At 38.3% G+C, this 60,948-nt stretch overlaps 1 protein-coding gene across 1 annotated transcript; it reads right to left on the bottom strand.

Moving 5' to 3' along the window:
• Positions 1-225: 225 nt before the first annotated feature.
• Positions 226-29,614, bottom strand: LOC109211749 (protein PHOTOPERIOD-INDEPENDENT EARLY FLOWERING 1). The gene is made up of 21 exons (XM_019375322.1): positions 29,460-29,614; positions 23,289-23,382; positions 21,662-21,742; positions 21,462-21,569; positions 21,249-21,329; positions 21,060-21,148; positions 20,698-20,843; positions 20,547-20,608; positions 18,928-19,063; positions 18,645-18,716; positions 18,496-18,563; positions 18,273-18,407; positions 17,726-17,776; positions 17,409-17,477; positions 17,196-17,258; positions 13,779-17,121; positions 13,403-13,467; positions 13,220-13,284; positions 5,075-5,834; positions 3,318-3,844; positions 226-1,080 (listed from the first exon to the last, which is right to left on the bottom strand). The coding sequence occupies exons 2-21, from the start codon at positions 23,346-23,348 to the stop codon at positions 660-662; spliced, it is 6,402 nt and encodes a 2,133-aa protein (XP_019230867.1). The 5' UTR covers positions 23,349-23,382; positions 29,460-29,614; the 3' UTR covers positions 226-659.
• Positions 29,615-60,948: the final 31,334 nt, after the last annotated feature.

The raw sequence follows: 60,948 nt of genomic DNA, 5'->3' as shown, positions 1-60,948 counted from the left end.
CTGCGTATTTCGAGGTTCTTTGATAGTTGTATGATCCCATGTTAACAATTTCATTTATTTCTCTGGTGTTCAATTACTGTACAGAGACCAGTTCACACATGCACAGGCACGCTAAAAGAAGATCGAACTGTGATTTTATTTTGGCCTCTTGACACAAAACTATTCCCTTGGAGCAGGTGCGGGAATCCAATGAGTGAGTTCAGAGAGAAAAGGAGAGACAGAAAGTGTAGAAATAACCTTTCCTTTCAATGACTAGATTAGTAAACAGCTAACTTTTCCGAAAGCTAAGAGGGAAATTGTGTGCCTACAACTAATGAATTTGAATGCATCCTCCAAAATTTTGCGTGCACAAATTTCCCACTAATGAAAAAATTAAGCAGCCTACATCCTACTTACATCAATTGCTATTTTTACATTTTCCTACGTCTTTCATGTCCACCAAGTACCTCTGACCATCAATGTCCAGGCATGTAAACTGCTGCCACGGCAAACCAATTGTCTCTTCATCGGCATCCAACAAACGAGATCGTTCCTGCCTTATCGAGCCCCCGAGAGCACATTCATGATCCCAAGCCTCGGTGCCCGAGAGGTTTCTTGCCTCCAAGATTAGAGCTAATTGCCACCACTCCCAGGTGATATCATAGTTCACATTTTGGTATCTACCCGATATCCGTGAATTCTGGAAACACTGACCAATCGTCAAGTCCCGATATGAAGTCAGGAACATATTCATGTTGGAATACATCCTCACTCCCCAAGTTAAATTCTGAATTTAGGTCAAACAGGGTCCTGTCTTCAAAATCATGTCCACGTTCTGTGAGGAACGATAATCCCACATCAGCTCTTGCACAGGAATCATTAGATGCAGATGGCATTGGCAGGATAACTAGATCCTTGGTCTGACCAACACCACTAGATTCCGTTGGAATCTTTCTGGACTTTGATTTGGAGACCTTCACAGAATCAGAGAGCTTGTGCTTCCCCAAAAATTGTGATTTCAATGGAGTTCGTGAATTGGCATCCCCAACAGGAAAAGCAAGAGAAGCCCAATCCAAACAACCTTCAGTACTAGATGCAGCCCTGAAAAGCAGAAAATTAACATGTAAATCCTAAAAGCAGAAAATTAATATTTAAATCCTAACCCCTGCATAAATATGAAATTAGCTGAGAAGACTGATTAATTTGGTCATTTGTACCCATTAAATTTGAATGCCTACCACCTTCGATAGTGCTTCCAAAATTATATTCGAGGATAACGGTCAAGAGGCTTGGGAGAGGAGGTCAGGAGGCAATTCTAGGAGGACTTAGATGAGGTGGTGCGTGGTATTCCGCACTCCGACAAGATTTTCATAGGAGGTGATTGCATGGCGGGTTCGGTTTTGGGGTTAGGAATGAAGGTGGTACTTCGTTGCTGGATTTTGCTAGAGCCTTTGACTTAGATGAGGTGGTGCGTGGTATTCCGCACTCCGACAAGATTTTCATATGAGGTGATTTTAATGGTCATATTGGGGAGACAGATAGGGATTATGATGATGTGCATGGCGGGTTCGGTTTTGCAGTTAGGAATGAAGGTGGTACTTCGTTGCTGGATTTTGTTAGAGCCTTTGATTTGGTGCTAGCTAACTCGTGTTTTCAGAGGAGGGAGGACCATTTGGTCACCTTTCGGAGCGCGGTGGCCAAGACTCAAATTGATTACATACTCTGCAGGAAGAGGGATAGAGGCTTACGCACTAATTGCAAGGTTATTCCGAGTGAGTGGCTTTCGACCCAACATAGAGGATGTTTGGATTGACTTTTAAGCTGGTCAAATCAGCTTTTAAGCTCTTTTTAGCTTTTTTCAATGTCTGGAAAGTCAAAAAGTACTTAAAATAAGTTAAAAACTGCTTAAAAACAAGCCAAAAGCAATAAGCTGGATAACCCCAACTTATTGCTTTTTGACTTAAAAGCTATCTTTGCTGAAAAGCCACTTTTTTAAAGACAATCCAAACGGGCTCATATGCTCTTGGATATTAAGAGGGAGAAGAAGAGAGCGGTGTTTGGTCAACCTAAGATCAAGTGGGGAGCATTGACTGAGGACAAAGCTCAGGAATTGGGGAGAAGTTGTTAGATATGGGGGCTTGGAAGAGTTGTGGGGACGCGAGTAGTATGTGGACCTCGACAGCGAACTGCATTAGGGAAGCTACTAGCACGGTGTTAGGGGTCACTAAGGGTTTCTCCTGGGGCCACAAAGGTGATTGGTGGTGGATGGAGAGGTCCAGGGTAAAGTGGAAGCCAAGAAAGCGGCGTATATGAAGCTAGTGGAGAACGCCGACGAGGACGAGAGGACGACGTTTAGGGAGTGTTACAAGAAGGCTAAGAAAGAGGCGAAGTTAGCGGTCAAGGCGGCTAAGACCGCAGCATTTGAACGCCTGTATGCGCGGAACTTGGGGGCAGAGGCGGTGACAAAAGATTGTTCGGGTTAGCCAAGGTTCGGGAAAGAAAGGCTTGGGACCTGTACCAAGTGAGGTGCATCAAAGACGAGGATCGCAAGGTATTAGTAGAAGAGGCGTGCATTAGGCGCAGGTGGCAGTCATACTTCCACAAACTCTTGAACGAGGATGGGGACAGGAACATTGTGCTTGGCGAGTTGGAGAACTCAGAGAACCGACGTGATTTTAGGTTTTGTAAGCGTATTAAGGTTGAGGAAGTAATGCGGAAGATGAGTAGAGGCAGGGCGACTGGGCCAGACGAGATTCCGGTAGAATTATGAAACGCTGCGGGATGGGTAGGCTTGGAGTGGCTTACTGGACTGTTTAGTGTCATTTTTAGGACTAAGAAGATGCCCAAAGAATGGAGGTGGAGTTTGATGGTCCCGTTGTACAAGAACAAGGATGATATCCAAAATTGTAACAACTACAGGGGTATTTGCTTTCAGGACAGCTTCCTGCCTCACTTGGTTCTTAGAAGAAAATGTGAATGACATAGTGGTTCTAAATGATGGAGAATAAGGAGACACCAGAATCTTTTCGAGCTCTTACATTTCCAATTAATATGATATTTTTATTCTTAATTTTATGATCATGTAAACTTAGATGCGATCATTAAGTCTAAGACCGTGCTGTAGAAGAAAATTAATACCACAATGTCATTATAATGCTTCAAAAACTTAAGGATTGCTTATACTTTTAGAAACTAAAATGGATGTCTTAGATAATTTAACCTAGGAAAGAGATTAGTGTAATTTACTGGATAGATTGAAACCACTTAACTAGGTTATCATTTGACTCCGTTCACTTAAATGAAAGCATGAAATAAAGTAGAGTTGCAAGATCACATACCAGAACCGGTTTTCAGCCACATTCAGGGAAGACTTGAAATGATGATGCTCAGCTATCATAATTCTTGGAGGCAATGGGGTATCAGGACCACGTATTTTAACAGTTATAGGAGATGGCAAGGGAATTGTCTTATCATCTTTCTCTGCTCCAAATTCCAGTGTAACATCCAACTGCTCAGCAGGAAAAGAAGCTTCTTCTCTCTGGTCACAAATGGAGACTCTCTCATGACTTTGTGCACTCTGCTGGTCAGAGAGAGCAGCTGCTACTAACTTGGCACATATACTTAAATTAGAAAATCTCTTTTCCAGTGGTCCCGTTGAGTAATTCGTAGAAACAAGGTTCAAAGTTGGTGTAAACAAACTTCCAGAATGATAGAAGCCATTCTGGGAAGGTGAGAACGCATTTGTCTGGCTTTTCCGGCATGACATTTTCCACACACAGGAAAGAAGGGCAAAGAAATGCTTTTGAACAAGGGGCTCATGATCTGGAACCTCTGATGCAATATCTAACACCAGCCGGACATTTTCCTGAAAAGAGGAACAGAAAAGTTAGCCAAAACCCTTTTTTTGGGGGGGGGGGGGGGGGGGGGTGGGGTGGATGGGTTTTGCCTACGGTATAACTTAATTTTTACAACTTCAGGAAAATACAGGAAATTCTTTTAAAGCAGCTGATTGACTTCGCCAGCTATAGAAACCTTGATGTAGAAATTTCAGTTGATTATAACCCTTTCCCTCAACCAATTCACCATTCAACAACCAACTAGAAGCATGACTTAAACTTTTCCCCCTTCCCTCTATTCCAAAAACCACTCCATCCCCCAAACACCACAATTTGCCAATTTGATGTAAGTAAGTTTTACAACTAAGAGCACATCTGCAGACGTCAAAAGACATTTGGAATAAAGACTAAAATCATCACACTAAGCATACAAGACTTCCACAAATATATCTGGTCTATAGCCAATGTGTACAGAGGAGACACGATGGCAAATGACTTACTATCTCATATATATTACAAACGGCTAAAAAAACTCAGAGAAAAGAAGGAACATGCACATCAAAAGCAACCACGCAGAGGAAAAAAGAAAATGACTAAATGGAGAGCCAACTAGCAAAGTGATAATAAACGGAGAGCAAGCAAACTGACTTAAAAGCCCATCAAGAGCACTTCTTTCCACCAAAAGTTAGCCTCTTTCTTTTTAATGGCGGTGGTGTCAGGGCCAGCTTGGAAAAATTAAGTAGGAAAAGGCCATCTATGATAAAGAAGAGCATCTAATCATCTTCCAAATGGGAATAAGCAAAGACTAATTGGGGTGGAGTGGAAGAAACAGTCTTATAATGCAGTTCTCTATCACAAGGTAAAACAATCTGTCATGTTCTTTACAACTCTACCTGCAACATTGACCATTTTTCAATAATGCATCCCCAAACACATACATCAATTTCCCCAAATGAGCAAGAAGAAACAACTGTCTTTAACTTAAAGATAACTTACACAACTTTGAGCAGGACCTAAAATTACGATCCAACATAGTTTCTCAACCGTAAAATCCATTTAATCTCCTTTTGTTTCATTCTCGCCAAGGTCACTACCCTTAATACAAGAATAAAGGGAAGCACTGAAGAATTTTCTTCTTAAGTTCCTTAAACCTTTTGTTCTACTCTTTGACTAATGATGATTCTTTCTCTTTTTTGTTCTTTTTTTAATTTAACAGTTTCCTCCAAAAGCATGGGAGATGAAATAGAAATCCAGCTTACCTCAGTCACTTTGAGAAGACCTTTTATAGAGCCAGCATTGTTGGATCTATCGTTTACACTGTCTGTCGCAGATAACACATATCTCTGTATAAGTTCCCTATACCTTTCACAACAAAGAACAGGGTGACGATATCTTCCTCTATAAACTCCACCAGCAGTCATTCCATACAAGATATCACTCACCAAGCTCCAGTGAGGACCATACTCATGAACAGAAGCACAAAGTACAGCGTCCTCTTGTGGCAACCATGAATCAGCGGATGGAAAATAATCTTTATACCATATTTTACCCTTCCTAATCGGCTTTTCTGATTTAATAGTAAGAACTCGCTTTACAGGCATTGAACTGATTGAGATTTTCCCTCCCATCCTGCTTCTGCTTATTGGTCTGAGTTCGATATCCACGGTGCCACCATCATACCGCTTCAATTCTTTAGATTCAACCGGCCGCTTGCAATGATAAGATGAATGCATTACCAGAGAAGATACCTCAGAGGACTTCTTCAATTTTTTAGACTTCTTTGCTCTTTTCACATCCTCGTCACCCGTTGCTAGTTTACGCTTTCTCTCTTGAGCAGAATCTGGCGTTGTTACTGGCTCACTAGATAGAACATCATCATCCATGGTCATCAACTCTATCGAAGACCCGTCCTTTAAAGCTTGAGGTTCAGAAGCTAGACCTCCTTTCTTCAAAGATTTGAACTTTGTTTTCTTTGCCTTCTTCTTTGACTTGGATTTTGGAACAGAAGCTGTAGCATGCCTGCAAAGCATATAGCCATTGAAAATCAGCAAAAAAGAAGCCAAAATTAGATAGCTTACTTCCAAAGGAGTAAAATAACTGAAATGGAACAAAAGGTTTTAACCACCATTCCAACACAACAAAGGATTAAAAGAAGAATGGGAAAACAGTTGAGGTGGAGGAGTGATAGACAGCACCTTCAAATATTAATACCATTTACTCATATTTTAATTAAGTGACAGCAACCAACTAGAAAACTTGCTTTAGCTCAAAGTGTAACAATCCCAGCACATGGAAACAGAATCACATATAACCCAGACAGGGCTAACTGGCATCAATGGTGTCACCAACAGCATAATAACCTAAAGCAGCCATTTTCAATTTGAAGGTAGCTGTACAACAGAGAATAAGGACCATCAGTAATCTACTTAATCACATCTACACCATTTTAGGAGTATTTAATGTTGTTCCAACTTTAAGAAACTTCGACATATCTCATGCAACTTTTTCACGAGTTTGCAGTAAAAGAATCCAATCCTCAGATGAAAAATTCCCTTAAGAGTTTTTCCAGGTAGACGAGCGAGCCCATTATCCACCGAGTTTCAACTTGGGGATTTATCAGTTATTAAAAAAAAGACTTCCCCCAGCTGTTCTGCTTCATTTAGGACCGGGAATACACGTGATCGCACTACTTTTTCCATCTCTATTGGCACCCTGTACACATCTTAGAGTGAATTGAGAAATAGGTCCGTTGTCCATCTTGATATACTAGTTCTAGTACGTGCAATGCACAAGCATTATGCGCCTATCAATAAAAGAGTGGATAGAATATAGAATAAGAATGAATTATGGGTAATAACAATTGACGTCGAGATAGATGCAAAAGTAATTTAAATGGGAGAATAAATATTATTACATTGACACAATTGTTGAATTTAAAGTAATTGTATATCTTTGAAACCTGCAAAGCCGAAGATATTAGGAGAGTTAGATAGTATTTGTAATAATAGATAGTTTATTGTATGAGATAACGATATGGTAAGTTGACTTCTCTTTGTAAACGATTTTCTTGGTGCATATTCCTTTTTATTGCTTCAACCTACGTTACTCGGACTCGGGTGTGGGTGTCCGATACGGGTGCAGATCTAGAGGTCAAATCCTTCATGATCTAAATTTTAAGATTCGGGAGTATGAATCCAGGCATGGTAACGATGCAAAGATTCGCCTAAACATAATTCAAATATCTAAAAGTACAGTTATAAAAATATGTCTAAATTATGAGACATTATGTGAAAAACTTACAACCCGAGGAGAGAATATTGATCAAGAGGAGAATCCGAGAATGAGATAAAAGGAAAACATCTGACATAGAAATTTCTATATCCAAGATATTAATTTTCTTTAATTTCACCTTAACTTTTGTTTTGATTTCTAAAATCATTGTGTATGTCGTGAATACCTCCGTCGATTTTGGTCGAAGTACCCAAAATCATTTGACCTGATACGGTATGAAAACAACACCCACATCGTATCGACACTGGTGCGGCACCCAAAGTGAAGAGTTCGAGCGACTTAGCCTTCAACTGCTCTGTAAGACGATTTTCTACAAGGAGATATTGATGTATGTTCCTTTTTGTTTTTCTTGACCTTATTATAGGTTGTTAATATTTTATAAATTCCTACATATTTCTTTTTATACGTAATAATAAGCTTTTATTCTACCATTTATTTGTTATTTTTAGCACAAAGTGTTATTTAGGTTCGTAATTTAGGTATTAGGAAATCAATGTTTTGCTATGTTAGACATATATTTCCTTACTATTTTTGGGTACCTATGTTTCCTTGTTATTACATATCTATATTTATTTTATCTATATACCTATATACTCCCTCTGTTTCAATTTATGTTAACCTATTGGACTAGGCACGGAGTTTAAGAAAAAAGAGAAGACTTTTGAACTTGTGGAAAATGAGGCTCATATATTTTGTGTGGCTACAAATCAATGAATAAAGGTAAATTGTTTCCAAATATGGAAAGGGGTCATTTTTTTTGGCACGGACTAGAAAGAAAATAGGGTTCACACAAAATGGAAACAAAGGGAGTACTATTATAAAAGAATGAAATTCCAACATGAAATGTTCATTCTGCAAATAATTTGTCAATTTAAATGAGTTTAGGAATGACTTGGCTTTATTTTTAAATCGGAAAAGGGTCAGATATACCCCTGTACTATCGAAAATGGTTTAAATATACCCTTATTTATACAATTTGGCAATCTTAGACCTTACCGTTATACTCTTGAACAAATATACCCTTATTTTGAATGGAGTACCACGTGGCTGCACCAGATTAAATCGACCCATCCCCTTTTTAAACCCGATTCACTTAAATGAAACCCGATCCGACCAAAAATCCACCCATATGAAGACCCTACAAGGTTATACAAAAGACTCGCAGATATTACATATCCATTGACAATGGCCGGTGAAAGATGAAGAACATCAATGGCTTCTACTAAAGCTTTGAACAAAACCATAAAACCCTAATCCCCTTGTATAAAGAAGGAGTAGAAAAATAGCTGAGAGCTCAAAATGATGCAACAATATCAATCATACTCTGTTTAATATCTCAGTGCCTCCCTGATTCTTCGACGGACTTTGTTTCTCCAAGATAGCTTGGAGAAAGGAATAACCAACTTAGTGGTTATGTTGCATCAAAGTTGAAGAAGTTTTAGTTAAACAATAACCAGAGAGAGTGTAAAAATAATTGAGTTAAGGATGACTCATCAATAAACTTTTGGTTGTTTGAGGATTAAATTCAGGGGAAGGATAGTACTAGTACTAGAAAATGGACAAAATTCCAAACGGTCAAAGCTTTAGTTGCAATGTTTAAGGGTGGATTTGTCTTCTATCGTTGGTTGCTAATTGATAGCATGATTGTGGAATCTGTTATCATGAACATATCTTGAATACATGAGCTACTACATTGAAATGAGGGCATGAAACGTTATAGGGTCTTCTTTTAAGTGGGGTGGATTTTGGGTCGGATCGGGTTTCTTTTAAGTGAAAAAGGTTTTAAAAAGGGATAGGTCGATTTAATCTGGTGCAACCACGTGACACTCCATCCAAAATAAGGGTATATTTGTACCAAAGTATAACGGTAGGGTCTGAGATGGCCAAATAGTATAACGAAGGGTATATTTAAACTATTTTCGATAGTACAGGGGTATACTTGACCCTTTTCCGTTTTTAAATTCAATTTTCTGGTAAGTCATTTGTGACATTGAACTTGGAGATAAAAAATATTAACATTTTATGTTGCTCTATAAGATAGTGTTTCAACAAATTTAGAGATTATGGTTTTCTCCAACATAAGAAATTGTTTACGACTATCATTTAGCAATGCTTAATTTTAACTTGAGTAGCTGAACGATATGGCTCCACAAGATGACTATGTTTCAAGGCTATAGAAAGTATTATCTAATTAATAGATTTTTATAAGTTGTATGTGAAAGAGAGAAGAGTTACTTTTGTACTTACTTTGAATTGATATACAGTTCAAGTATTATGATTTTGCAACTACCTTGTTTGGGATTATTCACTAAGAAAAGCTTGTTCCCCTAAAAGGGGAAATAGCTTTCCTTACATATTATGGGTGAAAGATATTTTTCTTTACAAATATTACATCGGTTAATCAATATCACTTGCTTCAAATAATAGTTAGAAATTGTTGACTCTTAGTGCGTGTCATTATATTTACACTATCATAGCATCATACAAAGCAGGGAAACATGATACAGAAAATGATTTTTCGAAGTAAAATATTCATCACGTAAAACATTTTACGTTATAGAAGGTTAAAAAAGCTTCTGAAAAGAAAGAAGAACAAATATAATCTCTTGCTTAAATAAGGAAGAAAGAATAAGTTTTTGATACACAAAAATTAGTTGATTTCGGATTCCTAAATATTAGAAAATATTTATATGACAATTCCTAAATATAAGAAAAACAATTGAATGATTATTTTATCTAGTGCGAAATCTACTTTTAAAGGATAAAAAAAGCAAACGACATTTTGCTAAGTGACTTCGCGCTTTTAATATAATATATCTATCTAGATAGATATATCAAGCATTGCATTTTCCGGAAAATTCAAATTAGCTTCTCTTGATATTAAAGTCTTAAGTGTTCTCTCGCACCCCAAAGGTAGCATTGACGAGCCCCGGCGATCCCCAACTTGTTTATCTAGCTAGCTTTTTCCAACAACAACAAACCAGTGTAATCCCACAAGTGAGGTCTAGGGAGGATAATGCGTACGCAGAGTCGCAGACCTTATCCCTACCTTGTGAGGGTAGAGAGGTTTATTTCCAGTAGACCCTCAGCTCAAGAAAAGATGACAAAAGAAGAGTGACAATAAGCAGTAGCAACAGCAAAATAAGATGATAAGATACCGAAACGAAAGAAACAACGGGCAGTGATAGACAATTAAGAATAAGAGAATACGAAAATAACACTACTACAACACGTAAGGAAAAGAAATGCGCTCGACTACCAACATATCTACCCTAATTCTCGACCTCCACCCTCCTGTCAAGGGTCATGTCCATGATAAGCTGAAGCTGCGTCATGGCTTGCCTGATCACATCTCCCCAATACTTCTTAGGCCTACCTCTACCTCTCGTCGATCCCACCAAAGGCCAACCTCTCTCACCACCTCATTGGGGCATATGTGCCTCTGCTTTTCACATGCTCGTACCATCTCAGCCTTCTTTCCGCATTTTGTCCACCACGGAGACCACTCCCACCTTGTCCCGAATATCTTCATCCTTAATCTTATCTCGCATGGTGTGCCCACACATCCATCTCAGCATTCTACTACTATCATCTTCTAGACATAGGAGTTCTTGACTAGCCAACATTCCACCTCACATATCATGGTCGGTCTAACCACCACTCTATAGAACTTATCCTTAAGTTTAGGTGGCACATTCTTATCACACAAAATACCAAATGTGCACTCATGGACGAGTGTAGTACCGCTGTGAGAGAATGATAAAGATCAAGAGGAAGAATGACAATTAAGCACTACACCATAATTAGTGAAGTAAAGAACAAGAGAGTTTTTGAAGGCAAACATTTTATTGCACACTGATAATTTACAAGGAGAGAATTCAATGATCCTCTTGGATCCCCCTTTTATAAGTGAAGGAGGTAGCTTCAAGACTCAATAATACATCCAGTGACCTCATTGCTTACCTCAAAGGGTGATAATGGTCGACAAAGACTTAAAGTAAAGTAAAGAGTAAAGACAAAGGGGTGGGGTCCTAATATCCCTCAATTATTTAATAAGACTCCAAATACCTAAAAGTCCGTAGATGACTTAAAGTAAAGCCACCAAGACTTTTGAAAAAGGCATAAAGTAGAAGATGACCGAAAATGACCCAATATTATAATAATCCATACGAATTCAAAACTTTGGGGTCCGCATGGAGAGATAAGATTCCTTAGGGATAAGGATTCTTCATCTCTTCTGTCTTTTTGTTCATATGTACACCTTTGTAGACCTGCTAGATGTGCATGATGGCGTAGACGGCTTTGTGGTGTACCCTATTCAATCCACCAGTCATCTCCATGAAGACACTTGTATCTATTCTTATTTTTCTGTCTTCGTCTTTCTGACCTTTCCCCCTGTTTTCCTTTTCTTTTGGGGAGTCCCTTTTAGCATTTTCAAGCAGCGTTGTAGTTTTCATGAGTGCCACAATTTCTGCTTCTTCAGAACTGGTTCTGTGAATTTGTGCTAAAGGCAAAGTATCAATCTTACTGAATTGATTAAAAATTTTGGTGTTATGGTATCAGCAAGAAAATGATTCTTGCTCAAGAGAAAATTGAATTCTTGGGTATGGAATTCACTCAAGGTTCATTTAGTCCAGGTCCTCATATACCAAAAGAGCTTCTCAATTTTCCGGATAAAAATCTCTCGGTCAAGCATATCCAACAATTCTTGGGAGTTGTTAATTCTCAGAATTATTACTCCTCTAAGTAATATGTTGAAAAAGAAACCACCAGTTTGGAGCAAGGAGCAAGATGAGGCAGTCAAACAACTGAAACCAATTATCTCAGCAACTCAAAACACTCCACATTCCATCCAATGGAAAGAAAGTGTTGCAGACAGATGCAAGTGATCAGTATTGGAGTGCAGTACTTTTTTTTTTGACGAAGTAATAAGTTTTCATTAAAGGCATCAAGAAGATGCAGACAAAAATTTACCAGAAGGAAAAAGGTGACTGCTCAAATACAAAGATTAATCTATAACTAGAGAGCATACACCTTCCAAAAGGTGTTCCCAGCTAGATACAGGAGATTTGTTGAGCCAGCTAAATAAATCCACTAAACATTTAGCTTTAAGAGCATGATTTGAAGTTGAGATCCCATCAAAACACCTACGGATTCGTTCATTCCATATACACCAAAAGATTGAAGCAGGTACCATTAACCATGTCTTTTTGATGGGTTTTCCAACTTTCCAAGAGCACCAACTTTCATAGGCATCTTTGATGGAGTTAGGCATGACCCAGGCTATCCCAAAAATTGACAGGAACATGTTCCAAATGTCTGCTGCTACTGGACAATGCAGAAACAACTCATTCCCTCGGCCAATGTAAGACACTTAATCCCCAAGCCCACCCGTAAGTTCGAGACCGGGCATCATGTGTCTCGATAATACAACATGCGGACCCAACGTTGGATAAACCAAGAATAGGGATGGATTTGACTCTAATACCATCTTGGGCGTCACTCAACCTTAAATACTAGCTTGAAAGGTGAGGATTGTACAAACCCATACAAGAAGAAAATAATACATTCCCAATTATACCACTTTATTACTGAACAGGTATAATCAACCTCCTTTAAGTGGAAAGCCCTCATCCAAAGTTCTTATTTTTTGATAAGGTAAAGTTTATCGATAAAAGTACCAAGATGGTATAGAAAATTACCTAAAGGAACAGACATCTACACAACAAAGCCCTCATCCAAAGCTCATTCCATCAAACCACAATAATCCATTGAATTAAATCACTATATATAACACAAAAGCTCCGGAAGAGATCTCGCAAAGCACGAGGAAAGAAGAAACAGCGAATCTCACTATGTATGCCCTAACTACTAATGACACAAAAATATTGATACATGGAGGCACAAATGACATCCTACAACAAAGGGGTAGAAGCTAGATAAAGTCAAGTAAGATAATTGACAATCAAGACTCCAAAAGAAAAGATAAGGAATAGTAAAGATTCAGAATAGAAGAAGAAAGACATGCAGACTCTTAATTATCTCAGAAAGAAAACACAAAAGAAATGAAGGAATTATAGGAAACACTTCTTATTATTACAGGAATCACTTACCCCATCGAGTTCTCATATTCTGCAAGCTCCTTTTCTTTAGCTTCAGCTTCCAGTTCCTCCATCAACTGTCATATTATTAGGTAAGTTGTTCCAAAAGAACAGATGTGAAACCTTCAGATTTTATAAAGGACAAAAGAGGAAGGGTGACAGGAGAATGACCCAAAGTATCATAAAATTACTGACCTGATGTTGAGCCAAAGCCTCAACCTGCTGTCTGTATACCTCAGTTGCAAAATCAGCATCCCATCCTGACATTAACGGGAATGTTATTCATTTAAAGCACATTCTTAAATGCATATATTCAGCAAATTAAAATGCTTGCAACCTCAAATATCTAAGATAATTTTTGGTATAACTACCAGTAAAACATTTTTGTTTCAAATCATAATATTGATCCAATTAATGACCAGCATCGAAGGCCAAGTTTGATCATATTCCTCACATGTAAGACTACAAACTATTTTGGTCTGAAAATTTTCTTATATAGATTGCTAGGTCAAATATTTACTCGAAACAATTACAAAGACAAACAGTTATGAAGGGGTTAAGATAAGCTTACTTTCGTAAACTAAAGGTTCTTCATCATCATCAATCTCTGCTTCCATATCTTCCTTCAATTTCTCAATTCTATCCAATTCCCATTCAGTTTCTTCAAAATGACCTTGTGACTCAAGCGCTGTCTTGTCTATGATAGGGTCCCATAACTCCAGAAAACGTACAGCATACCGATCAATTGGACGTAACTGACTCTCAAAAGACAAGATAGCTTGTCCTGCAGCAGCAGCTGCTGCTGCCATCTGTTTGACATCGGCCAACATGTCAATGTCATCATCCTTACCAGCAAAAGTAATTGCTTGTTCTTTTAATAAATTACTAGCATTTGACATAACCACAAGTTCTTTGCTTGATGTTGTAACCGGGACTTCATGATCAGCAGGCTCATCAGCCTTCATCTCATCATCATTACCAAGTTCATCATCTTCCAACCTACCAATTGCTTCTTCAGTGAACTCCTGATTGTCTACTGCCTCTTCCTGTTCAACTTTCTTCAGAGCCATGTAATCTGCCTCATCTTCTACATTTTGCAGAGCAGCCTCCACATCAGCATTAGAGAGCTGAACCTCAGTAACATTGCTATCTTTCTCTCCTTCAATGTTCTTTAAGGAAACTGTTCTGTGGCCCGAGAACAATTCCATTGGATCCAGTTTCTTGAAGAATTCAGTGTTGTAACTTCCACCCTGTATAACCAAATCATCCAGAGCTCGCTTCTGGTTTGCTTTTTTCAAAATATTCTCTTCAATGGTGCTCTCACTTATCAATCGATAAATATGTACTTCACGAGTCTGACCTATTCTATGACAGCGATCTTGAGCTTGTTGATCCATAGCTGGATTCCAGTCGCTATCATAAAAGATGACTGTGTCTGCCCCCACCAAGTTGATGCCAACTCCACCACTACGGGTTGATAAAATAAAAAGGAAAATCTTTGGATTTGTGTTGAACCGTTGCATCAAAGTTTGTCTCTGTTCAGGCAGAGTAGAACCATCCAGACGCATGTAAGTGTAACCATACAAATTAATGAAAGCTTCTAAAACATCAAGCATCTTTGTCATTTGGGTGAAAATTAGTGCACGGTGACCTTCTGATTTTAATCGCCTCAACAAACCTGCAAGCTCCTGCAGCTTTCCACAGTCAAATTGTATGAGCCGCCTATCTGGAAAGTAGACTTGCCTTCTAACAATGGCTGGGCGAAAAGGAGTGAGAAGCGGAGAGAGAACCTTAGAAGATCTCTCCTTAAAGGTTGGACTGAAAAATACGGAAGTACCTGGTTTACTGCACCAGCAAGCAGGTGCTGGGGAACGTGCAGCAGGGATTGCAAACATGAAAGTCTCAACCTGATCAGCCATTCTTTGGAATCTCTCAACTGGCGACAGTATCAATTCCGCAAGCCTAGAGGAGTACAGGTATGACATAGGATTACTTTTCTGACAGTAAATACCGTGAACAGGATGTTTCACAGTAACAATCTCCCGAAGGCTTGTTGAATATACAGGTTTCCGCTTACACTTGATGGAATTCCACCATGCAATAGATGCCGCTCTCTCCTTTGCTTCTCTTAGCCTCTCCTCAGCAAGTGCCTTTTGGATCTCTTCAAATATGTTTGTCCCGTGAAACTTCTTATTCCGTTTAAGTACTACTGAAGTTTCTTCACCGTGAATTTGAGACACACGATCCTCAATCAAGCTTGAAGGGGTCGCAATGGATTGAACATCATGACTCTCCCAAGAGGTCATTGAAAAATCAAGATGTGTAAACAACAACCCCAAAGCCCCAAGATTGACAGTTGAAAAGACACCATGCGACAGCATCGAGCAAATGGAAGAACTCAAGTGCATATCAATACCACTCATATCAAAGGAGCTCACTATTGGACGTCCTTCAAATAAATCAGGGTGATTGCACACTTTGCGAAGTTGCATTATAACACTTATCATCCCAAAAAAATTTGTACTAGCGAGAGTAGCTTGTGTCTCCGAACTGGCAATAAAATCTTCATACAAGTTACGCTGCCTCCTTGATAGCTTACAATAAATGACGTGCTCATGTTTTGAAGGAAGCTGCTTCTCCACATCCCTCTTCAACCGGCGGAGAATAAAGGGACGAAGGACATTATGCAAGCGATCAACAACTTCCTTATTAACCTTTTCTTGTCCCTCAACCATTCCAGATATAGGATTACAGAACCAATCTTTGAATTCCTGATGAGATTGAAAAATATGTGGCATCAAGAAATGCATTAGAGACCACAGCTCCATGAGATCATTCTGCAATGGTGTACCAGTCAAAAGAATACGCCGTTTTGAGTTAAAATTGAGAAGCGTTTGCCATCTTTGCGATTTCCAATTCTTTATTAGATGAGCTTCATCTAAAATCAAGTACTTCCACTTCTTACGCTTGAAAACTTTGGAGTCCTGTATAACAAGTCTGTAAGTTGTGATACACATATGAAACGAGTTTGGCTTCAACCAACCTTGCCTTTTAATCTTTCGCTCTTTTGCACTGCCAAAATATGTCAAAATTTTGAAAGCAGGACACCATCTAAGAAACTCAGTCTCCCAGTTTAGCATGACACTAGTTGGGACAACAATAAGATGAGGGCCCCATATTCCTTTTTCACATGCTAGGTGAGCAAGAAGAGCAATTGTCATGATAGTCTTCCCCAAACCCATTTCATCTGCTAGGATCCCATTAAGTTTCTTCTCATACATGGTTACAAGCCAGTCCAAACCAATATGTTGATACTCACGAAGGGGAAATTTTAGAAGGAAGGGGAACTTAGTCCGCACTTTGGTTGTTGAGAAGGTGTTACCCGTTGGTTGTGCTGATCTGGCAGCAGCTGCTGCATCAGCAATTATATCATCACTCTGCCTTTCTTCCCCTGCTTTATCCATGCTTCCAACTTCCTTTTCTTCTATCTCAGCGACTGTAGTGGGCAGTACATTGTTTGGTCCATCATTTACTTGACTGGGTTCAGATTCATTTTTTGCTAGTGATTCTGAAAAATCCTCACTCTTCCTTTCTTCCCCTGTTTTAGCCATGCTTCCAACTTCCCTTTCTTCCGTCTCAGTGACTGTAGTGGGCAGTAAATCACTCGGTCCATCATTTACTTGATTGGGTTCAGATTCATTTTTTGCTGGCGATCCCGAAAAATCCTCACTCTGCCTTGCTTCCCCTGTTTTATCCATGCTTTCAACTTCCCCTTCTTTTGTCTCAGTGACTGTAGTGGGCAGTACATCACTCGGTCCATCATTTACTTGACTCAGTTCAGATTCATTTTGTGCTGTTGAAGCAGACGCATATGATTCAGAATCGTCCCCCACATTTTCATCAGTATCATAATCCTAACAAGCGAAAGGTGATAGTGGTAAGAATAAAATGTAAACCAAGCCCTACAGAAGAGGAGAGCACCACATACCTCTTTATACCTAGCAAGGAGCTCATCTAAAGGAAGTTCGCTCTCCTTCTGCAACAGTGCAATCTGAAAATTGGGAATTTAGCACAAGAAATCAAACGAGATGTTCAACCATTTTGAAGTTCCATTACGCGTCAGGGGAAAACTGGACCAGGTCTATGTTTAATGGAAAGCATCAGAATTTCAGTTATGAAGGTCAAAAGAGTGAGTTTTTACCTCATCTGCAGAATCATTTGACTCTGCCTTTGCCAATTCTTCCTCCTCTGACATAGTTGTTTCATCATCCTATCAATACCACGCAACGTAATTAAATATTTAAGCAATCTCAAAGTCTAGATAAGGCAACAGAAGCTATTAGCCACAAATATTTAAGCAATCTCAAAGTCTAGATAAGGCAACAGAAGCTATTAGCCACAAATTCGTCTCGGAAATTAGAGAACACTATAAAAAATGAACTGTAAAATGATGAAACTTTGTCGCAGACAAGTTGAAGCTCTCCAACCAACTGAACAATATAGCAGTTATTGCCTTACCATATTATATTCTTTATCTTCACCAACAGCAAGGACATAATCATCATCATCCTACATAAAATGGAGAAAAATGGAGAAGGGTATGAAAAACTGAAGATACTCATCATGATGCATACTAAGGAGACCAACCAAACCAACTTCTAATATAAAAACACTGCATTCCATGAAAATGCGAGATGAAAATATATTCACACTCGAAGCTCCCTCCAAAATCTTGATATTCAATACTCAAATGCTATCATCAATTGGGCCCGCATTGAAGGAGGACCACAGAAGTGTAGCTTCTCTATGAAAAAGCAATAAATCGTACTTGATGATCAAGCATCACGTTAAAATTCCAAAAACGAATATACACAAACATCCATATTGCAAAGCATAGTTTTTTAATGATAAGTAATGCAAGCGGTAAATTAAGTTGAACTAAGTTGTCTTGGATGTTAGCTAAAGAAAAATTTCTGCAGAGTACTTCTTGAACCAGCGTTGCAATATTGATAATTTGATAATGAGAGGTTTAATAAGAAGAAAGTTGTTAGATAAGCATCTTCACCTGTTCATCATTAAAGACACCTAACAAATTAACTTTGTCTAACTCTTGATACTTCTTCGGAGGATTTTTTAGCTTGTTTTGCCCTAGGTCAGGATACTGGTTATTTGGTACTGATAAGACGCCATTACTTTCAACCTGCAAGTACCAGAAAGCATATATATCACCTTGACCACTTACCTCGTTATAGAAGTCAAAGCAGTAACCATAAACACATACAACTTACAGAACGACGACCAGAAATTGCAGGTGAGCAACCCCCGTTGGTCTCAATAGCAACATCGTCATCTCTACCTGTACAACATCATTATTTGAATTCATGGAGAGTTCCATGACTTTATAATTAGCAATACACAAAGTGGCAGATCCACTCACATTTATCACTGTCCTCGCCAGAACTGACTGTAACATCTGTACCACTCTTCTCTGGGCTACAATCTCTGCTAGCTGAAAGTTCAGAACAATTAAACTAAATCAAACACATAGTTTAGATGATACTTCACAAAAATCATGGGATTATCCTAAAACAAGGAGACATAAGACAAGATAGTTCATTTTCCTCCCAACAGTCAGATGATACAGAAAGTTGTCAAATTTGAAAGATGGAAGAGGCATGAATGTGAAATACTTTAGCATAACTCAATCAGCCATATTGTACCTTCCCCAACTGCATAATGCTTAAGAAGCTCCTCAAGAGGTAGATCCATTTCATTTTGTAAAGCAGCTAACTCTTCTTCCCTTTCTTCTTTAGTTATAACAGCCTCATCTTCTTCAATGGTATGCTCGTCATCTTCCTAAAGCAGCATCAACATACATGAAAATATTGTTTATAGTACAAAATTAGCAGAACCGCAACAGACTTTGTAATATCCCCCCCCCCCCCCCTAAACAATAATGGTTCACATGGCTATAACTCAAAACCAGAGAAGTTAATAAGGAAAAAGACAATCAATTAAGCCATAGGAACAGATAAAGGACCACATCAATACTTCAGATTAATCAAATGAATAAACGATGTTGATAAGAGCCCCCTTCTCAAACCCAACCCAGAAAAGACGAGGGAGCTCAATTCGCTTAATCACTACAAAGATTGGTAACTCATCAGAGACTTCTATAGTCTACATACGACTTGTAAGTACAGAAGTCAAAGCAACATGGTTTTTGACTTGACCAATGCAATAGATAATATACCATAACACAAATCTCTGGTACATCAGCTCCAGAGCTGAATGATATCCTACCAACAACGACTACCAATGATTTCATAGAAATCAGATGATTGCAGTCAAATCTTTATCCCAAAAAAATGGTTGCAGTCAGATCCCTGTTCGGTTCTCAACCTAAAAAATGCCAGAACAAGAGTGAAGCTACACAGAAATAGAAAACAACAGTCAATTTCAAATCATCTCCCCACTATGTGTGAGTGTGCACAGAGGTTGTATGTTTTCATACTCCTTGAATTCCTTTATACAAGGTACTTGAACTTTCTAAATACCAAATTATTGTTTCTTGCTTTGGATGTTTAAGGCTAAAAGATGGTAAAATTAAAATTTTGCACACTATTTGAAGTAGCTGGAGGTAAATTCCTGACACTTGAGTTCTGGAACAAAAAGACTAATCTAGTATAAGAAGGCTTCATCCTTGACATTCTTCACGAAAAAAGATCGTCCATGATGAAAATAATGAGTGCTCAAAAAATTCAACATTATATGTTATGACCTTGGTTATGAGAATCCACACAACTGCTTCAAGAAATTAAAGGTCTGAAACGACTGGCGCCCCATAAAGTTATTGCCTGCCATTTGGATTAGATGATTGCATTAACATGTATCAATAATGTTATACTCTGCAAGGTCATCTAAGTACATTTTAATTCGCCATAAAGATCAACATATTGATTTGGTCTTATTTGCAAACAAAATCAAGCTCTATTCAGGGCTTTGATATCAATTGTGCAGCACAAACACCACCCTTCGGAACAAAGAGAGGGGGCAGAGAGGAAGAAAATTCTCCAAAGCTTGTATCATCAGAAAATTGGCCTCAAAGCTAGTTTCCTAAAATTAGCTTACTATTCAAGCCACACAAAGTGCTATGATCACTACTTTGGTTTCTAGCTCAAGTATAAATATTTCATTCTGCTCCTCGCATTCAAGTATTTCATGAATACATGTCAAACACCTTTCCAATGATAACAATGAGCGACTTGTAAGGCTTCAAGATCCTACTAACATAAATAAGCACAGTATCAAACTCCACTATTGCTAGTCAAAAGCTTACCATTTCGTCTTCAGACTGCAGATCAAAATCGTCATCAATATCACTACCAGTCGAATGAGATTCTGCAATTTCAGTTTAAGGAAGAAACTGAGGGGAGAATATTGCCAAAACGCTTGTCAATATTGGTCAGAAATCTAGTGAATGTACTTACGAAGATTTTCTCCAACACGATCCTTTACATCTCCTTCACTCCCATCTTTACATTGAATTCTCAAGGCTTCTGGTGCAGACAAAGAATTGGTTCGTTTGCTAGTAGTTGGTGAACTTACAAGGTTCTCTGCAAGCATTGTTGAGTACCTGCGATAAACACAAGAAGAATGCCTAATCGTGTTATTCATTAGGTCAATCGATCACTCAATCAATAAACTAAACCTCAATTCATAGCTATCAGGGCTGATCATGTTGTTCATTGTGTATACAATTAGAACATCTTTTCTTAGCAAATAAGAGGGTCTTCCTAGCAATATAAATGGCGTCAGTAAAGCAGGATAGAAAAAGGGAAAAGGATTGAACCTTTCTGTTTGTCCAAGAAGGAACTCTAGCTGCTTGTCGAGTGCTTTCTTCTTCTTCTCATCCAGCTCCAATTGATGCTTGTAAAGAACCTGAAATAGGAAAAACATGGGAACAATCTCTGTCAAATCTCAAGATTACTTGGAGTGGAGAAAACAACTGCGTCAGAAAATTCTGCAGATAATGAATTACCAGCTTCTCTATTTTTAACCAGAACTTTTTGATGTCCTTTGAGATATTGAGTGCAACTTTTCGCAAACGCTGCTCTTCTTCCTGGTGACATATTATAGAAGAGAAATAGGCAAAATTTAGCAATGTAATTAGTAAAGAATGCAAAAATACTGAAGTTTTGGTTACTAAATATGACAATATTCACGTGCAGGGAGAAGAGAATAAAACACCAACCTTAACTCTCTTTTCTCCCCGTGTCGCCTGATCAAGCATTCCCTTGCTAGCTCGTATAGCAACCTTCTTTGCCTGAGCCAACTTCCACTTTCTCTCTGATTCAAAGTCCTGTAAATAAGATATGTTCCTTAGAATAACTTCATTGATATTAATCTAATAGCTTAAACAATTGCTCCTGAACTGGGGAGGACTTTCTATACCTTTGACAACCAGACCATCTCTTCCAGAACATGATCCCAGTGTGTTTTAGGTCGTCGAGGTTCTTTAGGTGCTTCAAGACCCTAAATACAAATCAAGAAAATAAGCAACGGAAACTGTAAAACACAAGTAACAAGGTACCCAGTGTTATCAAGAGGCGAAAAGCACAAAAAAGCTCTAAGGTCCATTGGGTCTTTAAGCGCAAAGCGCAAATAAAGTGTGGGTCTATGAAAAAAGGCGCAACGGGAGAAAAAGTAAAAATATGCATGTACAAAGAAATTGAACAAAAAAAATTCACGATAAAGTGAAATATCAATTGTTTAAGGTCGCCTTTTTTAGTCATGGGCAAGAAAAAGTAAGCCTTAGAGCTTTGATGTGACAGTAAAGCGCCCACAAAGCGAGGCGGAGCGCTCAACGTGTTTTGAGCCTCGCTTCAGGGCTTAAGCGCGCCTTTGACAACACTTAAGGTACCCCCTGATTATTCATTCATGTAGCTACCAGAGCTTATCCTATAAGACTATGATAGGACAATTATTACCTACCTATGACTGAACATATTCCATCAGTACATCCATACATCTAACCTACTAACTCGGTTGATCCTTTATGGGGATATCTGAAACTAACTTACTGATTAGGTAGATCCGTTTCAATTATATCTCTCAAGAGCAAGCAAGAACATGACCTATATCACACAATTGCTTGGGAAAAAAATTGGGTTCAATAGATTCTAACACCAGTGATTTGTATTATGTTCCACATTTTATCTTTCCATATTTTTTGAAATGTTCCACTAGAACTAGTGGTTTGTATTATGTTTCACATTTTATCTTTCCATATCCCCCATCCTTACTAACTAGGTCAAGAAAGAACCTCCTCTCTTATAGAATATTCTTAAGCTTCTTAAGCTACTTTTCTTTGGGAGTAGGATCTCTTCCTACGAGCTCATAGGAAGGCAAGGTTAGATAGTTCTTTCTTCTTTCTTTCGTTCTCGCTATTTCAAAGTGTGTTTTTTTGTCTATTTCTTTGTCGAGTATCACTAAGACTTGATTCCCTTGTGTGAACTTTAAATTAAGATACCCTTCAGGAATAAAGAACTGAAAACATCTTCTGCACATGACTGATTTACATGGAATTTCATCAATGTACTGTTGCACAATAGTGTATTCCACCCACTAGATGATTTCACTATAGTGCCTAAGTGCCATTTGCAGCTGAACTAGAATGCCTTTAAAATAGGTACATTTTGGCAACCAAGAAAATTCCAAATTACATGGCTGAAAAACCACTGCCAGGGTTTGGACTATCACTTAGATTTTCCTAGGTTCAGCAGTCCAATCCATTCACATTCTATGCATACTGCTATGCTAAGTTGCTAACATCATGGATACTTGCTCAGCCTAAGCACCAAAAAAGGAATAGTGTAAATCAAAAACAGTCCTCTCGCTTGCCCAAAACAGAAAAAAATAAAGAAAAAGACAAAAAGAAAAACAGCCCCATCCACTTTGAGAATGCAGATATAAAAGAAACTGGATCAATAAGAAAAAGGATTAACACAAATGAAAAATTCAGACTTCAGACGATAGCTTCTAAATATAAGAATGATTGCAACTAAGATCCAATTCATACCTTTGGACGCCGGACACGTATTTCATGGTCCGGCTTAGACTTATACCCTTTAGAAGCCATATATCTCAAGATACGTACACCATGATTCCGGCTTCTACACATGTAAAAGGGAAATTAGCTACAAGCACAAACTTATCTCCATAACAAGGAAGAATATAGGAAATTAAAATGAATTCAAGAATATGGAAACACCTAGCTAAATTAGATCAAACACAGTATGTAGGTATAGTTTATAAACAACTACCAAAGGGGAAGATCTAACTAGCGCCATCTACCCAACAACAAAGGTTCAAAAACGAAAAATATGCAAAAAGGACCCACTGCATACGAATTTGTTATCATTATTTTGTTTCCCCAGTGAGAAGTAAAGATCCCAAGCATTTTTCAACATAAGTGAAGGGACTGTCAATTGTCTGGAACACATTCAGAACCTAATTAATAGATCAAGTCCTGGCCAGTATGATGGTAAATGACATTGCAAGGCTTATGAAGCAATCCTCACTTGGACCCTTCAGGAGGCACCAGATTATGATCTTATCAAGGATAAGCGAGGCTAGTTGTTTTCTCCAGATAAGCAAAGCTAGGGAAGATTACATGGATGCTTTCACATTATCCATTGTGGTGGGCGACAGAAGAAAAACGGGTTTTGCATGATTCATGGCTCGGACACTTCCCCTATTCTCTACCGTTGTTCCATCTCTCAGAATGCAGTGATTGGCACACAAGAAAAGGGACGGTCCATACCACTCAGAAGAAATCTCAACGATTCGGAATTCAAGGACAACATGCAGTTGATCCTTCTCCTCAATAATTCCTTTCCACAGAACTTCTGAGTACATCTTCTGGAAACCCCACACTAAAGGGCACTTATCTGTAAAAAGCTGCTACAACACCCTAACTATCTCACCCCTTGGTTTGGTTCCCTGGCCATGGAAACAATTCGAGCAATGCCCCTTACAAGGTCAAATGTGTCTCTTGGATTGTTGCAAAGGGCAAATGCCTCACATTGGATAACCACAAAAGAGGGGCTTCATATTATGCAATAGGTGCTCACTTTGCGAGGAGGGGGAAGAAGATAACCGTTCATTCCTTCGCTGCAGGAAATCTGGAAATTTGTTTTTATTATTCTCGAAATCTTATGGTGGATGCCAAGATCTACTTTGGACTTCCTCCTGCATAAAAAGGCTTGACTATTGCCTCTTCTAAAACATGGAATTCTGTCGTTGTCGCAGCTGTATGGCGGGTATTTGGAAGGCAAGACATGCACGAGTTTTTGAAGAGGAGAAAGACATTGTAGTTAAACTTAAATTCAACTGTATATCCTTGCTTAGTATTTCGTGCAACATGGCTGTGGCAAATCTGTTAGAGCCCAATCATGATTAACTTTATTAGTTCACTATACATTTTGTAATGTCCTTACATTTTGTATGTATCTTTATCAGTGTTCTCCTTATGCTATTTTACATCAAAAACCCCTTACTTTGCCTATCAAAAGGAAGAAAAATAGGGAACGTTCTGGGTTTTATTTTAAAACTAACTAGCTAGGTGAGAAGGATGCTATCACTCTCTTCTCATTTTAAGAAATTGTTCATTTCTGAACCATATATAGGAACTATCAACTGAGCACATCAAGTTTATTTACACAAACAAACATAAAAAAGTTCTCTCCAGTGGAACATTTTACAACGTAAAACAATAAAGATCATTAATTGAACAATCTTTTATATATTGTTCTTTTCCAATGCACTGATTGAAATGTACTGGTGGAAGCTGCTCCCTTATTGCATCTTCTGTTAACAGTTCCTTATAAATATCTCCCTCCCAGGATGCATACAAACCCCTAATCTTGAATACCCGTGCTTCTAGGTCCCTCTTTTCACAAGCTACCTCACTTAACAAATTACTTTATATATTGGTATCAGTAAGAGATAGTTTTTATTAATTACCAACAATAATTGCATGCTGCGCAGTATGTACAGGAAAGCTATTACATTACTTTACGCTCCCTCTGTGTCAATTTATGTGAACCTATTTGACTGGGCACGGAGTTTAAGAAAAGAGAGAAAACTTTTGAACTTGTGGTGTAAAAGGTAAATTGTTTCCAAATATGGAAAGGGATTATTCTTTTTTGGCACTAACTGAAAAGGAAATAGATTCACATAAATTGAAATGGAGGGAGTATATCTATAAGCAAATAGATAGCAACCAAGAAAGGCCCAACTTGTACACACAATGTATAGAACTTCAAAAATGACATATATATGCCCAAAGAATCTCAAAGAAACAAATCGACACGCAAGTCAAGACCCCCTGCTTTGTGTTAAGACAGCAGTATTATTCATTGTGTTAACTATGGATAATGGAAATCTCAATAAAATCTCTATCGTATTCTTAAAGAACTAAATCACCTGCTCAGCCGGAATACCAACGTCAAGCTCTTCAAAGAGCTCCATATTATGTGTCTAAGCCAGTAATTTAGCTACAGTACAATGCTCCTACTTTTTTTGGTTCAGGTAATCTTCCTGCATGAATCTCAATATCTCTTTATCTCGTGGTTGTGTTTGACTGTACAGTGAATAAAAAGTCACTTATTTTACTTACTTCACCCTCATCCTGCATCTAAATAGAATGTGCTAAAATGGAAAGAAAAACAAATAAGCAAAAGGAATTTGAAAAGTACATGGCTCCTTCAACCTACAAGAAACAATATATTGATGAAGTGTTTTCCTTCACTGAATTCTCACAGCGCCACGAAACCCAAAGATTTAGGAACTAGGAAGTAAGATCGAGTCCCTAAGCATTCAGATACACATGAAGCAGTCTACAGTTCCAGTATTTCAAGAGGTGGAACAAATATTAAACAAATAATTACGGAAAACACATGTGAAGAGATAAAGATGTGAATCAATCTTTATTATCCTAATCTAGCTAACCAAGAAGGAAAAAGAATCTCAATCGTGTAAACTCCAGTCTCCAGTTCATGCAGAACATGTTGACTCCGTTCCGAGTTGCATGACACTTTCTATTGTGGGATGTTACAAAACATTTGACAGCATACCAATAATAACATTATTCCATATAGTTCTCGCGGCTTTCAAGATTTCAAATTCATTTAATTATCCAAATTTTAAACTTTCGTATCTTTACTTTCCGAGCATTAGTTTCTATTTTAATACCTTTTTTGGTCCAGCTACTTTAATACTTTCTTTTACTAAAAAGCTCTAGGTGTGCATGTTCTATAGCAGGCCCAGTACTCCCTCCACCGATTTAACGCCACGGTTGTTTACTAGACATGGAGTTTAAGATTTTAAAAAATAGGAAGATCAGCTTAAATTATAAAATTTATTTTGTTTTTCTTGGTAGAATTAGTATCCAGTGTAAACAAATGTCCAGCTGCCAAAACACCAAAGTAGTAAATCAAATAGCCATCAGTCTGGAAGTATATGGTGTCTATGGAGCCATAATATTTAAAATCATAAAACCAAATAAGTATGCGGTCATGCAATGTGAGTCTTATTAAGCGTGAAACCTATCAAAAATCAATAAGTACATAAATCTTTAAGTTCTAAAATTGTTGGCCACTCATTACATCACTCTTTTATTGCAATATTTATGTTCATTTTTTTTTCCAAGATAAGGATATCTTGTGTTTTAGACATTTAGTTAAAAAGTTATTTCTTTTTTGACTCAAGTGATGGAAGCTTAGCAGAGTCAAATGCATAAGGGTCATGATTTCCTCACTTCTATTGCGGTTTCTAGGTTTATTTGTAATGATAGTACTGCTTCAGAAGTGACTTTATTAATGAAGCGGACGGAATGATCACAATCTCCTGACTCAGAGGGTACCAAATGCCAGATTTTATGACGTTCTTTAGGCACTTAAAGTTAAAATATCAGTATTTAGATCGCAATGGATCTAATTTATACTAAAAATGACCATGTCTTTTTATGTGTATCCTTAACAATTTCTGATTCTTGTATGTTTTCAGTGTGACGATAAGAAATATTTAATGGCCATTATGCTATTCAGTGAAGTGAAGTGATACACCAAATAACAGCCACCAGGAAATAAAACGAACGCACAAAGTAACACAATTAGTCTGAAATCAGAAAGGAGATCAAACCAAGTAATTAACCTCACATAACAAATTATGGGCGATGCTCTGACCATCCAAAGGTAAATATTAAAAGGGCACACATCAAAAATATATGCTTAAAGATCTGCAAATTTGCACCTTTGAACAAGGAATCCATCTACAAACCATGAAAACAGATTGGTTTTAGCAAATCCTATCAAATTGAAAGGAACATTCTGCTTGACTTAAGAGATATATGGTCATTGTTGCTAGGTTGGGTTATTGAACGCAGGCCTAAGGAGGGGACTTTCTGGTCTCTATCGATCACCAAAGATTGTTACTGGTCTAGCAATATCACTGTTTTTTAATGGTTTGAAATGTGTCCTTATTTCCCTCAGCTACAATAAGTTCATCTCAGATGGTCCTGGTAGGCCTATTTTCCTCTTTTTCCTGAAGATGTGACGGACAATATGGGAGCTATATTGAAATGGCATAAAGGGAATAGCTGAAAAGGCATGGAGATAAACAATTCGACACGGAAGGAACGGAGTATCCCAGGTTGTTACTGAATTTAATAGATCAGATGTTCCAAATGCCCATGCTCGATCTGTGGGGAAATTTACATCGAGCGGTGCTTACCATAGATCCAAATATTCAACTTACGCTTTCAACACAAGAGGGTATGCTTTAACAGCGTGCATCTAGACACTTGTTTACACGCTAGACACTTGTTTATCAGTCATGATTGAGAGGAAGAAGTAGACCGCTATGTTTTTCGGCTCTTCTACTGATTTTAGCTTCAGAATTCCAGATTGGAAGATATTTCCACCAAGATGAATGTCCATATATCATACTAGTTGCAACTATTTTCTTACAACATGAACATGATAAGCCTTCTTGTTGCATTAAAAGATTAGACCTTTATAGTTTATACTACTTTCTGCCCCCAAGTAAAAGAGCAACACCCTTCTGTCTTCTTCATAGGGACTGAGGAGGGGCCCATATATAGCCTCATCCATCGTTCTTTCCTTGAAAAAGGCAAGTGTTCTTCATCTTGAGATTCATGCAGCTGATAAGCGGACCCTATTCCTCTAATTTGTCCAATAGAAACTCTATGTCAGCTTGGGGTGGGGGAGCTTTCTTATGGTACTCCAGGATATTACATGCTCAAAAAAATCCTAATACCTAGGCAGCTTCATTGTGGGGAAACCCTATCTTAGGATTGCCCAAGATACTATGCACTATACTCTGTCCAAAGCGACCTTTTACAAAGGAGTGCCAATACCTCGAACGGGGTGACCTAGTGTTAACAACTTGAGAATCAAGGTTCCAATCACAGCAGAGATCACACTAGGTTAATTCTTCTCATATGCCTAAGCATTGTTGACTAGAGAGTTAAAGTGTACTCCCTCCGTCCAAATTTTTGTGGCATATTTTCCTTTTAGTCTCCTCCGAAGAGAATGTCAACTTTTTAAGAAATAGTTTCACTTTAAACTTCATCTTTTACCCCTAGTGAGATGATTTAAAGCCGTACAAATGCTTATGACTTGTTTAGACCACAAGCACAAAATTAGTTCTTTCTTTCTCAAAATCTGTAACCAGTCAAACACTGCCGCCCTAAACTGGGACGGAGGGAGTACTTGTGCTAGCTGGAGGTAGCACAAAACCAGTTGCATCCGCCGAGGTGTGTTCAAGCTGGCCTCAGACACCACCATTGTCAAAAAAAAACCAAAAAAAAAAGTGCCAAAAACTTGTGACTACTCAAAGATTTTACTTGCATGACCTTTACCCACTACCCCTTCTCTCAGCGCATATCAAATTTCTCACTAAATAAGAGTCCATCTTCAGACTTGAAAGAAGGATCTTTGACTTTTTTCGTACAGGAGTTCAAATGCAAGGATAAAAGCTCCAGAAAAAAACGTAAGAAATTAAATAATCGCGTCAAAAGAAAAGATAAAAGTCCGAAATTTCGAATCTAACGTGTACATGCAAAGTAGAAATTTCATAAAACGAAAAAATAGCAAAAATAAGACTTTACAGGCGGACGGGGAGCGAAGGGTTAGGGGGGAAGAGGTAATGAAGTTATCCGACTAACCTTTATCGGAAAAAGAAGACGAAACCGCCGGATAAAGGCGAGTGAAAAACGCCGGCGGGAGAAACCTCGGCAGCAACGGCGGCTACGCTACTAGCAGTGGGTGAGAATGAAAATTTCGCGACGGAGCTTCGATTAAAGGGAAAGTTTGGAATGGGACTGCTGAAACCAGATTTACCCCTTTTAGGATATTTATATGTGGGGCAAAAATGTCATTTGGATAAGTTTATAGGTGGACTACCCGACTCCCTTTTCTCAAAGCCGAACAAATGAGATTGTTCGGTATAACGTGATGATTCTGCACGGAATAACAGAGTAATACTGCTCATTTTTTATTTTTATATAACTAATTTTTCGGCACGTGTACGTCGAGTCATATAATATATATTTATATAAAATAATATAAATATAATTATAATAAAGTATTGATTAAATAATTATATGAAAAGAATAAAGTATAAGTTTCTAACAATATTGTGATTCGGGTATAGTCACTTATTTATCGAGGTCAAGATGATTGATCATATTGTCTGAACCTACGAATATGAACAATGAAAGTTTAATTAGATATATGTAATTATTTTAGTTATTTGAGTTTATGAGATACATTCAAAGCCTTCAATAAAATAAAATATTCCTCATCACAAACATACATTCAATCTATCAAAAGCCTTCAATTTTCAAGGAAACCCGGAGTAATGTTTAAATAAAATAAAATAAAAATTATTTTTAATCTTAAAATAATTTTTAAGTATTAAGATAAATCTAATTCTCATCCGGCACACTTGAAAATCATCCTCTCTATGAATTCATGCATGTAATCAAAAGTGTAAGCTAACTCATCTTCATCTCGGTAAGGAATATTAATTAAGTATAGCTTTTAAATATACATATAATTATAATGTCTAGTTTGCATGCATTCAACATCATAGAGTAAGATATTCGCCTTTATCACTGGTAGAATGCATATAGCCGGATTAAAATCTCTCTGGAAAAATATTAATATTAATTTAAGAATGAAAATAAAATTATCTAATATTGATGTCTCTCCTTGTTCATTACTCTAGACTTTAACTTTGTCTTCTACCAAAATTGTAGCATTAAATATTGCTAATCATGAGTTATAGAAGAAGAAATCAAACTCTTATTTCTCATGAATGACACGATGTATTTTGCCTAATTTTTCATGAACATCTAAACCTATATATTATAATCCTTATTTCAAAATTCTCTATTTTTTGATTTGCCTAGAACAATACTTCTTGATTTCCTGTAAGTCTTCTTGTTGTATTACCTGGAGAAGTTATTTCCAAAAGTATGGTACTTTTGGCCATTTGGAGAACAGTCTTGGCAAAACAAGATGTTGGGAGACAAAATTTGAACCCGCGACCTCAAGGTTAATTATGAGCCTTGCGAGATACCAAACTGTTCTATCCCACGTCGAAAATAAGAACTGAAAACCAATAGATAAACAAGGATACATAGGGCATAATAGAAAAAATGAATGAAGAATAAGCAAAGTTAAGAAAATTAAACCCAAAATTAGTTGTCGCATTTTCTTTGATTCACTACTTTGATTTTGCTGCTCAACATGTGTAATTAACATCTTTGAGGCAATTTGTCACAGTCAAAAAGCTGCTCCTGTGTCAATTTCTTTGAGATTATTGCCATGAAAAGAAATTTATTTTCAAATAAGAAAATAATTAATTTTATAAGTGTAAAATCTATTTCATGTTGCAACATAAGGCTGTGACTATTCCAACTAAGTATATTATTTGTTCGTTTCTTTGTTTGCTTTCTGATATTATTCACGTAGTCTGCACGTGTATTGTTACATTGTAAAGTTGATCTAAAAGTCCTTTCTATGGATAAGTAATGGTTGAAATGCAATTCGTCCGTTCTAAAAAATTGATGACATCAAGAAATAATCATCTTTTTTCCCACCATATGAATATAGTCAAAGTAAATATTTTGTGCATTGCTAGGCTATGGATTTTGCCATCAATCGGATGCAATTTCGTATTTTTTACCGAGGGCCTTTATTGTCTTCATTCGCATTGTGCAATATGTTATGGTTAATTCTTCGGGAAATATTATTTTATTCTCTTTAATTTCCAAAAGAAGTAGTCACATGTTCTTAGCTGCGGTCTACTCCGAAGCAAAAGATTATTGCCTTTGCTCAAATAGAATTTATACTATGTGTATTGTTAGCACCATAATGATCTTTGCAAGTTTGCTTACCAGATAATAGAGGATAACGATATGACGATAGAGAGGTGGATGATCATGAATAACCTGTGTTCCTCATATATAGTTCTCCTTTTGTATTCTTTTCGGGCACAATTGCATAAATACCCTTATTAATCTAAATTGCGAATCTACAAATTTAACGTCATTGTGCGGGACTAATCCTTCATATATATGTTTGGTGAGTTTTATAAATTTTGCCAACCAATATGACTTAATGTGGTGGCTTTTCATACTTATACGAGAATGAATGAAAAGGTTACAGAAAGGTTGTGACCGTTAGAAATGTGAAGCGTTGGGGGTGGTTGTATTTTTTTTAAAAAATAAGTAGGTTATTTAAGTTAGACCGAATATATACGGAAACACTTAAAGTTGACACGATTTTTCATTTAGACACTTAAACTCAAGGGTGTTCCTATTGAGCACTTATACTATCCGAAACTTATTCCAATTAAGCACTTCTTGCTGAGTTGGCACATAAAGTGAGTTTCACTCAACATAGGCGCGCGAAGACTCCAAAAAAATAGATTTTTTATTTATTTTTTTCTTTTTTATTTCCTTCTTCTTCTCCCTCAAAAACAAAACAGATCTGAGGCAATCCCCATATCTTCACTGCCAGAATCCGGCGAGAGAAACCGGCGGTCTCATCCTCTACAAAAAACCAACGATCCCCCTCTCTTTTTTTATACATATTTCTGACGAAAAGCAAAACCATTGGAATACCTACTTTACAATGCATAATATGCTCTGGTCTGCAACCGGTACCCCCTGTTGTTCGTTCCGATTTGGGGAAGTAGTTTGGCTTTGCTCGTCTTAGTTCAAAGTTTGGCCCGCTATTAATGCTAATTTCAACTGCACTACTTTTTGTGAATGATTTTCTTTTGATGTTTGTTCAAGATTTGGGGTTCTTCTTCAACCCTAAGAAACCAGCTGCACCCCATCTCATCTCAAGCCATTAATGGGTCTTTAAAAAGCTTGAAGGTTTAAAATGGGTTACTTGATTTGATGAAAGTTTAGGAAATTAATATTGGGGTTGTCTTCGGGTCGTTGTGGGGAATCTTTAGCTNAATATTTACGGAACTTCCTGGATCAATCAAAACTCGTTTTACATTAGTGTCATGTACAAGTAAAGATATTACCAGTGCGTCGTTGTCGGGGGTCATCACTCCTTCAGTATCTGCATCATCGAAAGAAATACTTTCATTTTCTAAAACCTGCCGTACCCGTTTCCCGTGTGTAATCGTTACTTTAGAAACCTTGTTGGAAGCTGTATATGTTACACCATAAATATCTTCTCCCCCACTTATAACATTCACGGTTCTCTTGGGTGATGGGGGCTTTGGAGGCTCTTGCCTATTTTTCATATAGGCTTGCTTACCTTTCTCACTAAATAACTCAGTGAGATACCCTTGTTTCAATAGATGGTCCACTTCACTTTGTAAGAATCTACATTCTGAAGTCTTATGCCCGTGATCATTGTGGAATTCGCACAATTGATCTGGATTGCGCCTATTTGGATTTGACCGCATCTATTTTGGCCATCGTACCTTGTCTCCCATGCTCCTTAAAACAGCTACGAGCTCGGAGGTAGTGATATTGAAATTATACCCACCGAACCTCGCTTTTAAACCTCTGTCATCATCTCGTGACTCTTGTCTGTTTCGGTCATTTCTGAACCTTGATGAAGAACAAGATTCCCTGTTCCTCGATTTTTGATCATATCGTTGATTATCCTCCTTTGACCGTGAGTCTTTTCTTGCAGGTCCCATATATGGATCGTATCTGTTTTTACCTGATCTTTTTTCGGTTTCTGACCTCCTGGAATTGCTCCTTTCTTCATGATGAAACTGAGGTACGGTATCTTCCTCAATTCGCAACTTCATACTGTACCTGTTATAAACGTCATTCCACGTGGTTGCAGGGAACTCTCGAAGGCTTTCTTTAAGTCTTCTCGTGGCTTCTGAACTTTTATCATTTAAGTTGCTTGCAAAAGCTATTGCAGCCCAATTATCAGGTACACGGGGTAAAGTCATCCTTTCACGTTGGAATCTATCAACAAAATCTCTGAGCAACTCTGAGCCCCCTTGTTTAATTTTGAAAATGTCTTCCATTCTTTTTTCAACCTTTTGAGCTCCCGAGTGCGCTTTAATAAAAGAATCTGCAAGCTCAGCAAAAGAGTTTATAGAATTTTCAGGTAAAAGAGAATACCAAGTTAATGCACCCTTGGTGAGTGTTTCTCCAAATTTTTTGACCAACAAGGATTCAATTTCTTGCTTGGTCAAATCGTTGCCTTTTACACCTGTAATAAATGCAGTTACGTGATCACGTGGGTCTGTTGTGCCATCATATTTCGAGATGTCAGGCATTTTGAACCTTTTAGGGATCGGAAGAGGAGCAGCACTTGGTTTCCAAGGTTGTTGCGAGTATTTATCCACATCCACTCCTTTGATTACAGGGGGAACTCCAGGGATTTGCTCGATGCGCTCATTTTGTTCCTTAAGCTGTTTCTGCAAAGTTAGTACTAAATTTTGCAAATGAGAATTATTTGAATTACCTGGTTCTCCTTCCTGTGGTTCACTGGGGGTTCCTCTATTTCCAGAATTAACAAGGCCAGAACGAGGATTCTCCAATGTATTGTTATTAGGCGTAGGTGTGGGTGGCGCGACAGGTAATCGACTAACTAGAGCTTGAAGAGCTTTGCTAACCCGTGCATCAATTACTTTTTGTAAAGCGTCATCTGCTCCTTCAAAATATTCAGATTGCTCTTGTTCAACAGCACGAGATTCAGGAGTAGGAGTGCCTTCACGAGATTGACGTGGTGAATTTTGAGGGGAAGGAACCACGTTAATGTTTTGTAAATCACCTTGATTTTGATGGATTTTATTTTCATGGTTTCCCAAGGTATTTTCACTGTTATTGTTGTTGTTTGACATGATGATAACAACAGATAAAATGTAACTTAAAGAGAATAGATTATCAGATTTCCGGTAACGGAACCAATTTGTTTAACCAAAAAACTGAATATTTGGTTAAAGCTAGAATTTAAGAGAGAAATCGGGTTACTGATAAAATAGCTTTTGTAGATGGTACTTGTCCAAGACCTGCTGCAAATTCACCTGAATGTAAGCACTGGGATAGAGTTAATAATACGATAATATCCTGGTTAACAAGTTCTCTCTCACCTGAGATTGCTGAGAGCGTGCAGTACTCTGAGACTGCTGAAAACATTTGGAATCGGCTATATAATAGATAAGGGACAGTACATAGGACTAAAATCTTTGAAACTAAGAAAGAATTGGCTTCTGTTTGTCAAGCTCTCTTGACATAGCCTCATTTTTCAACAAGTTAAAGAAACTCTGGGATGATCTGGGAATAATGTCTTCCAATCAGACAAAGACATGTACTTGTGCTGCAAAGGCTAATCTGCAGGTAAAAGAGGAAGAAAATAGGGTCCACCAGTTTCTTATGGGGTTAACGAAATATATGTCAATGTTAGGAGCAATATTTTACTCATGAATCCACAACCTTCTCTCGATATTTTTACAATATTGTTCTGCAAGATGAACAACAAAGACAAGTCACTCCTACTACTCAGTTCAGTCTTGATATGGCCTTATCCAATGCAAACACTACCAAAAAAATTCCTCATCAGCCTAATTTTCAGAGGCAATACACCCAGAAGGTTAACTTAGACCAGTCCAATCAGAGAATTTCTTTTGAACAGAATAAAGGGTCTCATTTTTGTAAATACTGTAAGAAAAATGGTCATACTATTGGCAAATGCTATAAGCTGCATGGATTCCCACAGAATTTCAAATTTACAAAGGGTCGAAAATTTGGTGTTGCTGGCAATATTGAGTCTCCTCTTTCAAGGCATCCTGACAATGCTTCATCAGCTGGTTCTGGCGGGCAAAATTCTCCTACACCTGGGCTGACACTCAATTGATGATGCTTTTGTAAAGTTCTGGATTAGAGTCCAATTCTTCACCCAACCTTGAGGCCTCTGCTAACTTTGCTGGTAGTGTATCTAATCTACCCGTTTCTTCTTTTGAGAGTTTTACTGCATGCATGTTGTCTTGACTTGCTAGGAGTGTTTGGATAGTAGATTCAGGAGCAACTGACCACCTGACATCTAGAAAAGATTTTCTTTTTGACATTAAGCCACTTTCCATACCCTACTTAGTCTCCCTACCAAATGGATACAAGGTGAAGGTCACATGCACTGGATCACTCACTTTGTCAATTTTTTTTACACTTCATGGTGTCCTTTTCATTCCCGCTTTTTAGTACAACCTGATTTCTGTATACAAATTGATTCAACAATTTAGCACCTTTGTCTTGTTCACATCATATTCTTGCTTTATACAGGACCCTTCCAGGAAGAAGCTTCTGGAATTTGGTAGAGTGCACCATGGACTGTACAAGCTTCTTCCACTTACTAATCCTGATTCTTCTGGTTCCAGAATCAACAATGTTTCGCCAAAATTAAACTGCATTTCTCTTTCAGATTTGAAAAGTTTGTGCAAACCATAGTTCCACTTTCTATCTCCCCCTTGAATAATGATGCACAAGTTGTAAATAGCAATATTTCTTCTACTGTTAGCAATGGTTCTTCTACTATTAGCAATGCTACTTCTATTATCTCTTCCATGAATTCTGTAAATGTTGTGAATAATCTTGATGTACTTTGGCACCATAGGTTGGGCCATATGCCCTTTGCAAAAATAAAAATTATACCTGGTATTTCTTCTCGTCTATCTTCTAAGAAATCCTTTGTTTGTCCTATTTGTCCCTTAGCTAGGCAAACTAGATTACCTTTTACTGATAGTACTTCTCACTCAACTTCTTTATTTCAACTTGTCCATGTTGATACTTGGGGTCCCTATCACACATAAACCTATACTGGTGCCAAATTCTTCTTAACAATTGTGGATGATTATAATAGAGCAACTTGGACTTATTTATTGCATGCTAGGAGTAATGTTTTTCCTTTACTTAAGGCATTTATTGCAATGGTCAAGACACAATTTAGTCTTCTTGTACAAACTATAAGAAGTGATAATGCCCCAGAGCTTGGTTCTTCCTCGTTGGCTTGTGATTTTTTATCTGTCAATGGTATCTTACACCAGACCACTTGACCTCACACACCTCAACATAATGGTGTAGTTGAGAGGAAGCACAAACATCTTCTGGAAACTTCTAGAGCTCTTCTATTCCAATCTAAACTTCCTACTAAATTTTTGGGGGACTGCCTTTTGACTGTTACCTATCTTATAAATAGATTCCCATCACCTATTATATCAAACAAGACTCTATTTGAAATCTTATATGGTACATGTCCTTCTTACAAACATTTAAAACTATTTGATTGTCTTTGCTATGCCACAGTCCCTAAATGACATAGGGATAAGCTCCAGCCACGATCTATGCCATGTGTTTTCATTGGATGACCTTTTAGGAAAAAGGGTTATAAACTATATAGCTTACAAACCAAGTCTGTGATTGTTTCTAGAGATGTTATTTACCACGTGTTTGTCTTCCCCTTTCACCTTTCTCCTTCTCCTTATTCTCTTTCATATTCCATTTCCACTGCTCCTCCTCTTTTTGATTCTATATCGATCCTATATTTCTTGATTGCTCCACTCCTTCTTCAGCAGGTTCTCTCTCTTCTTTCCTTTCACTTCTACTTCCCAGTCCTCTCATACTCCACCATCTGTTTCTTTTCCCTCGCTTTCTCCTTCATTTCCTGTCCCTGTTCCTTCTGTTGCTTCTCCTTATCCTCCTATCATAAAGTCCACTAGACCTCACAACCTTCCTTCTCACTTTCAGGACTTTGTGGTTAAACTTCCCTATTCTTTTTGCTCCCTACTACCTCCACTTTTACTGTTTCAACTGCTGCAGTTGAACCTCACACCTATATTCAGGCAGCTGCCAGCCCAGCTTATGAGGAAGGAGTTTGAGGCTTTGGAGGCTAATCACGCCTGGGACATCATTGTGTTATCTAAGGGCAAGAAACCAATTGGGTGCAAGTGGGTTTACAAGATCAAATACAAGGCTGATGAGTCTGTGGAAAGGTACAAGGCAAGGATAGTGGTAAGGGGTGACACTCAGGTGGAAGGTATTGATTTCCATAAAACATTCTCACTTGTGGTGAAGATGTGTACTGTTAGATGTTTAGCTGTCAACTGTAATTGATCTTTATTTCAATTAGATGTTAACAACGCATTTTTGCATGGGGACTTGGATGAAGAGGTCTTCATGAAGCTTCCACCAGGTCTTTCTGTTTCTTCACCTTCTTCTAATTCTTCTCCCAATTTGGTCTGCAAACTTAAGAAGTCTTTATATGGTTTGAGACAGGCTTCAGGGCAGTGGTATCCCAAGCTATCTCAGGCCCTTTGCTCTAGAGGTTACACACATTCTTTAAATGACTATTCTCTCTTTATTAGAAAAACTACACTTTCTACTGTCTTTCTTGCTGTCTATGTGGATGATATCATTCTCACTGGGATGATTTGGATGAAATAACTACCTTGAAAAGTTTTTTGGTTGCTGAATTCAAAATCAAGGACTTGGGCATCCTGAATTATTTCCTTGGTGTTGAGATTAATTATCATCCTTCAGGGGTTATGTTACATCAAAGAAAGTTCATTTTTGACTTGTTAAGTGAGTTTAATTATTCTGATGTTTCTCCAGTTCTTTTCCCTCTTGATTTGTCTACTAAATTGAAGTATGATGTTGGGGATCTTCTCACTAGGCCTGATTCTTACAGAATTCTTATTGGAAAACTTAACTTCCTTACTCATACTAGGCCGGACTTGTGTTTTGTGGTCGAACACCTTAGTCATTTCTTAAAACCCCTAGAGTTCCACATATGGCTATCGCGTTGCATGTCTTACGGTATCTGAAGGGGACTGCACATATGGGGTGTTTCTGAATAATACTCCTGACCTCTCTTTGGTTGGCTATTGTGATAGCGATTGGGCTGCCTGCTCCGACTCTTGTTGCTCAGTCACTGGCTTTAGTATTACTCTGGGTGGTAGCCTTGTGAGGTGGAAATCTAAAAAATACTATGTCGTTTCATTGTCCTCGGCTGAGGCAGAGTATGGAGCCATGAGCAAAGTCGTGGCAGAATTATCTTGGTTGACCAGGTTATTTTCTTATTTGGGTTTGCAATTGCAGGAGCCTATTCCAGTCTTTTGCGGCAGCGAGGCAGCTATTCATATAGCTCGCAATCCTGTCTTTCACGAACGTACAAAGCATATTGAAGTTGATTGTCATTTTATTCGCACCAAGTTGGCTGATGGGCTCATTTTATTGAGTCATGTATCCTCTACTTCTCAGCTTGCTAATTTGTTTACTAAGTGTCTTCCAGGTGCTCAACATCACTCTTTGATCGGTAAGTTGGGTGTGTGCCCACCCTCCAACTTGGGGGGGGGGGGGGGGGAGGGGGGAGGACATTGGAGCTATTGGAGTTGGGGTTACCTGAAGTGGGCTAGTTGTGTATTTATTTTAAACTGATCCAGGCCCACTATTCTTTTGATTCTTTGATATACTAGCTAACAACCAAGTGGCCAATGTATAGATAGACAAAATGAATATTGTACAGATCTAGAACATTCATTTTTAATAGAATTAAAATGAGCCTTCTCTACTGAAGCTCTCTCTCTCTCTTAGCTCGTGTGTAACCCTAGTTACATTTTGTCAATTCTTTGTGATTTATCAATGTTATCAAAATTTTGGCCAAACACTTCAACTTTAAAAAAAAAAAAAAAAAAAAAAAATTTCAGCTTGGATAAGCTTTTCCAAGCAGGCTATTAACTTGTTTGATTTGGACTATATTAACTTGATTAGTTCTAATTCATGTTGGTACGTAGACCCATTAAGTAAAGTACGTAGGTAAAATGTTCTTTACTGAGTTATTATTTAATTTATTTATGGTACGAAACCTCAAGAATTAATTAAACTAGTAGACTTTCTTGTATAACTATACATCTTAGACTATACTTGTGACATATTTAGCATCAACCATTCCTTGTGATAGTTGTGAAATTGCCATAGGGGTAGAAATGGGAAATCATAGATTTGAGTATACTTCCAAGCAAAATGGCCAAAGGCAAGATCTAAGAAAAGGGAAATTGGAAAAAGAGTCAGCCCCTAATCTTCGCAGAAATGCATTAAAGTCAATATGAAGACTATTATTCAAAACAAGACAGAAATGGTGGATAGCCTTTGACTGAGGAGGATTTGGAGCATGTTGTTGGCATTCATACTGGATTTGCCCATGTGAGCGTTGAATATTGGCAAAACGTACATTTCAAGCAACTTATAAGAATTTATACCTTAATTACTGTAAATGTTTGCCTAGAATTTAAACTAGACATACAAATATAGGAAAATTGAAAGTCAAATTTTACTATAAATTAGTATATACAGAGTAGCACTATGCCTGCTACTTTTTCTTATTTTATAATAATTGCTGATGTAACCTTGTTGAAATATTTAACACGGTTGGAGCATGGAAATATTGTAGCTTGCTGAAGCAGTAATATATACTATCAGTGGTATCTAAGTTACACCATTTTCCCTCTAAGAGAAACTAATTTTGGTCATGTAACTTGGATTCTGTTGTTCATGCACTAATCTGGCTAAATGATTTATCCCTTGATACCTAATACCAGCATGTGATATGGTCCTTTAATTCATGGGTAATGTGACTTTTAGGACACTGATTTGTGGGCTCTCTAATGACGTTTTGTGACATAAATTTTATTTTTATAAACGTCATGCTGTAAGAAAATTCTCCATTTTTTCTACTTTTAAAATTTTATTTTATCATGGGTGAGTAACATAAGCACGTGGCATAGAGTAACTAATTTGTTGCCAAAGTTTGATGTGATGCCATTTTTTCTAGCGTGGGGTTTCATAAAATTAAAGTTTCATTACTAATTAAATGGATTTTAAATGCACTTTGCAAAAGCCAGTAAAATAACTGGTTATAAGTGTTTCTTTTTCCTGTTGATGGAGAAATTGGTGCAACATTAATGTGTTAAGAACACTATTTGGTGTTAGGTATGTCTAAAAGCTAGACCCTACAATTTCATGGATAATGGTACCATATATTTGATGAATTAATGTTTCTCTTTTAAAAGCAGCAAAACTCATCTATTTTAGAGGTTTTTTGCTGAAAGAAATTAAAATACAGCAACTGAGAAAATGATCCTTTATTTATCACTTGATTGGAAGTTGTTAAAATTGTATTTTCTAATCTTACGCAGTTAATGGATTTTTTTTCAAAAGGAAGATCCAAACAGTTAATAATAGGATCTTAGACTGACACAACTAATTCTGAATTTCCTGGAAACTTTTTAAGATTAAAGTCTGTTTAGTCATATCTAAGTTCGGGGCATGGGTACAAAACAAACCCTACTTGCTTATATTAGTATTCTTTTTTCTTAATGCAAAATGACATAATTACTAGATCGAAATAGCAGAATATTAATTTACTGTAAAATAATAGTGGAATTAAGACTAATAATATTTTTTGCGGAAGGCAAGACGGGATAAAAGATGGGAAAGATAAAAGGGCGGTAGCAGAGTAAAAGCCAATTGTTGAATTTTGATCAATGCCATCAAGAACCTATAATAAAAAGAACTTTGTTTTTGTGTGCTATATTATATTAAATTGATACATATCTAACAGATAGTCATCTATTAACAAGTTTGATGTAATTACTTAGGGATGTATAAATCGAATCGAAAAATTGTACCAGCCCGAAAAGTCAAATCAAATTAATTAAAAAACCCGATCAGGTTTGATTTGATTTGGTTTGGTATTGAGTAAAAAATCTCAACCAACCGGACATATAAATATATAATTTTTATATATACTTTTAAGACTTTTTATAGAATTTTCTTTAAAAAAATATCTAAAAATATTTGCGATTCTCTTATGGGATGTAATATTTAGTTAAATATAAAGTGCTCTATTTTTATTAATTTTAAATAATGGGTTGTATGATCACTTTCTTATCAAGTGTTAGTAAAATGCGTCAATTTCTTTGTTCTTCCATATTCATATGTCAAGATCTATTAAATTCTTATATTTTTTCGAATTTGAAGTGGTATTTAATTAAATAATATATCATTATATAGGTATCATATTGATTTTTATGTTAATTATTAAATTCGGTTAACCTTGAAAGTGTACATCAAAAATTATTATCAGATGGCTAAAAAAATAACTAGCATGTATTACTAAGAAAATCCTCCCATAAGAATATTTTAATAGATCATATGTTTGTCATTTTTTTTAATATTTACTAAATATATATTTATTTATCAAAATTCTAATAAAGTAAGATTGAAATAATATCCATGTAATAAAAAAATCTTAAAAATCCGATAAACCGAATCAATCCAAATCGATATAGTTGATTTGGTTTGGTTTTGATAAAAGCCGAACCAACCTGGTCCGTGTACATTACTACTTAAAAGTATATAGTAATATTACTATTGATTAAACTGTCCTAATAACATAAACTTTATTTATACCATCAACAACATATATTAAAAATATTCAATTGAAAATTAGCCGGCGGCTTAGCTCACTCTTCACCTAATGTCTCTTCTACGTGGCTTAATTTTCCACATTCCCGTTTTACTAAAACAGAAGAATTTCCACTCTCCGTTCCAGCCTCGCCTTAATCTTCCACCTAAACATATAATTACGTCATATATATGTCATGGGCGGCTTTCCAGCCATGCCCCCATTACCTCTTGTGCGCCCCGTGGCGTCCTAGCAAGCCTCCCAATGCCTAGCGCCACGGATGGCCCCGTGGTCTTGGCCGCGCCAAGTGACAAGCGCGCATGTGCCTTTGTCGCCCCGCCGATATCCCTCGCCAGCGCCCAGCCGCAGGCAGATGCCAACAGCGCCGCGCGCGCAGGCAGAGATGCCAAAGACAATGCTGCTGACAACGGACCTATTTCTGCCTTGTAGAAAACTAAGTCCTTTTCATAGTAAATATAGAGTAGTTTTATTTCATGTACTTCTATTATGTTTCTCTAGCTTAGTCAAGTCTAGTCTTGTAGCTTTGGTTTATTTTTTCTAAGCATTATTAGGGGGGATCAAGCAATCAAACTTTCTAGCAAGCAAACAATTCTCTGTACTGGTGTCTCTCCCCCTCGACCCCGTGTTGCTTTTCTGTAGTAGCTTTCATTAATGCAATCAAGCTTTCTTTCATTCTCAATTCTCATTTCCGTTCTCTCAATTTCTCTTGACATTGGTTTTCCCGTACAGAACTGACAATCTCATTTAGCGTACGGAGGGGACATCAATTGGCGGACAGTAACTGCACTGACATCAGTTGCTTAGCCTTACGTCGCCCTTCCAAGGAATCTCAGGAAGGCGCCGCGTAACAGTTGGTATCAGAGCCTAGGCTCGACATCGGACGAGGGAACACATTGCCATTACCACCATTTCTGACCATGGTGAATCACGGGGACCTCATTGCGGCCCTTGAAGAAATGGTTGACGTATTACGGCCCATCATGGATACGCTGCCTGAAATAAGAACCAGCCTAGGGCAAAGGTTGGACGACCTGGACCGCAGAGTGCTCCAGGCCGAAGTTGACATAGAAAACATCAGTTGCGACTTCGAGGGAAACCACCAAACGCAACCACAAAGGCAGCCGAAATTTTTGGCAAATTAGGGACTCCAACAGGAGTGTGCCAAAGATTTAGCCTACGGGGAGCAAGAGGCAGACAGGGTGACTGCCATGCAACAAATGATTGACAACTTGACTGACCAGCTCAATATTGTCAATGCTGCTTTACAGGGCCTGCTTCGAGGAGGTGGAAACCAAATTGGGGGCGCTGTGAACTCCACTTCCGCGACACAAAAACTAAAAATTCCTGAGCCAAAGCCATACAGTGGAGCTAGGAATGCCAAGGAGTGGAAAACTTCATCTTTGACATCGAACAGTACTTCGATGTTGTTGGGGGCCTAGAAGAAGCTAAGAAGGTAGCAACTGCTGCCAGTATCTTCAGGGTGATGCTAAATTCTGGTGGCAGGTGAAGTACGAAGACATCGGGGCCAGTGAAGATGCTCTCGAGACATGGGCAGAACTGAAGGCAGCCATACGCCTATAATTCTTCCCCGAAAATGTTGAATACAACGCAAGGAGAAAGCTACGGGAGCTCCGCCTGACCAAATCAGTGCGGAACTACGTGCAGGAATTCTCCGCACTCATGCTAAACATACGTGACATGGGGGACAAAGACAAGCTCTTCACCTTCCTAGAAGGGTTGAAACCTTATGCCCGTATGGAGCTGCAAAGACAAAGGGTAGATACCCTACCCAAGGTGATCCAAGCAGCTGAATGCCTTGGGGACTATCAAGTGGAAGCTCGGAAGGATAGGCCTCAGTCGCCTGCCCGAGCGGGATTCAAAGGGGGCCAACTTAGCAATGGTGGCCCTAGCAGAAGTGGGGGAGATCGGAGTGCAACCAAATCTAAGGCTCCCTCCTCAGGAAGCAGTAGTGTTGCATCAAACACCAATGACCGGGGGAGAATGCCTCCTTCAGGATGCAGTCATTGCGGCGGACCACATTGGAACAATGAGTGCCCACATGCACAGATGAATGCCCATCAGGCTTTTGATGATGGGACTGATTACGACTCAGATGATGCGGACCGGACTGAACCAGTATGTGCCTTCAATGCAATTGTTGGCTCTATTTCTGAGGCATTAGCGAAGACCAGTGTTGGTATCCGTAAGAAGAAGGACCCAGGTCCAATCACCAAGAAATGGAAAAAGAAGGCGGATGAGGGGACTCCTGTTAAACAAGAGAGGACCTTGATGTTCGTCGAGATAAAGGTGAATGGCAAGCCCACTCGGGCGATGATAGACACGGGTGCTACCCAAAACTACTTAGCCTCAACTCAAGTGGAGAGCCTAAGTCTAGTTGTTGGAAAAGGTAGAGGTCGTGTCAAGGCTATCAACTCACCTCCTCATCCAGTGGGTGGAATAGCCAAAGAGGTACCGGTGAAGCTTGGCCCTTATGAAGGAAAATTCAACCTACGAGTGGTGATCATAGATGACTTCGAGTTGATAGTTGGGTTGGAATTCCTAAGGCAAACCAACACCATGCCCGTACCATATGCAGACATGCTACTGATGATGGGAACAAATGGGGCCAAGCCCTGCATTATCCCCTGCATGCCCATGAAGATGGCCGTTGAGAACATATCGTCCTTGCAGTTGAAGAAGGGGGTCAAAAGACATGAACCTACGTTCCTGGCAACCCTCTGTATTGAAGATATAAAATGATCATCGGGTCCCATTCCTGCACCCGTGAAGGAGCTACTACTGGAGTTTGAAGATGTCATGCCACAAGACATGCCAAAGCGACTACCGCCTAGGCGCACTGTGGACCATGAAATTGAGTTGGTGCCGGGCACGAAGCCACCCGCCCGGACGCCCTAGAGAATGTCACAACCCGAACTCACCGAGCTTCGGAGACAATTGACGGAAATGCTAGATACAGGGATCATTGTGCCCTCCAAGTCCCCATACGGGTCCCATGTTCTATTCCAAAAGAAACATGATGGCAGCCTGCAACTCTGTGTCAATTATCGGGCTCTAAACAAAATCACCGTGAAGAACAAGTACCCTATTCCGCTAATGGCAGACTTGTTCGATAGACTGGGTGGTGCGACGGTCTTCACCAAGATAGACCTGAAGATAGGTTGGCAAGTTCGAATTGTAGAGGGTGATGAACACAAGATGACCTGTGTGACAAGATATGGGTCGTACGACTTCCTTGTCATGTCGTTCGTCTTGACTAACGCCCTAGCTAAATTTTGCACTCTTATAAACCAGGTCTTCCGAGAGTACATTGACGAATTCGTGGTGGTCTACTTGGATGAAATTGTGGTATATAGCCAAACATTGGAAGAACACCTAGTGCACTTGTGGAAGGTCCTAGCTCGATTACAGAAGCATGAACTATATGCGAAGCTATCCAAGTGCTCCTTTGCTCAAAAGCAAATTGACTTCCTCGGACATGTCATCGAGGAAGGGTGGATCAAGATGGACCAACAGAAGATTCAGGTAATCACTGATTGGCCGCCGCCTAAGGATGTCCATGCCTTGAGGGCGTTCCTTGGCCTATGCAACTTCTACCGGCGGTTTGTGAAAAACTACTCCCTTATCGCAGTGCCATTAACAGAACTCCTCAAGAAGGTCACACCCTGGGATTGGGGACCGAGGCGAGCGGAGGCCTTCAACGCATTAAAAGCGGCTATGTCTAGTAGCCCCGTCTTGGCCCTCCCTGATTTGGCCAAGCCATTCGAGGTACAAACGGATGCATCCGACTATGCCCTCGGTGGAGTCTTGCTACAAGAAGGGCATCCTGTATCATACGAGAGTCGGAAGCTGAAGGATGCAGAGCGGCGCTATGCCGCCCATGAGAAAGAAATATTGGCTGTCGTCCACTGCTTGCGCCTTTGGAGTCACTATCTGCTGGGGACCCCGTTCGTGGTCAAGACAGACAATACAGCTGTTATCCATTTCATGACCCAGCCGAAGCTGAATGGTCGACAGGCCAGGTGGCAAGAACTCCTAGTTGAATTCCACTTCAACCTGGAGTACCGAAGTGGGAAGACCAATCATGTTACTGATGCGCTCAGTCGGAGAGCTGATCTAGCATCGGTGTGCCTGCTCGCCACCCTAAGGGGGAGCGAAGTAGCTACTTCCATCAAGGACCAGATACAGGATCTACTCATCAAGGATCCTGCTGTACAGTATTTGGTTGATTATGTAGGACAGGGCAAGACTCGCCAGTTCTACATGGAAGATGGTTTTCTGAAAGTGAAACGAAACCGACTTTATGTTCCTAAAGGAGGGGATCTGCGAAGGACTCTTCTGGCGGAATGTCATGATACTCTGTGGACCGGCCATCCCGGTGAAGAACGCACCATGGCGCTACTTCGCAGTGCATATTATTGGCCTCAAATGGCCAATGACGTCGCTCAGTATGTGAAGTCTTGTCTAGTATGCCAGAAGGACAAGTCGGAGCGCTTGAAACAAGCGGGACTCTTGGAACCACTAGCTATCCCAAAGAGACCTTGGGAAAGCGTTTCCCTGGATTTCATCACCGGATTGCCCAAGGTCGGAGATCTCACAACTATCTTGGTTGTGGTGGATCGGTTTTCCAAGTATGCTACCTTTATTGCAGCCCCACAATATATATCAACAGAAGATACATCTAGACTCTTCTTCTCTCTTGTCGTCAAATATTGGGGCCTACCCAAAGACATTGTTAGTGATCGCGACTCACGCTTCACTAGCAACTTTTGGACCCAACTCTTTAAGTGCCTTAGGTCAAAATTGAGTCACAACTCAAGTTTTCATCCGCAATCTGATGGCCAGACGGAGCGGTTCAATGGTATGTTGGAGGAATATCTCCGCCACTTTGTAACCAAATCGCAGAAGAATTGGGTGAAGCTTCTGGATGCTTCTCAAATGTGTTTCAATTCACAAAAGAGCTCTAGTACAAACAAAAGCGCTTTTGAAATTGTTACCGGACAGCAACCGCTACTCCCACACATAGTGAATGCACCAAACATGTCTAAATCTCCTCAAGCTGCTAGCTTCTCAAAAGAGTGGAAGCGAAATTTGGAGATAGTGCGGAGCTATCTTGTCAAAGCTCAAAAGCGGATGAAGAGGCATGCTGATCAAAATCGTCGCTTTGTTGAATTCCAAGTAGGAGACAAAGTGATGGTCAAAATCCCAAAGCGGTACTTATTTGCGGGGGTCCATGACCCTCGCCTATTGCAAAAATACATTGGACCCTTGTCCATTGAAAGGTGCATTGGGAAAGTTGCATACCGGGTGGATACCCCAGCTTGGTGTAAAATTCATCCTATCTTCCATGTCAACCTCCTGAAACCTTTTCGGGAAGACACAGAGGATCCTTCACGGAGCCAGCTCACAATACCCAGTATTCGAGGTCCCAATTCAACGGGGAAAAGGTGTGTTGAAGCTATCCTTGATGATAGAGTGATTCATGCCTCAAGGAAAGATCACCAAGAGTTCTTGATGAAATGGCAGGGCTGTGATGCAGAGGAGAATACTTGGGAGAGGGGAACAAACCTCAAAGCCTACAAGAGCCTTGAAGATTATCTTGCAAGTAAGGCGCCGAGGACGTCACCAACTCAGGTGGGGGAGAATGTCATGGCGGCTTTCCAGCCATGCCCCATGACCCCTTGGGCGCGCCCCGTGGCATCCTAGCAAGCCTCCCAATGCCTAGCGCCACGGACGGCCCCGTGGTCTTGGCCGCGCCAAGTGGCAAGCGCGCATGTGCCTCTGTCGCCCCACCGATATCCCTCGCCAGCGCCCAGCCGCAGGCAGATGCCAACAGCACTGCACGCGCAGACAACGCCGCACGCGCAGACCGTGATGCCAAAGACAATGCTGCTGACAACGGAGCTATTTCTGCCTTGTAGAAAACTAAGTCCTTTTCATTGTAAATATAGAGTAGTTTTATTTCATGTACTTCCATTATGTTTCTCTAGCTTAGTCAAGTCTAGTCTTGTAGCTTTGGTTTATTTTTTTTAAGCATTATTAAGGGGGATCAAGCAATCAAAACTTTCTAGCAAGCAAACAATTCTCTATACTGGTGTCTCTCCCCCCTCGACACCATGTTGCTTTTCTGTAATTACTTTCATTAATGCAATCAAGCTTTCTTTCATTCTCAATTCTCATTTTTGTTCTCTCAATTGCCCTTGACATTGGTTTTCCCGTACGGCACTGACAATCTCGTCTAGCGCACGGAGGGGACCTCAGTTGCCGGACAGTAACTGCACTGACATCAGTTGCTTAGCCTTACGTCGCCCTTCCAAGGAATCTCAGGAAGGCGCCGTATCACAATAGTGATGGCAAACGGGCGTGTCGGGTCGGATATGGTTCGGGTCGAAGACGGGTAATGCAAAAACGGATAAAATATCCGACCTGAACCATATCTAATACAATAAAAAACGGGTTAATCGGCGGATAAAATGGTTAACTGTATTATCCGTTCGTGGCTTCACGTTAGCCTCAACCTCTAATATGAATTTGCTACCATATGCAAACATTTGTTCCTTTAAGGCACCATCCAGAGCTTAGGCACGCTAATTTGGAAAAATTTATTACCCACGGATAACCGGTGGTTACCCATTTAAAATATGAATAATATGGACAATATCCATATTTGATCCGTTTTTAAAATGTTCATTATCCAACCCATATTTTAACGAATAATAAGGGTGGCTACTTGTTTTCTTTTATCTATTTTTCCACCCCTAGTCATATACAACTCCAATTAAATTTCGGAATTTTAAAGCTTACCTTTTCTAAAGATGAATTAATTAGACCAGAACAAACTAAAGGAGAAAAAAGTATATATTCCAGTGCTATAAATAGAGGACAAAAGGTCCAAATTGTAGTGCTATAATCTTTATATTTTGAATCATTTCAGCACAATTTCTAATGAAACCAAAAAAAAAAAAATCACCGTAAATAATCTTCACATTTGCTCCACATTCAATAAAGGAGAAAAAATTATATATTCCGGTGCTATTAATAGAGGGTTAAAAGTCTAAATTGTAGTGCTATAATCTTTATATTCTGAACGGAAAAGGTCCAAATACCCCCCTGAACTTTACGATAAGGTTCAAATACCCTCCTCGTTAAAAGTTTGGCCCAACCCCAACCCTACCATTACACTAATGGCCTATATACCCCCTTTATTTCAAACGTTTGCCACTGTGGATAAGTTATCCACTCAAAAGTAGCCATGTGGAAATTAATATCAAAATAATCATTTTATTTTAATGTCCGACCCATACCCACTAACCCAACCTGTTACCTGACTAACCCGACCCATAAAATACAACCCGCCTCTTAAAAAACCCTACTCCCATTATCGTCTCTTAAACAAGGGAAAAGGGTCAGAAATCAAATTCCACCATCTTTCTGCTAATGCCAAGGAATCCAATCGAAGTGGGTGCTGCTGAAACTCCATACCCCCACCATCTTTCACCATTCAATTCTAAAAAAATGAGCCAAGGATCTTCGAGTTCATCATATGGTTCGAGGAGGAAATGCTGTTGTGGAGTTGCTGCTAGCCAATTCACTGCTTGGACTCCAAATAATGCCGGCAGACGATTTATCAAGTGTTCAATGCCTAAGTTAAATTTTATAAGAATTGTTTATATATTTTTGTTTAGGTAAATAATGCCGGCAAACAGAAATTGTCGATAATTTTATTGTAATTGTTGTGCAGGGACAGAAATGTAAGTTTTGGGAATGGGTAGACGATGAACAACAATTACAATAAAATTATCAACAATTTTTGTTTGCCGGCATTATTTACCTAAACAAAAATATACAAACAATTCTTATAAAATTTACCTTAGGTATTGAACACTTGTTAAATCGTCTGCCGGCATTATTTGGAGTCCAAGCAGTGAATTGGCTAGCAACAACTCCACAACAGCATTTCCTCCTCGAACCATATGATGAACTCGAAGATCCTTGGCTCATTTTTTTAGAATTGAATGGTGAAAGATGGTGGGGGTATGGAGTTTCAGCAGCACCCACTTCGATTGGATTCCTTGGCATTAGCAGAAAGATGGTGGAATTTGATTTCTGACCCTTTTCCCTTGTTTAAGAGACGATAATGGGGGTAGGATATTTTAAAAGGGGGGTTGTATTTTATGGGTCGGGTTAGTCAGGTAACGGGTTGGGTTAGTGGGTATGGGTTGGACATTAAAATAAAATGATTATTTTGATATTAATTTCCACATGGCTACTTTTGAGTGGATAACTTATCCACAGTGGCAAACGTTTGAAATAAAGGGGGTATATAGGCCATTAGTGTAACGGTAGGGTTGGGGTTGGGCCAAACTTTTAACGAGGGGGGTATTTGGACCTTATCGTAAAGTTCAAGGGTATTTGGACCTTTTCCGTATTCTGAATCATTTCAGAACAATTTTTACTGAAAAAAAAGTTTCACCGTAAATAATCTTCAGATTTTCTCCACATTCAATATGCTTCTTTCTTCCCTCTACTTTCCCACCTCACACTTGCATTGAAAAAGAAACCAAAGGAGTCCAAAAAGGAAACGAGAAGTGCAAGTGTGCAACTATGAACATAGGGCGATGTGCACAAATAGCCACTAACAGTTCCTGTCTTTATTTTAAAGCCAGTGTTTTAAATGTCTTTAGTCTTTAGCCACTGGTTTAATGAACTTTAACTGCTCGGACGAAAATACCCTTCTGCTCATGTCCTTAACTTCAGGACTTCAGAACTACATGTCCTTAACTTTTGAACTTGAAACTCTAAGTTCAGGACTTCAAGACTACATGTCCTTAACTTTTTAACCTGTAATTCTAAGTTCAGGACTTCAGGACTACATGTCCTTAACTTTTGAACTTGTAACTGTAAGTTAAGTAGTGCTTGTCCTTAACTTTTGAACGTGTAACTGTAAGTTAAGGACTGTCTGTCCTTAACTTTTGAACTTGGAAATCAAAGTTAAGGACCTATTGTCCTTAACTTTTGAACTTGTAACTGTAAGTTAAGGACTGCTTGTCCTTAACTTTTGAACGTGTAACTGTAAGTTAAGGACTGTCTGTCCTTAACTTTTGAACTTGGAAATCAAAGTTAAGGACCTATTGTCCTTAACTTTTGAACTTGTAACTGTAAGTTCAGGACATATTGTCCTTAACTTTTGAGCTTGTTAGTTTAAGTTCAGGACCAAGTGTCCTAAACTTTTGAACTTGTATTACTAAGTTCAGGACCAAGTATCCTTAACTTTTGATTTCCTTCTTCTTTATAATTTTTTTTATGATGCCTAACCAAAAATCGTTTATCATATTGAACAATCTTCTCCTGCAACCAAACATAAAAATGGCTCCTCAGAAAATATGGTAAAACTGAAGAAGAAGAAAAAAAAGAAAAAAAAACACACACACACAAGGTAGTATGCAAGTTATATTATGCTTTGAAGCAAAATCATGATTAAGCAAAATCTAAAACTACACAACCAAAAAAGCAGACCTAAACCACAAACTATGACTAAGAACTGGACAACATAGCAACCTAGAAAGAATACCTATGACCTTTTCAAGCTTCTCGAAAAGAGATTTCCTCAGATTAGAAAATGATCTTGTTAATAATTCCCTGATTATTAACAAGTCTAGCTCCGCCCACCCAGTCTTTACAATCCACTGTAATTCTGTTTGGGAAGGAAAGGGTAACTGAGTCTTTTCATATTAATTTTAATAGACTAGTGGCTAGTTTGCTCAGCATTAAAAATGGTGGATAAAAAGTAAATATCATTTTAAATAGTGGCTACCCCACACAATTTTTACTATGAACATATCCCCCAGCACCTACAGGTCAATATAGCTTGAGGTGAAACTGGCTTCAATTAAAAAAAAAATGCTTCAATAAAAATTATCAGGAAATAGGAGAATTTCTGTCGTTAAGTCGTGTTCTTATAAACGTATTTTTTTGGTTATTCGGATCTGAAATTCATTAGTTCAATTTATTTCTGTAAGCTCAGAAATCTCAGCAATGTAACAACATTATATTGTAATTCTTAAGGAAAATTGAACACACCGAAAAAAAAAAAAAAAAATGGAATTTGACTTAGCCCAACTAACTTGATCTCCACGCACTCCGTCTCTTCTTCTCTCCTAGCCGTCACGCGTTCTTTTTCAATAAATAAATCTTCCCTTTCCTCTTATTCTTTCCAAATTCATATATATACATATACACTCAACCAACCCCTTTCCCAATTCTCTTCTCATTACACCTTCCCTTCTTCATCTCCTCCTTCCTCAATAAACCAAAACAACAACAGACACTCAAAAATACACCACTTTCTTTGCCAAAACATACAATCAATATGACTGTTTCAAAAATTTCTTCATCCATTTTATTGATGTTTATATTAGTCTTAGCTTCTTTTTCTTCATCAACAGAAGCAAGAAAGTTATTAAAGTTGCATGAAGTGAAGAAAACACCAAGTTTGGAGGACAGGTTATATCTAAATGCTCTTCCTAAAGGCAGAGTCCCTGCTTCTACACCTAGCAAGAAAGGTCACTCTTACACCATCGACGAAAAGCTCATCGCCCGCCACCTGGCAGCCGTCGACCGGATTCTCCGGTCAGTTCCCAGCCCCGGAGTAGGCCACTAATAACAGCACGCGATCAGAGCTCTGGCTCCTTCCACAGTTCTACGTAACTTTTTTTTCTTCCTGTTTTTATTTTTAAATTTTGGATTCATTTTCTTGATGGAGGTAACTAAATTAGGTCAGGAATTGTAAACACAACATATTCGAAATGTATAGCTGGAGAGTGATCATAGGATTTTTTTAGTTTATTTCTTCTAATTATTTGATTTGTTTTAGGAGTTGTACACAACTTATACTTTCAAATTTCTTTTGTTGTTAGCCGATGATTTAATCATTGGTTCTTCTATATCTAATTGAAATAAAAAAAACATAGCATGGATCACGAGTCTGTATTTTTTTTGGATTGAAATGAAATGAGTACTACTTTTTTCTATTGCAGAGGTGCTTAAAACTAATCTCCTCTTTATATTCAATTCAATCCATTTTATTCTCTCTATTCATAAGTCATATTGGGTGTGCTCGAATTGACAATTATTAATTAATTTCTCATGAAATGAAAATTAAAGTCATTATAAGGCTTTAATTTGGTCATTGTACGTGTGGTTGATGTAGCAATCGAAGTATACGTGGCTTCGGTGTGGAAAATCTGACTTTTTCGAGAATTATGACTACTACATTATTCCACTTTTTATTAAATTTTGAATTTGTACATGTTCCCGTCGGCTTAATAGAATTAATGGACCGAATTTCCTAAATTTTCAGTGAATAATCTTTCAGAAGAAAAACATGAAGTGTCGAAGAGAAAAAGGGGGAAATAAAACGCGTTATTGAATACCTTTTTTCTTTCCTTTTTTGCTAGATTGCAAGTATATAGTCGATTAGCTTTTCCTAAAGGTTTATGGTCATAATCTGAGCTTTTTTATATATATGGTGCAATTTCAAGGGCCATAGGACCATGACATTACGCAAAAATTTAAGAGCTAGCTAGCTAAGCAAGATGCTTCAAGAATTTTATTTCCATTTTAGACGGCCAATTTTTCACCCCTCTCGGTGGGTTTTCTTTTTTGATTTTCGATTCTTATTTTGCGTTTGTTGGGTTATTCCCTTACCTGGAGAAACAAAATACCAAAAAGGTGGATACTTTGAATATGGAATTTAACTTATGTGCATTAGCAGTAGCTTATGCATTTTTTCACATCATTAAAATCTATGAAAAAAATATATAATTATCTATTCTAATTCTAATTAATATGGTAACGCAAAAATACAATAATTACTTTCTAACATTAGTTAGTAATACATTTACAGTGTAAAAAAATATTTACATACCAGTATATATAAGTAAAAGGTGCAAGTTAACTAGTGAGTGACCTCTTGATGGCAAATTGATCATTAGAAAAGAAAAGGATGAAAATTGTTTTCCTCCCCTAATTTTGCCTAAAAATCAAATCTTCCAACGCTAGACGATAAACATTTTTGTCACCTCCTTTGGAAAAAATTCCAATTTTTCCTTTCGAATAATCTATTCCATCCCTCGTTTTTATATTTTTTTTAACGGTATTTAATTCCCTTGTTCCACCTAAGCGCGTTCTATAATTCACATGATACCATATCTTAATCCAAATTATGATATTAGCAGAGAAGTCTCTTTATGAATTTATTATCAAATCTACACTGTTTTTAGTTAACATTTTTTAACATTACATGCATTAAATATTTGAGTCCCCACCCCCTTTTATTTTCAATTTTGTACATAAAATTTGAGTTTTGATTGTCAATAATAAAATTAATATACGACTAATAATTTACTTTAAAACTTCATTCTGTCAATTAATAAGTTTTTTTTCCTTTTTGGGTAGTGAAGGATGGCCATTGAGCGGTGGAATTTCCATTTGCAGATCTTCTCCTCTTTTTTTTTTTTTTTTTAGGGGTGGGGGGGGGTAGGGGGGGGGTTAGCGTATGATATAGTGTGGAATCAAGTGTTTGAAAGGTCACAATGAGCCGCCTAAAAGTTGGGAAAATTTGATTCCAACACTAATCAAGATTCTACCACCGAAAGAATGGTTTAAATTTTAGCTTAATTAGTAAGAACAATATGTTACTTGTTCCTTAGCTACTTAGCTTTATTTAGACTCTCCCATCATAATTCTTTTAGTGGAATTTACACATTCATTATATTGAATTCATCGGAAAACATGAAAAGAACTTCTAATTAATTCTAGACCGTGAAAAAGAAGGGGAGAAAAAAGAAAAAGAAAAGAAGAAAACGGGGATTTATTTTAGACGGTGAGAAATAAGTGAAATTGATGAATCTAAAATAGTTCAAAAGTTTCACTTCCTCTTTCCTTCGACTTTCTTGTGTTGTTCACCATTGCAAATTAGAAATTTTGCTAATTCTACGAATTAATGAGACTTTGCTCGAGTGGTCTATACAATGAAAGTACTTTCAAGGTCGTCTTTGTGATATTGAGTTTAATTCACCATTAGTAACAGCAGGGTAACTTTACTATTTATTTGATTTGAGGTAACCACATAAAAAAATCTAAAATTCTCCATTAATAGATTTCTTGTTCGACTTTTGTTATTGGATTAGAAATACGTTCCTATTGAAGTTCTATATTTGTGGAAAAAAAGCTACATAAATTATTTTCTAGAGCTTTCTTAAATAACTTTTAATCAATTGTAGGACCAAACAGATGTAAAGAAAAACCAAAATGGGGACGAAATTGATGGATTTCAATTGTGACGTGAGATGAACCCAAGTGTCGATGCACGTGGGTTTGCAAAAAGCGTTGCAAATCCGAATCGAGTAAAAGGTGTATCTGTTATTGAGGGACTGACTTTTTAGTTTTTAGATTAGTATTTCAACTATCATAAAAGTACGGAGGCCTCATTTGTTTGCACTTAATGGAGATATGAATCTTAATCATTCAGATCTCATATATTAAATGCATTTGTTTTAAAGTCTGAATTCTAATAATTTCGATTTTAATCATTAAGTGTGTTTGTTTTGTTTTACTTTACAACCACTTAATGGGTCTATAGATCTGTAAGATTAAGATCCATAACAGCGACTTAATTTCATTAAGATGTTATCATCCACATTCATTACTCCCACCGCCTACTATTATCAACTACCACCACCAGCATCACCATCCTTAACCATAGCCGTCACCACTACCACCACCCACCACCATCATCCTCAACCACAACTACACACTCACCCACCTCAATTATCACAGCCAATCACCCCATCATCATCAATAACCATAGCCGACACCGTCCACCATTATAAACTGCCACCACCCACCATCACCTTCCTCAATCACGATCACAACCATCGCCACCACCTATCAACAACATACCCAGTATTATCCCACACCGTGGGGTCTGGGGATCGCCACCACCTATCATTATTAACATTCACCGTGCGCCACCACTATCCTCCACTATAATCGTTATTGCTACCAATCACCACTACCTACTATCAGAACCACCACCATCAACCAAAACTACCACCAATCACGTCTTTAGTCGTCATTCACAAGCACCCCCGTTAGCCATCACCACCACCAACTACTATATATATATATATATATATATATATATTAGCATTTTATTTGAATTTTATGTTTATTAATTTATAAATAAAGATAAATTTTATATATTCAGATGCTAAATAACAAACAGTCTTAATTATTTAGTATTCAAATCTTAATATCCAGATGCGTATTCAGATTCAGATGTCTTAGGACCCGTTTGGCAAAGATTTTGCCAAATTTTATTTGGTTTTTTTTTTTTGGCAAATACATGTTTGTTCATAAATTTATCCATATTTTGGCAAATTCCCAACACCCAAATCCCATAACCAGCTCAAGAGTTGGGTTTGGCTTTGGCCCAAAATATTACTCTTACAGTTTTTTTAAAATTTCCCCAAACTTTTATATTTTATAAAAGAGCCCGCAATTTATTATTTTGTAACAATGTTGCTTCGTCTTCTTAGTCATCTGATAGTGTATTATGTAGTTCGTTATAAAAATGATAATTTTGTACCAAATTTATTTATGTTCAGGACTATGTTTGTGATAATATAATAAATGTTATTGATGAAGCTACTATTGGGTATTTGTGATAGTTTTATAACTTGTGGGTATAAGTCATGTTTCATGTTTTTTTTTAAAAGTGAAATATGTTTTGAAAACTGATGTCTAAACACATATTCATGTTCAAACCAAACTTCATCCAAATCAGATTTTTTAAAATAAATTTGGGAGTGCAGGGCCAAATTCTAGCTTAATCTTAATACACATTTTGATATTCAGATATGTATTCCGAGTCAGACGTCTTAATCTTTAAAAAAAAAAGTAAATGAGGTGTAATGACTACTCCCTCCGGTCCACAATAAGTGACCATTTTATCTTTTTAGTTTGGTCTAAAATAAGTGTCCATTTACATAATCAAGAATGAGTTAATTCCTTTATGTAGATATTCCAATATGTCAAGGTAACAATCAATTAAGGTTATTTTAATAAATACTTCTTTTTTCTATAGGAGTTCTTAATTCCTCAATGGGTGTGCCAAAGGTAAAATGATCACTTGTCATGTATCGGAGAGATTACACTTTAGATCCAAACTAGGTAGAAGATTCCTTTTTCACTTAATTTTTTATAGTTCAGCACAAATAGAAAAATCTCATTTTTTTATTCGAGTGGCTTTGGTGATGTTGTTAGTGGATGATCATAAGTTTATATCTTTACAAAGTACAAAAAACGAACATTTTGCCTAAATAACCATGTCTTAGGACATTTTGATCAACATAAACTCGTTTGAATGTGCAAATAAGCAAGGATTTAAACAATTAATCGCTAATAGATCAAAACACCTTTTTATTTAGCATTATGTTACAATGAGAGGCATTTCATGACTTGACTAATATTAACATTAGTGTCACTGAGAAAATCATTCATGATTAGAATATTTACAGTGTCCGCGAGATAAAAGAAATAATGGAAACTGGCTGATCCCACTCCATTAATAAAAGTTAGACCTCTTAGGGTGTGTTTGGTATGAAGGGGTGAGGAGAGTAGCATAAAAATATTTTCCTTAAAATATTTTCTACTCTCTAACCAAACACTAGAAAGTATTGTATACGATCGAAAGCAGGTATGCCCGATTTCCCGGACTCGAGGGGTAGCTTAAGCCCGAGTTCAGGCAAGGTCGAGTTCGAGCTCGATGAACCAAACTCGAGCTCGAAGACAGAGTGCAATGCCCGAGGATCTAAGTGCTAGCGGGACATCGGAGTCGAGCTCAGGCTCGAAGGTAGAATAAGAGGCTCGAAGACATAAGTGTTCGAGGAACACCGGAATCAAGTACGACTAGCTCCGAGATAGTGTCGTTATGAGTTTGTTACAAAAGGATAAGATTCCCGCCACGTTCCCAAGATCGTGGCGTAAATTCCGAAATGGATCTGTATGAATCCGTACTAGACGGTTATACAGCTGTCCCAATAAGATCCTTTATTGAAAATAGGAATATACCTTATTTAGGGTTCCCCTATTATATAAAGGGGACCCCAATCATTTGTAACGACACACAATCACTGAGTAAATAATATACTCTCTACTTTTTGCCTACTGTTCATCAGCACTGTCTTTCAGTTCTACTGCTCTTGTTGACTTTTCTTACTTTATTGCTCTTAACCAGTCTCGAGGTCACTACTGCTGAGTTACATTGGTTTGATTCACTTGTCTTTTTCATTTCTACTTCATATTTCTCGATTATTAATTAGTATTGAATCTAATCACGTATCTTTAAAACGACAAATCAAATTTAATTGTTACTCGTATTTTCGAGGTAAACAGTTTGGCGCCCACCGTGGGGCTAAAGATAATAGTGATTGTTTCTTTACTGATTCTTATTGCACACATTATTTTTACACTTTTTCTTGTCAAGAATTTTTTATTCTCAGGCTAAAACATGTCTAGCACGCAAAACGCACATGTTCATGACAACGAAGGTCTTGGAGAAAACAACAGTATAGGGGTCGGTGTACCGCCAATAAACTCTGAGGAAGTGACAAATATGGAGCCAGTTGATATCAGTTCACATAATGCTCTAAACGCGGATTCAGGCACAGACCCCGTAAGGAATGAACGTGGGGAAGCCCGATCTGGTGGCCAAGGAGCAAGAGAAATGAGAGATGGGGGAATCAGCCTCCAAGTGATATTCGAGATGCTGCAAGCTCAGCAAATCGCCATCGCACAACTTTAAAGTCAGAATAAGACTCCGAGTGTAGCTGAATATGAAAATGCTCGACATACTGAACCAGCACCGGAAAGGCCCGATGAAAGTGGCTAGGGGACTGACCTCACTATTATGAGAATGCTCGAAGATCTCACTAAGAGGATAGAGTTCGGGGAAAAAAGGATTGAGGATAATGACAAAAAAGTGGAGACTTATAACTCCCGTGTTGATCAAATAACGAGAGCTCCCTCGATCTCGAAGGGATTGGATGCCATGAAATTCGTGCAAAGGTCGTCCCCTCCGAGTGCAGCTCCGCAGCCCATCCCAAAGAAGTTCTATAAGCTCGATATACCTAAATACAACAGAACCTCTGACCCAAATGAACACGTTACTTTTTACACATGCGCCATAAAGGGAAACGACTTGGAAGACGACGTAATCAAGTCTGTACTGTTGAAGAAGTTCGGGGAGACTCTATCGAAAGGTGCCTTAATATGGTATCATAACTTACCTCCTAATTCTATTGATTCGTTTGCTATGTTTGCAGATTTTTTTTGTAAAAGCACACGCCGGAGCCATTTAAATAACAACAAGAAAGTCGGACATTTCCAAGATAAGGTAGAAAAATAACGAGATGCTCAGGGAATTCGTATCTCGATTCCAAGCGGAGAGAATGGATTTTCCTCCGGTCACCAATGACTGGGCTGTACAAGCTTTCGATCAAGGTCTCAATACTCGGAGTTCTACAGCTTCGCGGCAGTTGAAGCAATGTTTAATCGAGTATTCGGCTGTCACTTGCGATGACATGCACAATCGGTATCAGTCGAATATTAGGGTCGAGGATGATCTACTGGACTCCTTCAGGGTCCGTTTATTCCAACAGGCCCGTGGATAGGGTCAAAGGGGACATTGATCGAGAGCCGAGATCGAGTAGAGATCGATATCAACCGTACAACGGAGATCGTAGGAGCATCAAATTTGGGCGAAGATTCACACGAAATGATCGAGGTCAAAATTCACGGGGACTCGATGCCGAGGAAGATCACATCGAATATCCAAAATTCGAATAAAGGTACGGCCCCACCGTTTCTATTTTTTCGACTAACACTTGCAGGTTATCAGTGACGATCAGTAGGAAGCTATGGGTCTTAAAGCAGGCGTTGTACTCTTTTTCCCTTAGACCGGATTTTATCCCAAAAGGGTTTTTCCGGCGAGGTTTTTAATGAGGCAACCATTATTCGTGCTGGCTTAGGGCAGTTCAAAGGTATCAGAGGTTCCATGAGATAATCCTCGAGATCTGGGAGGAATTACCCTCGAATGTCTACTTTGTTGCAAGGAAATTTCTCCATGATGACGGGGCCTCGATAGGAAAATATTGTAAGGGTCAAACAGTCAGATGAACCGTACCCATATAGGTTTCTCGAGCCCCAAAACATCAAACATGCGCTCATGTATAATCATCCATTGAGAGAAGTATTTTTCCTTGATATACCATGCCTGTAGAGAAATTTCATATTTTATACTCTTGATCTATTGTGTAAACAGGCTTAAGGGCAACCACGATGGAATTTCGAACAACCGACCCCATGCTCGAGGACTGCCGTCGCAAAAGCAAACGGAATCAAACTGCTAACATTTCGAGACCATAACACCTTAAAGGCAATCCTCGACTTTACAGGCCACGGCCACGGCCACCCGGGGACTGACATATCAGGCAAGCTCGAAGTGAAACAGAAGATAATCCCAAAGGGCAAGTTCCGGACTAATAAGGCTATGGCCAGATTAACGCGGATTGGAAACACCCGAAATTTGTAACAGAT

The sequence above is a fragment of the Nicotiana attenuata genome, unplaced genomic scaffold (assembly GCF_001879085.1).
Source record: "Nicotiana attenuata strain UT unplaced genomic scaffold, NIATTr2, whole genome shotgun sequence".
Lineage (NCBI taxonomy): Eukaryota > Viridiplantae > Streptophyta > Magnoliopsida > Solanales > Solanaceae > Nicotiana > Nicotiana attenuata.
Note: the sequence above shows the minus strand (reverse complement) of the source record. Positions and strands in the feature narration are given on the sequence as shown.

Coding starts and splice junctions, on each gene's coding strand:
- LOC109211749 (XM_019375322.1), bottom strand. CDS start 23,348: ATGGCTTCTAAAGGGTATAAGTCTAAGCCGGACCATGAAATACGTGTC. Junction 18,564..18,644: donor TGGCGAGGACAGTGATAAAT/GTGAGTGGATCT, acceptor GATGTTGTACAG/GTAGAGATGACGATGTTGCT. Junction 13,468..13,778: donor AGAACCTTTAGTTTACGAAA/GTAAGCTTATCT, acceptor CGTTAATGTCAG/GATGGGATGCTGATTTTGCA.